This window comes from Bidens hawaiensis, unplaced genomic scaffold (genome assembly GCF_021521415.1).
Source record: "Bidens hawaiensis isolate Kalapana, Puna unplaced genomic scaffold, B.hawaiensis_p1.1 tig00001961_1, whole genome shotgun sequence".
Taxonomy (NCBI): domain Eukaryota; kingdom Viridiplantae; phylum Streptophyta; class Magnoliopsida; order Asterales; family Asteraceae; genus Bidens; species Bidens hawaiensis.
In genome coordinates, this window is record NW_027491109.1 from 903,607 (window position 1) to 975,695 (window position 72,089).

General features: G+C 36.4%; 3 protein-coding genes, 2 non-coding genes and 3 pseudogenes across 7 annotated transcripts; 7 read left to right on the forward strand and 1 right to left on the reverse strand.

The window, feature by feature from the left end:
* Positions 1-327: 327 nt before the first annotated feature.
* Positions 328-2,183, forward strand: LOC143604533 (AAA-ATPase ASD, mitochondrial pseudogene; annotated as a pseudogene).
* Positions 2,184-4,019: 1,836 nt separating this feature from the next.
* Positions 4,020-4,093, forward strand: TRNAP-UGG (transfer RNA proline (anticodon UGG)). The gene has a single exon. It is a non-coding gene; the product is annotated as a tRNA-Pro (tRNA).
* Positions 4,094-4,262: 169 nt separating this feature from the next.
* Positions 4,263-4,336, forward strand: TRNAW-CCA (transfer RNA tryptophan (anticodon CCA)). Its single transcript has one exon. It is a non-coding gene; the product is annotated as a tRNA-Trp (tRNA).
* Positions 4,337-22,918: 18,582 nt separating this feature from the next.
* LOC143603761 (AAA-ATPase ASD, mitochondrial pseudogene) lies at positions 22,919-24,528 on the forward strand (annotated as a pseudogene).
* Positions 24,529-46,799: 22,271 nt separating this feature from the next.
* Positions 46,800-47,315, forward strand: LOC143604571 (uncharacterized). Its single transcript, XM_077081007.1, has one exon. It carries the CDS (start codon positions 46,800-46,802, stop codon positions 47,313-47,315), a length of 516 nt encoding a protein of 171 aa, XP_076937122.1.
* Positions 47,316-56,598: 9,283 nt separating this feature from the next.
* Positions 56,599-60,659, forward strand: LOC143603813 (growth-regulating factor 4-like). 2 transcript variants are annotated; one of them, XM_077080508.1, is made up of 4 exons: positions 56,599-56,988; positions 58,663-59,059; positions 60,079-60,506; positions 60,588-60,659. In XM_077080508.1, the coding sequence occupies exons 1-4, from the start codon at positions 56,793-56,795 to the stop codon at positions 60,593-60,595; spliced, it is 1,029 nt and encodes a 342-aa protein (XP_076936623.1). In that variant the 5' UTR covers positions 56,599-56,792; the 3' UTR covers positions 60,596-60,659. The 2 variants fall into 2 exon arrangements, with proteins under 2 accessions (XP_076936623.1, XP_076936622.1); XM_077080507.1 differs by having other exon boundaries at positions 56,616-56,679; positions 56,755-56,988; positions 60,079-60,659.
* A 456-nt stretch (positions 60,660-61,115) lies between these two features.
* Positions 61,116-61,886, reverse strand: LOC143603830 (cadmium-induced protein AS8-like; annotated as a pseudogene). Its single transcript, XR_013148145.1, has 2 exons — positions 61,645-61,886; positions 61,116-61,569 (listed from the first exon to the last, which is right to left on the reverse strand). The product of XR_013148145.1 is annotated as a cadmium-induced protein AS8-like (transcript).
* Positions 61,887-67,347: 5,461 nt separating this feature from the next.
* Positions 67,348-69,541, forward strand: LOC143603802 (putative serine/threonine-protein kinase PBL15). The gene is made up of 5 exons (XM_077080499.1): positions 67,348-68,002; positions 68,080-68,215; positions 68,296-68,432; positions 68,765-68,888; positions 68,983-69,541. Exons 1-5 carry the CDS (start codon positions 67,505-67,507, stop codon positions 69,438-69,440), a joined length of 1,353 nt encoding a protein of 450 aa, XP_076936614.1. The 5' UTR covers positions 67,348-67,504; the 3' UTR covers positions 69,441-69,541.
* The last annotated feature ends 2,548 nt before the right edge of the window (positions 69,542-72,089 follow it).

The following is a 72,089-nucleotide window of genomic DNA, read 5'->3' on the forward strand; positions in this document are numbered from 1 at the left end:
TAGCTACTACACTTGCTAACGCCACCTTTGGTGAGGAAGTGTCGTCGCACTGAAGGCTACGGCGATGACGTGTCGTCGCTATAGACAGGGGTTTTAATAATAATAAAAAATAATATGTTTAATTAAAATAATATTAACAAATAAAAAATTAATAATTAAAAATAAAAAATAAAATAAATCATCTTTGCCGTAATAATATAAAAAACTTCCAACGCATTTCGGTGAAAAGATTAATAATATAACAATAAACTTTTGTCGGAAATATGTGGGAATTTCCTAAGCATATCATATCCTAGAAAAGTGTTAATGAAAATTAGAATAGATTTTACTTGCTTTTTTGGAAAAAGGATCGTAATTTCCACGCCTTTTTCATTATATTTATTTGTCGTTATATTTGGGCTTTTGACTGTTGGCACTTGGCATACGAATTCCTACACATTAACATATATTTAAATTTTATATTTTCACCTTTAGTGCTTTTGTTCTTAAAGAAAATCTTTTCCTAGGATTTGCTCTAGATCAGTTTGCTGTCATTTGTTGTATGTTCCTGCGAAGCTTCATTTCGAATTATTAAGTATTAACCTTTCGTGTTAATTTAGTGACACAAGCAAGGCGGCTGGCCACCTCTTTTGGCATTTTGTTTGTCAAAAGTTTAAAATTAATCAAATTAAAAAAAAAAAGACTTTCTGGATGCTAAATGCCACTCTACTAAGTGCTATAAATTCGGATTATACTTAACACTCCAAAGCTCATCTACCTCTTACTACATACACCATTCTAACAAAAGCATTGAGTGAGTTGAGGAAAAACAAGATAACAATGATGGGCGAAATGACTTTGATGGCCATTGTCATGGGCGCTTTGGCGATATTCAGGCAACTAGTTCCCAACGAGCTTCGAAGGGATCTTAGAAAAATTGTTGATAAAGTTATTAGTTATGTGTACCCTTATGTCGAGATCACTTTTAATGAGTACCAAGTAGACACTTGGTTCGAACGAAGTGAAGCTTTTAAATCCATTGAACGGTACCTTGGTAGCAATTCTTCCAAAAGAGCTAAAAAGCTCAAAGCAAATGTAGTCAAGGACAGCGAATCCGTTGTCCTAAGCATGGATGAGAACGAAGAAGTCATAGACGAGTTCAACGGCATCAAAATCTGGTGGATTTCGTGCAAAAAGGTCCCTGAACAACGAGCTTTCTTTTCATATCGTGGTGATGAAGAGAATCGGTTCTACAAGCTTATTTGTAGAAGAGAACATCGCGATATCATCACTAATGTTTACTTGAAACATGTGCTTGATGAAGGGAAGGCTATTGCGGTAAGAACAAGGCAACGCAAGCTCTATACCAACAACAAGAGTGAAAATTGGTACGGTTACAAGAGGAGTTTGTGGAGTCACATCGTATTCGACCATCCTTCTACCTTTGATACTCTTGCAATGGATCCAAAAGGAAGCAGGAGATTTTGAACGATTTAATAACGTTCAGCAAGTCTAAAGACTACTACAAGAAGGTGGGCAAGTCATGGAAGCGAGGATATCTTCTTTACGGTCCACCAGGAACCGGAAAGTCTAGTATGATTGCTGCCATGGCTAACATTCTCGACTATGATATCTATGATCTTGAATTAGCATCCGTGAAAGATAACACAAATTTGAGGAAGCTACTGATTGATACATCGAGTAAGTCGATAATTGTGATTGAAGATATCGATTGTTCGCTTAACCTCACCAGACAGAGAAAGCAGGAGAAGGAAAAGAGTGAAGAAGATGAGAAGGATCCAATTGAAAAAAAGGCTAAAGAAGAAGAGGATAAGAAGAAAAAGGGAAGTGAAGTGACTTTATCTGGGCTTTTGAACTTCATTGACGGATTATGGTCAGCATGTGGTAGCGAGAGGTTGATCATATTCACCACAAATTATGTTGAAAAGCTCGATCCGGCTCTTATTAGGCGAGGACGGATGGATAAACATATTGAGATGTCGTATTGTTGTTATGAAATGTTTAAAGTTCTTGCAAAGAACTACTTGGATCTTGAGTCACACGAATTGTTTGAAACCATCGGTCGAATGTTGGGGGAGACGAAGATGACTCCGGCAGATGTTGCTGAAAACTTGATGCCAAAGTCAGATGAAGAGAATGTTGAGATTTGCTTGAAGAAGTCAATCTGTAAATCCACCGGCTAAACGGAGTTGCCCGGAGAATGAACTTCGGGAAGGTCGAATAAAAAAGAAAATCAAAATGAATAGAATATGATAAAATATGAGAAAAGAAAGTAGTCAAAATAAAAATGAATCAGCACGTTCAATAAAAAAATTTCTTCTTCCCAGATTCTTCTTTTTTTTCTTATGACACGAGAATTCAATCCGGATTCTTGGATTTTGACCACAAAATAGAAATCCGCGTTTGAATTCGGATGGGGGTTTGAATTGAAGTTAATAAAGAGTAAACCTATCTTTTTCTGGCTCTAAGACTAGGAGTTCTAGTGGTCGACTCAGTTCTTTTAAATTGTTTCTCATTATTAAGAAAAGGTAACAAAGAAAAAATACGAGCTTGTTTTATAGCAATAGTAATTAATCGTTGTTGTTTCAAGGTCAATCTATTTACTCGTCTAGATAATATTTTTCCTTGTTCACTAATAAATCGACTAATTAAACTCATGTTTTTATAATCAATTCGATCCCCCGATTGGATCGGGGGCGAACGCTTACGAAAAGATCGCTTGGATTTAAGAAAAGTTCGCTTGGATTTATCCATGGTTTGGTTAGTTTATTTCTTATCCCTAAAATTCTATTTCAGCCGGATATATAATTAGAATAAATAAATAGGATTTGGTTTGTTTATAATTATTTTTAACTATGTTAAATATGTTATATATATAATGTCATTTTTCCCTTTCCTTGCCTTGTAAGATTAAGATAAGGGCGCAAGTACTCGCTTCAATCTATTTCTTTATCTCCCCGTGAATCGTATGTTTGTAACAATATGGACAGAATTTTCGTAACTCCAATCGATTAGGCGTATTGTGCCGGTTCTTTTGAGTAATATATTTGGAAATGCCCGTTGATTCCTTATTAACACCGTTTCGAACACAAGCGGTACATTCCAAAAGAACCGGTATTCGCACATCTTTACCCTTGGCCATGAACCTCCTTTGGATTTTTCATTTACTCAACTCTTCCTCTTTCAATCCGAAACGAAAAAGAAGAAAGGAAGGAAAAAACAAAATAGAATTTGTAACTTGCTATCCACTTATGCAAGATTTCACTACACTCAATATCGGAAATAAGATAGAAAGATTTCTAAACTTTCAAATCACAGTACAAAATTTTATATTTTATAAATAAGTATCTTGTATAATACTCTTTCCCTAGAACCACTGTTTGTATTCGACTTACATAGAAATTGAATATTAATTCAATTCCAAACTGAACCCGAGTCTCACAGCTGTTGAATGCACTTTTATTCTTTCTCTTTCCTCCCTCTTCTAAAAAAGGGAAAAAAGAGAAAAGAGGGGGCTGATATTTAATTGTATCTCTAATATTCTTTATTCCGTCCCACGCCAATAACTAGAATGGGAACGTCAACGCATCCGGGAAAAAACGATTAATCTCTATCAATAACCTGCCAAAGAACCGAACCATAGAGTACTTAGTACCGGTGCCACGGAAAGATATGTTTTTAGATCTCGCATTGAAAAACCTCCTTCATTTTTTCATTTTATTGTAATCAATAAGATAATACATATTTAAATGTACAATGATCTAGTAAAAAAGATTGACTTTTTGTTAAATACAGAAAAAACGTCATTTTTTTCTCCAATATTCCCCAAAAAGACTCAGTTATTTTTTCTTGGGATTCCGTTCCATATTTCATATAGATAGAAGTCTTTTGCTATTATTATATGTTAAATGAGACCAAAAAGACGAAATGAAAAGAAAAATTCTAGATTTTAATAGAAGGAGATAACGATGTGGAAAACAAGATAGGAATTCTCTACAATGACACTGTAGACCAACGGAAGGGATGTAGCGCAGCTTGGTAGCGCGTTTGTTTTGGGTACAAAATGTCACGGGTTCAAATCCTGTCATCCCTACCTATTACTACTCCTTTGAGCAGTAATGAGGTATTTTTTAAGATCAACTCACAATGGACATATCATATAGAATATTTCATTCTGATGACACTATATAGTATGCATACAAGATGTATTGGGGCCAATTCTTCTCTTTTTTCTTTACAATATTCTCTTTTATGATAAGAAAGCGCTCTTAGTTCAGTTCGGTAGAACGCGGGTCTCCAAAACCCGAGGTCGTAGGTTCAAATCCTACAGAGCCCCCATGTGATAATCAAAAAGGACCCCCTAATTCCAATTAGGAATTCTTTAGGCCCCTTAGGAACAGGCTTTCCAATTTATCATTTCGATTTATTTTCCTATTTAATAACCCATAATCAGATCTTGGTAACTAACTATTTGCAACTGGACAATTTCAAAAATATTTTTCAAATACTTCAATATTATTTACTGGATGAAAATGGTAAAATTTATAATCCCTATTCATGTAGTAACATCATTTTAAATCCATTCAATTTGAATTGGTATTTTCTCCATTACAATTATTGTGAAGAGACATATACAATCGTTAATCTTGGGCAGTTTCTTTGTGAAAATTTATGTATAGCCAAAAAAGGACCGCATTTAAAATCAGGTCAAGTTCTAATTATTCAAGTTGACTCTGTGGTAATACGATCAGCTAAGCCTTATTTGGCTACTCCAGGAGCAACTGTTCATGGACATTATGGGGAAATCCTTTACGAAGGAGATACATTAGTTACATTTATATATGAAAAATCAAGATCTGGTGATATAACGCAAGGTCTTCCAAAAGTGGAACAGGTGTTAGAAGTGCGTTCGATTGATTCAATATCGATGAATCTCGAAAAGAGGATTGAGGGTTGGAATAAATGTATAACAAGAATTCTTGAAATTCCTTGGGCATTCTTTATTGGTGCTGAGCTAACTATAGTGCAAAGTTGTATCTCTTTGGTTAATAAGGTCCAAAAGGTTTATCGATCCCAGGGGGTGCAGATACATAATAGGCATATAGAAATTATTGTACGTCAAATAACATCAAAAGTGTTGGTTTCAGAAGATGAAATGTCTAATGTTTTTTCTCCTGGAGAACTAATTGGATTGTTGCGAGCGGAACGAATGGGGCGCGCTTTGGAAGAAACGATCTGTTACCAAGCCGTCTTATTGGGAATAACAAGAGCATCTATGAATACTCAAAGTTTCATATCCGAAGCGAGTTTTCAAGAAACCGCGCGGGTTTTAGCAAAAGCAGCTCTACTGGGGCGTATCGATTGGTTGAAAGGCCTGAAAGAAAACGTTGTTCTGGGGGGATGATACCTGTTGGTAGCGGCTTCAAAACACCTTCAAGCGAACCTAACAACATTGCTTTTGAACTCAAAAAAAAGAATCTATTAGAGGGGGAAATGAAAGATATTTTGTTCTACCATAGAAAATTATTTGATTCTTGCCTTTCTTCAAAGAATTTCCATGATACACAAGAAAAATCATTTTTTTATTATTTTTAGGGTTTAATGATACCTAAGAGCAGATTCACCCCTTTCTTTTATCTTTTAAAAGGATCTGTTTGTTTTTAGGTGCAGTCATTTGATTTGGTAATAGTAATAAAAAAATAACAAATAGAAAAGAATAATGGCTTGGGCTGTGTATCGACGCCAATCTGCGGTAGAAGAGAAGGTTCCATCGGAACAGTTTTTTATTTCAGTGTACCTCTTCGCTTTTTTTTCAAAAGGGGGAGGCAGTGTGGGGAGAAATGACAAGAAGATATTGGAACATCAATTTAGAAGAGATGATGGAAGCAGGCGTTCATTTTGGCCATGGTACTAGGAAATGGAATCCTAAAATGGCATCTTATATCTCTGCAAAACGTAAAGGTATTCATATTACAAATCTTACTAGAACTGCTCGTTTTTTATCAGAAGCTTGTGATTTGGTTTTTGATGCAGCAAGTAGGGGAAAACAATTCTTAATTGTTGGCACTAAAAATAAAGAAGCTGATTCAGTAGCATGGGCTGAAATAAGGGCTCGGTGTCATTATGTTAATAAAAAATGGCTCGGTGGTATGTTAACAAATTGGTCCACTACAGAAACGAGACTTCATAAGTTTAGAGACTTGAGAACCGAACAAAAAACAGGGGGACTCAACCGTCTTCCGAAAAGAGATGCGGCTATGTTGAAATGACAATTATCTCATTTGCAAACATATCTGGGCGGGATTAAATATATGACAGGGTTACCCGGTATTGTAATCATCGTTGATCAGCAGGAAGAATATACGGCCCTTCAAGAATGTATCACATTGGGAATTACAACAATTTGTTTAATCGATACAAATTGTGACCCTGATCTCGCAGATATTTCGATTCCAGCGAATGATGACGCTATATCTTCAATCCGATTAATTCTTAACAAATTAGTATTTGCAATTTGTGAAGGCCGTTCTGGCTATATAAGAAATCCGTGATTAATAATAAGATAAATAACTTATTTCATTTCGGAACCTTCATAAATTTATCGAATCGGTTACTATTTCTGAATCTCAAAAAAGAGATCAAAATAACAAGGAATAGAATTTGATTAGTTGGTATTCAAAATATACGATTCAAGTAGTCAAGTCGAGAAATAGATGGTTGAATCAAAATAATTTTGTTTAAAGTTCTATTTTTTTCAGAGGGCAATATGAATGTTCTATCATGTTCCATCAACACACTAAATGGATTATACGATCTATCCGGTGTGGAAGTAGGCCAACATTTTTATTGGAAAACCGGGGGTTTCCAAGTCCACGGCCAAGTACTTATTACTTTCTGGGTTGTAATTGCTATCTTATTAGGTTCAGCCGCTTTAGCCGTTCGGAACCCACAAACCATTCCGACCGGCGGTCAGAATTTCTTCGAATATGTCCTTGAATTTATTCGTGATGTGAGTAAAACTCAAATTGGAGAAGAATATGGTCCTTGGGTTCCTTTTATTGGAACTATGTTTCTATTTATTTTTGTTTCTAATTGGTCAGGCGCCCTTTTACCTTGGAAACTCATACAATTACCTCATGGGGAGTTAGCCGCACCCACGAACGATATAAATACTACTGTTGCTTTGGCTTTACTCACGTCAGTGGCATATTTCTATGCGGGTCTTACCAAAAAAGGATTAAGTTATTTCGGGAAATATATTCAACCAACACCAATTCTTTTACCTATTAACATTTTAGAAGATTTCATGAAGCCCCTATCACTTAGTTTTCGACTTTTCGGAAATATATTAGCCGATGAACTAGTAGTTGTTGTTGGTGCATAATGTCAGTAGTTCATAGTCTAGTGTCTGTAATCGAGTCTGTAATGATTAATTATGTTTTATATGTCTTAAGCGAAGTTACTAACAAGTTCGCTGTTTAGGCGAACTTGTTAGTCAAGCGAAGTTATGGACAACTTCGCCTGAACATGCCAGGCGAAGTTGTCGTGTATTTATATAGGTTACGGCTTAGCTTAGTAAAAGAGTTCGTGTGATCATTATCGAAGTTACGAGAGCTGTAACGTGAGGACGAGAGTTCGTGTCTGTAACAGTGATATTGTATCACGTGTTTTGGTTATAATATACGTGTTTGTTTATCGTATCGTGTTTGATCTATTCGTGTCTTCTACGCTCGTAACGACCTACGCAGGGATTCCGCACCTACGTAGATCGAGATATCTCGTGTTGATCCATCCAGGGAACCTACAATTGGTATCAGAGCTTCAGCTCGATTGTGTGGTTCGAGATATTCACGCGGGTGTAGAAATCGTCCCGTTTCGACTATTCGCGGGACGTGTTTTCTGTGTTTTTGTGTCATTCTTACCTCCTACCATCGTATTCAACTCTTTACACCGTCAAAAACCTCGAAAAGCCCAGAAATCAGATCTGCAGAAACTTCGTGTTTATCAGGCGAAGTTGCCGTCACTGTTCGTAGGGTTTCGGCGAAGATATAAGGTTAAGCGAAGTTATCAACAACTTCGCCTACCTTCTCAAGTTCGCCTATCTCAAGCGAAGTTCTCTACAACATAGCCTACTTCCTAAGTTCGCTTACCCTAAGCGAAGTTACACTCAACTTCGCCAAGTCACGCGAATTTAAGAAAGATCCAGCGAAGTTAAGTCTAAGCGAAGTTATCCGTAACTTCGCCTACAGTACTTTTCAGAACAATTTAAGAAAGATCCAGCAAAGTTAAGTCTAAGCGAAGTTATCCGTAACTTCGCCTACAGTACTTTTCAGAAGAATTTTTTTTTTTTTTGATTTTTTCGGGTTTCTTAGTTTTCGAGAAAGATGTCATCAATTAACATCTCTGAGTTAGTAAAGATGGAAGTAGAAGCAGGCTCAGCTACAAAAGCACCAAAGTTGCTGAAGGGAACCGATTTCGTTGCATGGAAGGATCGGTTTGAACAATATGTCAAGTACCAGGATGCAAAGATGTGGGTATGCATCCAGGATGGTTATATTCCACCAACTATGGAGTACGAAGGTCGTGATCAGATCAAGAAGTACAGCAAAATGGAAGATGAAGAGAAAAAGATGTATGAGGCCGAGAGCAAGGCTCATGCTGCTATCACTATGGCTCTTCCACAAGAGATCCTTCATACGTTTAGAAAGTACAAGACAGCAAGAGAGCTTTGGGAAGCTCTTGAGAACCGGTTTGAAGGAAATGTGGGAATCCGTGCTTCGAAGATCAAATTGCTCAAAACCCAGTTCTCAGTCTTCAAGTATTTGAAGAATGAATCTCTAGATGATATCATCACCCGATATTATCATCTAATGACTGAACTGAGCAACTATTCAATTTCTTACCGAGAAGAAGAGATAGTTGAGAAGCTTCTTGATGCTCTCCCACCAAAATGGGAGATGTACACGGTACTGATGAGGGAAGACAAAGACTTTCCCCAATATGATCTGGAAACGGCAGTCAACAAGCTCTGAACCTTTGAGCTTAACATGGTTAGAAAGGAGACACCTACGGATCAGGTTCAAGATCCAGGTATGTATGGTGCTAAAGTCAACTCTAGTTCAGGTTCGAAGACTGAATCAGCTGCCTACTACTCGAAGGGAGAGTGGGTGCCAACTCATCACATGAGGGGCATGTGTCAGTCAACACGAATGGTGATGTTTGCTTTGTAGCAGGTGGATCTAGTGCTTCTAAACCGCAAGCAAGCAAGAGTAGTTGCTCTCCAAGTATTCCTAGCAACAACTACTCTAAGATGCCTATGAGTGTCAAATCTTCTGAAGAGCAGTTTGCTCTCTATGCTTCTTTTATTGCTTCCTATGAGAACTACATTCAGGGGAAGATTGTTGATCCAGCTATGTTGGATGAAGACTATGACCAGATTGATGCTGATGATCTGGAAGAAATGGATCTGCAATGGCAGATGGCTATGATCGTGAGAAGAGTGAAACGGTTTATGAAAAAGACCGGAAGAAAGTTTGTCGGTGGAAGGCCAGGGTTTGACAAGACGAAGGTAAGATGCTACAACTGTCAGCAAAACGGCCACTTTGCTAAGGAGTGCAGAAATGAGCGTGTAGAATGTGGTCAAGGCAAGTCTACACAGCATAATGGGGGTTCTAAAGATTATAGTGCCATGATTTCCAGTGAAGATGTTGAATACAACTGGAACCTGCATTCTGAAGAAACTTTCGAACAGGCCAATTTGGCGAAGGTTGAAACTGAAGGAAGTGAGAAAGCTACTGGGGAAGATCAAGCGTTAATGGCAGATGTTAAAGACCAGCTCTCCGAGGTATGTTCTAAACCTACTTGTTCTAAATGTGAAAACTTGTCTGAGCAATTAGCAACTATAACTGATCAGTATGTTAGTTTGGATGCTGAGTTTAAAACTTTAAAAGAAGATCATCACTTTACTAAAGCAAGAGAAAATAGCTATAAAGTTAAAATAATAGCTTGTGAAAAAGATATTAAAAGTCTAAAAGCAAAACTAGCTGAAAAAATACAAGTGATTGATCTAAGCTATGAAGTTTTGGAAGAAAAAACCAAGCTAATAGCTGAAAGAGAAAAACAGATTGCTGATCACCAGGTGAAAGTGGTGGAACTGAATAGAAAACTTGAGCAGTTCAGAAATTCCTCTGCTATTCTTGATCTCCTTGTTAGTGATCAAGGTTCCTCTGTTAAGAGGGGAGGAATTGGTTATAATGAGGTTCCACCACCTTATAATCACAATTACACTTTTAATCCTAGTGTTCAGAAATCTGTTGACCTTGAGGTTGTTCAGACAGTTCCAATTAAGGTAACTAGTAAAGAACCAGATGTTAGTAGAGGCGAAACAAGTACGCCTGTGTCAAGTGTTAAAATTTCTGATCCGAGTCCAGTCTCATCAAGTTCGGATAAGTCATCCGAGCCTGGTAAGAGAAAGGAGGAGGCAGTGTTACCAGATAGTGGAGAGAAAGATAAAACAACTAAAAAGAGTTCTCCGCTAAACCCGTATGTCCCACCTTATGTGAGACAAACGGGCGGTAATAAAGCCTCGACATCTAAAACACCTGTTGATAAAAAGGTTGAACATAGGTGTTGTTTTAGGTGTAATCAATTAGGGCACCTAGTTGCAGATTGCCCTCTGAAGCAGAGATTCAGAGGTGTGAGGCCTACTAAAACTAAGAATAAGTCTAATGGTAATCATAATACTGGTAAAAATGAAAACCATTCAAAATTCAGAAATGTGACTGATTCAGGTTTTCAAAGAAACCAATCTCAGTTTTACACTGCTAATAACCAAACCACAAGCTATAATTCTTTCAATTCACAAAGGTTTGGAAGGCCTCACAATCAATCTACAAGGAGGTATACTAATAGGACTTACAGGAATTATACAGAGACTAACTTTGGAAAGCCAAGGTTCGGGATGTATAGATCCAAGACCAATTGGTCTTGGGTCCCTAGATTCTAATCTTTTGCTTTTATCGTGCAGGAACAGTTGAACAGGGCTGCAAACAACATATGGGTTGTGGATAGCGGCTGTTCCCGGCACATGACGGGTAACAAAAACTTGTTACACGATTTGAAACCTGTTCAAGGAGGGAGAGTGAGCTTTGCAGGAGAAAGTGGAGGCAAGATTACAGGAATGGGAACGGTGTCTAATGGAAAGATGACTCTAGAAAAAGTAAACTTTGTCGAAGAATTGAAGCACAATCTGCTGAGTGTGTCGCAGATCTGTGATAAGGAGTACACCGTACATTTTACAAAGAATGAGGCGATTGTGTTACATCCTGGTTTTCAGATACCAGAGGAGTGGATTGTGATGAAGGCTCCACGTGAGAGGAATACGTATATTATGGATATGAGGTCGACTGAAATGGCCACGGAAGAATCATGCCTTATGACAAAAGCGAGCGAATCGGAGTCCGAATTGTGGCATAGGAGAATGGGGTACATTCATCTTCGGAAGATGAACCACATTGTCAAGAATGGACTTGTGCTGGGCGTTCCCTTGAAAAGTTTCAACTTTGAAGACAAATATCTAGCGTGCAAGAAGGGAAAGCAGCACAAGAAATCCCATCACACCAAGAAGGTCAATTCTATTGTCAGTACTCTAGAATTGCTTCACATGGATCTCTTCGGTCCCGTGAATGCAAAAGATGAAACGGCTCAGATGGTGAATGTGACTAATTAGTCACATTAAAAATTCAGAAATGTGACTAATTAGTCACATTCAAAATTCAGAAATGTGACTAATTCAGAAATAAGAGGTACTTCTTATTGCTTGGTGATCACTGATGATTACTCACGATATTCGTGGGTATATTTCCTGAAATCAAAAGATGAAATGGCTCAGATGGTGAAGAATTTGATTACCAAAGTTGAGAACGTTATGGATAAAAGGGTTAAGTTCATCAGGAGTGACAACGGAACGGAGTTCAAGAATTTTGAGATGGAGATCTTCTGCCTTCAGAAAGGGATTGAACACCAGTACAGCGCTCCGTATACTCCGCAACAGAATGGAGTGGCTGAAAGGAAGAACAGAACGTTAATTGAAGGAGCCAGAACAATGCTGGCTGATTCGAAGCTTCTTGTGGTGTTTTGGGCTGAAGCTGTTGCTACAGCCTGTTATATCCTGAATAGAGTCTTGACTGTTAAAAGACTTAATGAAACGTGTTATGAGCTTATGTATGGGAGGAAGCCCAACTTGAGTGGTCTTGAACCATTCGGGTCCCCTTGTTCGATTTTAAAGACAAATTCTAAATTTGGTGAAGTAGCCGATGAAGGAATCTTAGTCGGTTATGTTGTTGGGACTCCCAACAGACGTGTCTTTAATACATCGACCAGCAAGGTTGAGGTGGTGTGTAACACCGATATCACAAGTTACAAACCGCCAAAACCAAGCAACGGACCTGCTGAGTTTTTCGACTATGATAGACTTTTTAAGTCTTTTAACATACCGTATTTGGATAGTGCAGAAGAAGAAGAGAGAGTTGCTACGAAGATGATCCTTGATGAGGAAGAAAATCTAGTGCAAAGACAGCTGTTTGATAAATGTCAACCTTCCTCATCAAATGCTATCGATACCCCTGCTGCCTCTCCTGAAGAAGAATTTTTCAATCCGTTTCACTCTCAGCAAGAAACAACCATTGACGAGCTCTCTTCTAACTTGGAAGACAATTTGCATGTCGGTTCTATTCCGACCACGAGAATTCATAAAGATCACCCTTTGGAGAATGTGATTGGTGATGTGTCCTCCGGTGTACAAACAAGACGTAGCTTGAATGAGCACACCTGTGTTTACACAAGCATTAAGGAGACAGGCATAATCAACGAATGCTTGTACACCTGCTTTATCAGCCAGATTGAACCAAAGAATTACCAAATGGCTCTAAAGGACAGCTCGTGGGTCGAGGCCATGCAAGAAGAGCTGGCTCAATTCAAGAAAATGGAAGTTTGGACTTTGGTTGAAAAACCAAAGAATGTGCATGCGATAGGCACAAAATGGGTTTTTAAGTGCAAGAGAGATGAGAAAGGGATTATTATAAGAAACAAGGCGAGGCTAGTCGTTAAAGGTTTTAATCAACAAGAGGGGATTGATTATAATGAAGTGTTCGCTCCTGTGGCAAGATTGGAAGCCATTAGATTGTTTTTGGCATTTGCTGCTTATAAGAAGATGAAGGTATTTCAGTTGGATGTGAAAAGTGCGTTTCTAAATGGGAAAGTTGATGAGGTTGTGTATGTTGAGCAACCTCCGGGTTTTCCTGACCCAGACTTTCCAGACCACGTGTACAAGTTAAGCAAGGCGTTGTATGGACTACATCAGGCACCTCGTGCCTGGTACTCAACTTTATCAGATTACTTGCCTGAAAATGGGTTTGAAAGAGGAAAGATAGATAGCACACTGTTCTTCAAGAGAGAAGGAAGCGACTTCCTGCTGGTGCAAGTCTACGTGGATGACATTATCTTTGCTGCATCAAAAGTCTCCATGTGTCAACAGTTTGAGGCCGTCATGAAGAAAAGGTTTGAAATGAGTGCTATGGGTGAACTAACTTTCTTTTTAGGATTGCAGGTTGATCAGAAGAAGGATGGGATGTTCATTCATCAGACCAAGTATGTCCATGATGTGCTCAAACGCTTCAAGATGGAGGACAGCACTCCATTCGATACTCCAATCTGCGTCAACCATAAATTGGGTGCTGATTCTGACAATGACGCAGATGTGGACCCAACTCAGTATCGGGATATTATAGGTTCTTTAATGTACTTAACTGCTTCTAGGCCTGATATTATGTTTGCAGTTTGTCTTTGTGCTCGTTTTTAGGCAAACCCAAAGGAATCTCACATGAAGGGTGTGAAGAGGATCTTGCGGTATCTCAAAGGCAAACCTAAGCTGGGGTTGTGGTACGCGAAGGGAGGAGACTTGGAGCTAGTCGCTTACACAGATTCTTATTATGGAGGGTGCAATCAGAGTCGGAAGTCAACAACTGGAGGATGTCAGTTTCTAGGTGGCAGATTGGTGTCGTGGCAATGCAAGAAGCAGACTTCAGTCGCAATTTCAACATGTGAGGCAGAATACATGGCAGCATCCAACTGCTGCTCCCAGGTTCTTTGGATTCAACAACAGTTGCGCGACTATGGTCTGAATTTCTCACTTACTCCTATTTGCATTGATAACACAGCTGCTATCTCAGTAACTAACAATCCCGTGAAGCACAGTAAAACTAAACATATTGACATACGTCATCATTTTATACGGGATTGTGCTGAGAAGAAACTGATTGTGCTTGAAAAGGTGGATACGCTTGATAATTTCGCTAATTTATATACTAAAGCGTTTGAAAAATCAAGATTTCAAAACCTTGTTGAGTTGCATGGGATGATCAATCCCGAGTAACCATGCTTTTTGTGCATATTAAAAAAAAAAAAAAAAACGTCACTATCGCTTAGAACAATGTCGGTTACCTCAGTTTGATGGACATGTCTTAGGATATGTTTGGTCCTCATTTCTACTTGTAGAATATGAGGATAGCCATTAACCAGACGACTGAAAGTGACCGGGGCGGTTTATGATGAGTTTTCATTCTTTCGCTTAAAATTAGTCGATCATACTTAGTTAGAAGGACACATACTAGTATGTGGTCGGTCCAGCTGATCCATTGGATCTTCGGGATAGCCGTTGACCTGAAGACTTTGATTTGGTCGGGGTGATAGAAGTTAAATTTTTCTTTAAGGGAAATGAAATTATTTTTCAAGTCTACTACTTCGTAAGAAGTTCGTTTGCTATGTTTAACAGAAAATTGATCCAACCTTGGAAAATGATAGATATACTGATTCTGTGTTCTTAACTAGTGAAGTTATTAGGCTTAAAAGGCTTTAGAACAGTCATTGTATGTCATGGTAGCTTTTTATGGTGCGTAAAAGTAGAAGTGATACTAACTAAATCTACTCGATTTTATGTGGAAACTTCTTAAGAGTTCTGCATGTCTTCATATATATCTTTCCGAATGATAGGCAGAAAAGCGATTACCCAGTCATACACGAGCCTGTTAGTGTTCTGATTCCCGTGAAGAAAGCGTGTCAAGAGACTGCAGTGATCCAGATTCGGGACTTGCAGTTGTTCTCTATGTGTTTGTTAAAAAAAAAAAAATTTAAGTCATTGAGACATTCTTTAACTTAAAATGTCAATCATGATGTAAGAAAGAGAACGGGAAGCAGAGTCTAAAGATCGAAGAATACTTACAACTTAATCAGACACTACGGGTCGAAGTCAATTCGGGGTGACTTGGGGAAAGCCAAATACGCTTTGAGAATAGATAGGAGGCATCATAATCTCTGAGTTGTTGCCCACTTAAATTTTGAGGCATAATTGAACCTAACTCGTATCACAGAAACGATGAAAACCATCTTAAGTTATTTACCTGCTTACAACCTGTTTCTTTATGTCATAATACAGATAAACACGGATCTATGTGACAGTCACGTAGTTAGTATGATTCCTGTTCGGATCTTTTCTAAAACATGGTAGTCCCTGTCTAGACTGAAATTTGATCCCTTGTACTTTAATTTTTAAAAGTTTTTCCTATTTATGTAGTTGTTGATTTTATACTTGGTTACTTAGTCTTGATCGTGTCATGTAACTCTTTAAGGAAGTTTTAAAACTTAATTGCAAATTGTTCAAATTATAGGGGTTGATTTTGTAAAATTTGATATATCGGCGAACTTGTGAATAACTTCGCTCTAGGCGAAGTTATCCACAACTTCGCCTGTATAACTCCGCTCCTATATAAAGAATTTTAAAGGTCAAAGCTTTCATAATTTGTCAAACCGACGAACTTATTCTCTGTATTATTCTAGCGAACTTATCAGTTTTCCGGCGAACTTGTCGTTCTTTCCGATTCCGTGATCTTTTTCTCAGATTCCGTTACGATTCAAGGTTCGAGGTGTCGATAGATCGTATAACCCATGTTCTTTCTTGTTTATCAAAGGTCGTGTCGAACCGTTTCGAAACCTCGGACCGTCGGACTTTTGAACCCGATTTCAAAACTTGTCTTTACGTGGTCATGAACAAACTGATCGTCCAGATTGCTTTAAAATCATGTTTTTCGGACCCCTCAATCGTCAAACTGACCTAAAAACATCAGATTTTTCGAATTTGAATCTCCTTACTGTAGCCGATTCAGATTCAGGCGAACTTACATTTTGGGCGAAGTTATCCGTAACTTCGCCTGAGGTTTAACTTCGCCTGAGGCGATGTTGTGGTGAGGCGAAGTTATCATTAACTTCGCCTGGACCTTTTTACTTATTAGTTATTAGACGAACTTAAAGATGAAGCGAAGTTGTTCCCAACTTCGCCCCACCTTTAACTTCGCCTACACGGAATTTATCACAACTTCGCTCATGGTAACAAGCGAACTTGTGTTATGCCTTAACGTTTATCTAACTTGGTTCGTTTGTTGCAGATATGGCTGCTGTTGCTGGTGCTGGAGGTGCTGGTGGCGATGATGGAGGAGATAATCAAAGGCAGTTCTTCCCTGGGCACAACATGTATATTACATTAGACCCAGACGCGAGTGGTGTAGATGATTTCCGCGAGATCATCACATTCCTGCTTCGCTCGCGGATATTCCACGCTGTCACAACAACTCTGCCGATTTCCTTGCCCAACATTGAGGATTTCTGGCAGACGGTGGAATATGACTGCCGCGTCGAGCCCCCGGTTATGCGAGCAACCGTCAACAATCAAGAAGTTCAGTTATCTTCTGAACAAATCCGGGTGGCTTTACGTTTTGGAGAAGAGACTAGGGATTCCGTGACGGAGCGTTTCTCCGAATGGGCTATTCTGGTCCATTAGGCGATACTCAGAGAAGGAAAGGTTTCTTGCTCGATCAGTGGCGCTTCCTCATGCACGTAATGATTGTCTACATGTCAGGGAGGAAGGCGGGCACTGACGGTATGGGCGCGACCATGCAGTCAGCAATGACTGCTCTGACATATAATAAGCGCTATGGCTTTAGTCAGATGGTCTTCTATGAAATTGATCGTCAGAGAATGGCGATGGTACGTGAGAGATTCCTCATGTATCCAAGATTTCTTCAAATGATATTGAATCATGTGGCTCCCACGTTGCCTCAACGTCGCTCTATCAGATACGTGGAAAGTGTGAACAAGCGTATCTTCGCTCAATGCCGGACATCGAGCGTGAGGAGCAAACCTGAACTGCGTCCTAGGCATACTCCACTATTTGGGTATTTAATCAACCCAGAGTATGTTCCTGCTAATGGGGACGAGTTTAGAGATCCTCAACCACAACAGGCGGGAGCACCTCAAGCTGTACCTGCTGCGCCTGTTGTGTCAGCTGAAGAAGAAGTAGACCTTGACGCTGCTTTTGGCGGCCAAGGATTTTTTGACATGGACCAAGTTGATCTTCAAGAAAATATACAGGTCTCGGTTCCACAGAGTACGGGAGTATATGTTACTAGAGCAGCTACGACGGTGGCTGACTCAGATTTTGATGCTGTAATGGATGAGGCAAGACGTATGATGGTGACTCAAGAGAGGACGTATGGGAAGAGAAAGAGGACAGATGACGACAGTGAGTCAGAAGAAGAAGAAGACATTCATAAGTTGATCAGACGTTCAAGAAGGGACAGGACAGGTGCAGGTATGGGAGCAGGTGAGAGTTCAAGAGTAGTACGTTTCGCTCCACCCGCACTGTCCGGTATGTCGATTGTCCCTACATCAGTACAAGTTGCAAGTTTAAGCGCCGCGGATGTTCCCGTGGTGGCTACATCATCTTCTTTCGGCATCCCACTCACTACCTTCCAGCTGACGACTCCGGAGATTGTGTCTTTACCACCTCCAACTCTTACTCCTTCAGAGGTGGTTGCTCAATTTGTTAAGTCGATAGTCGTTGCAACTGCAGGGTTATCAGGTATGATACCACCTGCGGTTACGCCTGCTTCTGATGTCCCGGTTACATTTGAAATCCCTCCTCAGTACACTCAAGATATATCACATATGAGGTTCGATTTCGATGCAACCCTATCAGACTCGGAAAGAATAGCTGCACTTGAACGGGTCGTGGCAGAACAATCAAGGGTGAATCTTATCCAGACCCAGGCTATTCAGCGCCTAGTAACAGAGAATCAGCTGCAGTCGTCCCTACTGGTTGAACATGGAAAAATTATAGATGCTATGAAGGAGTTCTTGGCATCTCAGGGGGAGACGAGCTGTAAAGGCGACGAGCTCAGGACAAAGAAGAAGAATGATAGAGACGATGATCCCAATGCATCGAAAGGTGCAGGTGGTGAGTTGCCAAGAACTATTCAAGCTCTTGGGACTTCCACAGCTCAGGGGGAGTCTGCAGATGCAGCTGGCGGTTCTGGTGGTAATGAGGTGGTGATGGTAGATGACGAGGAGATGGGAGATGATGTGATCGATGCCTTGAAGGAGTTGGATGATGATATGTTGGATGATGAATTTATGTGTGAAGATGATGTTCTACCAGTCGAAGAGATTGAAAAGATTGGTGCAGAAATTGTGATAGAAGATGATGTTGAAGAAGGTGAAATAGTTGAGGAGAATATTGAACACGAGATCCCTGTAGTTGAAAAGTCAGATGTATGTCAAGATACAGTAGATGATGATACAGAATGGGAGGAGCAGCCTAGATGGAAGGAAGGCTATGCTCATTGGTTTATCAAAACTAAGAAGCCTGCTGTTCCAACCATGTTCAAGAAAAGTTATAATATCAAAGGCTATGCTGAATCAAAGAAAGAAATTATCTGTTGGCTATATTATGAACAGTTAAAAGTGTTCGTGGTGAAAAGATATGATGGGATCCAATACTTTAAGAGGACGTTGAGATCTCTCAATACATTGCCTGAATGTGAGGTGAATGATTTGGCTAGATTGGGGTTGATTAATAGAAGCGACGACAACATGGCCAGAGTTATTGGGAAGATCGTGTGGAAAGAAAGTATTAAAAAAAAGAAGTTTGAGTTATTAAAGCCACAGAAGGGAAAGCTAGTGGAAGATAAGGAAAGATGAATGAGAGCAGATGGCAAGCCATGGATGGTAATGAAGTACAAACCGATTCGATGCATGAAAGAGGTTCCAATGAAGACTATGCCTCAAGATGTGTTGAAAGATCTTAAATGGTGGTATGTTGATTGCCAGACTGCTGAAGCCGTGATGGAAGACGAAGAAGAACAAGAAGTGCTAAGAGTGTATGATCCGATGCATCTTGTTAATTTATCGAAAGCTGATCTGCAGGTGTTAAATGAAAAGAAGATATTTTATATTCCTGCTTGGAAAGACGAAGCGAGGAAAGATCAGCGAGTAGTCACGGTATGCGTGAGAGAAGGAGTACATGCATGAAGACCAAGAGATTGAAGATTACAAGACACGTGCTTGAAGATCAAGACATGAAGCTACTGCCAAGGGGGAGTCTGTTGGTGCATAATGTCAGTAGTTCATAGTCTAGTGTCTGTAATCGAGTCTGTAATGATTAATTATGTTTTATATGTCTTAAGCGAAGTTACTAACAAGTTCGCTGTTTAGGCGAACTTGTTAGTCAAGCGAAGTTATGGACAACTTCGCCTGAACATGCCAGGCGAAGTTGTCGTGTATTTATATAGGTTACGGCTTAGCTTAGTAAAAGAGTTCGTGTGATCATTATCGAAGTTACGAGAGCTGTAACGTGAGGACGAGAGTTCGTGTATGTAATAGTGATATTGTATCACGTGTTTTGGTTATAATATAACGTGTTTGTTTATCGTATCGTGTTTGATCTATTCGTGTCTTCTACGCTCGTAACGACCTACGCAGGGATTCCGCACCTACGTAGATCGAGATATCTCATGTTGATCCATCCAGGGAACCTACAGTTGTTGTTCTTGTTTCTCTAGTACCTTCAGTGGTTCCTATCCCCGTCATGTTCCTTGGATTATTTACAAGTGGTATTCAAGCTCTTATTTTTGCAACTTTAGCCGCGGCTTATATAGGTGAATCCATGGAGGGCCACCATTGACAGAGTCATTCTCTTCAAGATGATCGGGTAATCATTCAAATTAAGAACGGAAGCTCGTTGCTTTTTCTTTCCCTATAATCAAAATGAAATTAATTGAAGCCATGGGGCTCTATCCATTTATTAATTCGACCCAACTTAAAATTGACTTCTATTTGCCCATTTGAATAATTTAAACGAAGGCTTTGTCTTGAGCCGAAAAGAATAAAATATTCTCAGAACTCTTAATTGATACGACATGCTATTTTTTCCATTCATTCCCTTTGAGGATCAGTCGTGGTCTTCCAAACTTTACCGATGGTATGGACGAATCCTTCGCTTCATCTAAATGTGTAAAAGATCCTAGCCGCACTTATAAGCCGAGTACTCTACCGTTGAGTTAGCAACCCACATAGAAAAAGGATATGTAGATACAATCATAATAAACAGAATAAAAAAATGATTAAATCAAACCATAAATCTACGTAATCTACGAAAAATTTCCCGAAAAAAGAAATAAATCAAAAGTAAAGAAATATAAAAAATGCTGGACTATCCCCTATTTCTAGGTTATCCGCTTTTTCAACCAAAAATCCGAGTAGCAAAGCTAATCTAACGAACCCATCATTTGAATCAACAGGTAAAAAATCAAACCTAAAACCTATGGGACAGAAATAAATAGAGCTGCTTATCACGATGAATTATATTTGTTCGATACAATATTGTCAATATAAAGGTTAATAAAAGAATACGATGGAAAAAGTACAATAACTAAAATTGAAAAAAGTAAAAAAAAAAAAAAAGACTCGTGTTGGATTGGCACTGAATATGCATATATACTAAAATTTTTAGTTTAGGTGGAGAATAAATAAAGATAAAGTAAAAAAAGGATTTATGCAATCAATAGTGTATTGAATCCATATATAATAAGTCGAATAACGAACTTCGATTCCTTGTTTCTTACTTGGTATTAGAGTTCGAATGAAAACTACAGGTAATGTCAGAATTTTCTATTTTGTAAGGATCCATCAAATAAGGTTTACTTAGAAAAAGATTTTATAAAAGCAATGATAAATAGATACGAAGATAGCAAGAAAATAAGTAGAGCAAGAAAAAAAATAAGGAAATAAAAAAACATAGTATAGAAAAGATATCCAAAATGATATAGAAATCACTATCATATCCTTAGTTTTTATTTCCTTAATTTAATTGAATTTCATTTGATTAGAGCAAAGTTCCTTAAAAACCTCTGCCTTTTTTTAAAATATCCTGAACAGTTCCTGTAGGCTGAGCGCCTTTTTCAAGGAAATAGAGAATAGCGGGAACGTTTAAATAAGTTTGATTCTTGATAGGATCATAAAAACCCACTTTCCGAAGATCTCTTCCTTCTCTTCGGGATCGAACATCAATTGCAACGATTCGATAGACGGCTCATCGGGATAGATGTAGATGAAAAAGAAATCCCCCCCCCTAGAACCGTATAAGAAGCTTTCTCCTCGTACGGCTCGAGAAAAAATGATTAGAAGTTTTGTCTATGGATAAAATTAGAATAAATAGGAAATGACTCCATAAAATAAATTAGTCTATAATTTAACGCAGAGCCATTTTTTTTAGCTTTCTTCCTGAAAAAAATCATTTGTACTCATAACTCAAGTTCAAGAATTTTAAAATATCTTTAAAATATCTTAAAGATATTCATATTTTTATTTTTTGAGTGGTCTTTAACCCCCCCTTTTTCGTCTCGTTTAAAATAGATTTGGATTATGTATTTGGATCCGTGAGACATTTGAAGTGGCGTTTCCTTGTTCTGGGATCCTAACTTGTGGAGATGACCTTACTTACCTGTACTAGTTATAGGTATTTAAGCTTTATAAATATTTATTTCATATTAGAATACGAGATCTACATCAATGCCCCGATTTTGATCAGTTGGTTCCGCCTTGAAACGATTTGATATGTTTAATCAACTCATTTAGCACATTTGCATATCAACTATTGTTGTCTACCCGTTTGATACATTTAAACAAATAGATTTGTTTGTTTGTCAAGGGAAGATCAAGAAGTTCTTGATAACTTTTAAATTATATTTGAATATTTTACGTAGTCCATGTTTATGTACATTGTTCTTCGTTAGGGAGTTTGTGTATAATCAATTAATTGAAACAAATATTAGATATTTTCAAGTAGAGCTGGTAATTTAGACGGGTACATGAATATAAGACACGAACTTGCACGACCTTAACATGGATCATGTATGGCCTTAATAGATTCGTTTAATAAAGAGGTATACACGAATCGACCTGTTAATTTTCGTGTCTAAACATGTAAAATACACGTTTACCTATTAAATACATGTTAGTACATGATTAGATTTTTTTTTATAATTAAAAATACAATAATATAATAGTACTTTAAGATTTGGATTGAATTATGTTTTATACTTTTATCTATTAAGTTAAACCGACAATAATCCTATAAATTTGACCTTAGTAATCAACCTTTCACACAGTAGTAGGAAGTCAGATTTCAATAAAAATGATCTTTGTCATTTGCTTGAGAAAAAAGGCAACATAATACTAATCGATGTACGTAAGTACCATGATATTCATATTATCATGAGTCACTCACGAGTCACGGGTCTCTTCCAGGGAAGCTTCATGTCGGATGGACCTTTCATATTAATTTATGGACACAAAATGGTCGGCTGCCTCTTTTGTCATTTTATATGTCAAAATGGGCATTCACACGACACCGTGACAGGAACCATATACCATACAAAGACTTGACGCATGCTAAATGCCACTTGACTTACTACTATAAATTAAGATGTTAAACTTGCACCTAAGCTCATCTATTCTTCATTATACAAACAACTTTCTAACTAAAACATTGTGCGAGTTGCGAGCAATAAGAAGATGATAGTTGGGGAAATGACTCAGATAGGGTCGATGATTGGCGTAGTTATGTTCGTATGGACCATATTCCGGCAATTTTTTCCAGACGAGCTCTATAGGGATGTTAGAAAATATGGTAATAAGATCATTAGTTATGTGTACCCTTATGTGGAGATCACATTTCATGAGTACCAAGCAGAAGGTTGGTTCGAACGAAGTGAAGCTTTTAAATCCATTGAACGGTACCTTAGTAGCAACTCCTCCAAAAATGCTAACAGGCTTAAAGCAAAAGTGGTCAAGGATTCCGAATCCATTGTCCTAAGCATGGATGAGAATGAAGAAGTCATCGACGAGTTCAACGGCATCAAAATCTGGTGGACATCGAGTAGAAAAATCCCCCAACAACGAGCTCTCTTTTCGTATCGTGCTGAAGAAGAGAATCGGTTCTACAAGCTCATTTGCAGAAGAGAACATCGCGATATCATCACTAATGTTTACTTGAAACATGTGCTCGATGAGGGGAAGGCTATTGCGGTAAGATCAAGGCAACGCAAGCTCTATACCAACAACAAGAGTGAGAACTGGCACGGTTACAAGAAGACGGTGTGGAGTCACATCATATTCGAGCACCCCTCTACCTTTGATACCATTTCAATGGATCCCAAGAAGAAGAAGGATATTTTGAACGATTTAATGACGTTCCGCAAGTCTAAAGACTACTACAAGAAGGTGGGAAAGTCATGGAAGCGAGGATATCTTCTTTACGGTCCACCAGGAACCGGAAAGTCTAGTATGATTGCTGCCATGGCTAACCTTCTTGAGTATGATATATATGATCTTGAATTAGCGTCCGTGAAGGATAACACGGATTTGAGGAAGCTATTGATCGAGACTTCAAGCAAGTCGATAATCGTGATTGAGGACATCGATTGTTCGCTTGATCTTACGGGACAGAGAAAGGAGAAGAAGAAGGAAGAGAGTAAAGATAAAGATAAAAAGATTGAAGAGGAAGAGGATAAGAAGAAAAAAGGAAGTGAAGTGACTTTATCCGGGCTTTTGAACTTCATTGATGGTTTATGGTCAGCTTGTGGTAGTGAGAGGTTGATCGTATTCACCACGAATTACGTTGAAAAGCTTGATCCAGCTCTCATTAGGCGAGGGCGGATGGATAAGCATATTGAGATGTCGTATTGTTGTTTTGAAACGTTTAAAGTTCTTGCAAAGAACTATTTGGATCTTGAGTCACACGAATTGTTTGAAACCATCGGTCGAATGTTGGGGGAGACGAAGATGACTCCAGCAGATGTTGCTGAAAACTTAATGCCAAAGTCAGACGAAGAGAACGCCGAGGTTTGCTTGAAGAAGTTGATCAAATCTTTGGAGGACGCAAAAGAAGAAGCGAGACTCAAAGCTCTTGAAGATGCGAGGATCAAAGCCGATGAAGAAGCGAGTAAAAAGAAAGAAGAAAATGGCGAAACGGAACAAGAGATTGATGCAAAGTCGACTGATGAGGGAAAGAAGAATGGTAAAAGTAGTGCCGACGAGATACAAGCTAGTGATGCAAAAGAAAACGGTGTGATGTGTGCATGAGTCCTATAAAGTTGACTAAAAATACCAATAAATTAATTTAGTGTTTGCTACAAGTATGTTTCTTTTTTAATTGTTTTAACTTTTCTATAAAAAAGATTCAGTCAGTGAGTGTAATTTTCAACTTTCAAGTGGCTTTACATGCTGGGTTGGTGAGCGCATCTATTTATTTTTTTATTACCAATCTTGGTGTGATCTTAAAGTATGAAAATATTAATCGGTTTGGGGTTTTAAGAAAGGAGTTAGTAATCTTAAGTAACAATGTGATTTTGATGAGTGTTATTAAATAATCATAATCATATAAACTAAGTCATTTGGTGGACAATGGTACGTAATGTATTATTAGAAGCAGATTAGATTATCGTTTAAGAAAAAGTATAAAGAAAAAGAATAAATTAAAGTAATGTAATAACTTAACTATCTTATATAAAGAATAAAAGTGTATCTAAAACATAAGATTAATATAATATGTTTGGGTTTGATTATAGAGAAAAAGCTTAACAGACTTGTTAAGGTACCAAAAACTAAATCAATGGTCATTGTGTTGAACATATGTATTTCTTTGGTGATTAACATAGTCGACAGTTGGACGGTAACATAGATGGGCAAACTCACTGCTCCAACTTACCGCTGATGCATAGTTGCAATTGATAATCAAGTTGAACTGATATTCGGTCGCCATTGATTATCGGTTCTCACTAACCACCATTTTCTATGCAACTTTTCATCAGTCAGACAAATCCGAAGTAATGGGTCTTTTGAAACCCACAAAAGGTGTTGCCAGACAAATCCGAAGTAATGGGTCTTTTGAAACCCACAAAAGGTGTTGCCTCTTTGGAACGCCCTTGGTCACTATCCCTTAAACAATCAGGTTAGAAGTGCTATAAATGAGCATAAACTTATACAAATGTGTATTCCATATATCTTAACTTGTAGCAATGTGTATCCTCATTTCTCTTTGATCTTTAGCGAATCCAACTAGACTGAAGTGCCGTTGATGACACTACAATCACCAGCATGAAAGAACGAGAATCAGGCTAGTAGTGTGTGGCATGCCCCGATTTTTGTTCAGCTTGTTCCGCCTTGAAATGATTTGATACGTTTAAATCAACTAATTTAACACATTACATCTTGACTATTATCGCCAGCCCGTTAGATACATTTAGACAAATAGATTAAACAAGTTGGGTTCAAGTTACACAATTGTAAGTCGATGGGTTAAGACTTATATTTTTGACACAAATAAAAAAATGATTCGTGTTTGGGAACAATTCAACCCTCCAACCCACTAACCATCCAACATGGCACATCTAATGTTAAATCTATTAGGAATTTTCAATAAAATTATATCTTTTAAAATCTTAATACTTTTTTTAAAAAAGGAAAAGGCAGGTGTGAACTAATATTTATGGACTTCTATTTTGTTTAACTAGACTTGCTAGTCAAGGTCAAATCACAAAAATCTTTCTCAATCAAATGGACCACTTAATGTTATTTCCAAGAAATGAATTATGCATATACCATGATGTCATTCTCATGAGTGTTCATATTGATTGTCAAAAAGTATTATCGAAGATTTATTGAATCATCCAAAAATATAATTAAAATGGAGCAGGTGTGTGTGATGTGCTTTTTTAAGCATCTTTGACTCTTCGTGGCACCACAAGACAATATGTAAACCAAGCTTTTGAGGATTACTTGTCCAGTTGGAATTCGATCCAATCACTCGACATAGTAGTTTTGAAGCTGCTGCTTTTAATCTGCACACCATCAGCCTATCTGTATCCATACCCTTAAAGTTTCATCTTTATAATAACAAGAAGCCGTGTGGGATTAGCCCGTCACTTGGTAGAGGTTGTTGTCTCTTAAATAAGAGGTGTAGCCGTGTAGGAGTTTGCCTTTCAAAAATTAATAATAATAAAATAGGGATGAGATTTTTTCTTGATACCCGTACCGGTACTCGTACATGTACCCGTACATGTCTATTGGGTACGAGTACGGCCACGGGTATCCAAATTTACTGATTTTAGGTACACGTATTACGGGTACTGATACACGTTTAGAATATGTATTGGCTTTTATTAAGTTTCCAACACTCATGGCTTGACTTTCAAGCGAGATTTTTAAAACCTAATATATATCAATTGAATTAGTTCATTCTTGATCTATATGTGTATATTCATGTATTGTGTATTCATATATTTTATTTCATGTATGTGTAATTGTATATATCATTAAATAACATGTATTAACTTTCTCTCTTGTTTTTCTATAGAAATTGAGGAAGCACAAAAAAAAAGGAAAAGATAAAATGGAAAGATGACTAACGAAGATTAAATGAATGTTAGTTTTCTTTGCATAAGTTCATTTTGTTTTAATCATTTTTAATAAAAAAAAATTAGGAGACTTTGTATGTTTTAGAATTCATTACGTAATTATGAATTAATTTTATATTATGGTTCATTTCATTTTTAGTTTTAATATTATGTTTTGGTTATGTTATTACGGTTTTGGTTGTGATATTATATATAATTGTTTTGTCGATATTGTATGATAGTTATACCGATACCAAGTTTAGTGGAGAACTTTTTTAAAAAAGAACAAAGTGGTATAAAAGCGAGTATCATACCCGAAAGTACATGTACCCACACCATAAAATTATGTACGGGTACTGAGATTTACTGATTTTAGATACAACTACTTTCGAGTACAGGTACGGTACCGATCTCATCCCTAACTATAGTAGCCTACTATGATGTCAACTAATACTATTACCAATTACAAAATTACTAACAAAGTTACAAATATAACTTTAAATGTTGTATTAAATGAGCTTTTTATATATTTATGAATTATAAATTTTTATTTATATATATCTTTTAAATTCATAAGGTATGTCATTATGTGTATTATTAAATTTAATTTTTTTGTTGTAATTTTTAACCACCCGTGTATTACACGGGCTATATCCTAGTTATACATTAATCATTACTAATCTAACAAGCAGTTGCGGATCTAGAACAAAATCTAAGGGGTAACGTTTAAATTTTTTTACCATGTTCATCATACTATACTATTAAAACAAATTAGTTTGGTGTCACATGCCCCTTGCCTATTGGATGATTGTCTTTCCTTTCAAAATTATCTTTCACTTCTCTATTTTTCTTACCAATTAAATAAATCAAAAATAAATTCTATTCCTAATAATTAAAATACTTAATGTATTCATTTAAGTCAATATACCGGTTTCTAATTTTAGATTTTAACTACTTTTTTATTTTGAGAGTTACATATAATTTGTAACTAACAATCACTTAAAATAGGAACAAACTCATCAATAAATGTAGATTGTTATCTTTTTTTTTAATGTTCACATCTAATTAGTTAAAAATGGACCAAATTCATCAATAAATGTAATTTCATTTAAGTTTTTCTTTCAAATTATTATCAAAGTTTATGATAATTAGATTTTATTTATTTATTATGAACAATAATTTTGTTTTACATATGTCATTATTAACAAAAACTCGGTCATTCTTTTTAATTCGTAATAAATATAGTTGAAAATTAATTTTTCAACCTACTCAATATTATATAAAATACACTATATACTACAATATATTGATTTGGTCAAACAAATTAAACAATCATCATGATTCTTTCAAAAGAGGAAACTTAATTTATGCAAAATAAAATCCAAACAAACTTTTCATAACTTATTGAATTATTATTTATATAGAAATAACATAATTTATGCTAACCATAGAAACTTGGTCTTCCCTTAAAATACTTTTACCATAAACTTTCACACCTAAACTTCAAGCCTATATATTGAATACTTGAGCTTACAAAATATGTCACTCTTAAATTGTCACTCCTAATACTTGGTGGGTTATTAACTCGGAGATGCAATAATTTGGAAGTGTTGATAACATTTTAAGTTGAATGATATTATAAGTTTGAAGGTATGTACGATTTTTTTATAAAATACGCTACTTTGTATAATCGATATAACTATACGTCAGTCTATGTAACTTATTGTTCTCTACATGATATAAGATTTCTAAATTTTTCACATGTTAATCGTATTTTTTTTTATTTTATATTTTAGATGTCTTCAAGTTCCAAAAGACGCACTAATTCTCAATCATCATCTTCCAATAAGAGAAATAATACAAATGGTTAGTGAGTTTAATAATTTAAGGTTACTCTCTAAATACTATGTTATAATAATAATAATTTTGTATGCAAAACGTGCAGTGTCATCGTCTAGACAACCATTGCGTATCATATCCAACGGTAACAATTTTTTTATAAACCATCAATTGATTTAAAATGTTAATGATTTATGACCGTCTTTTTTTATTAGATCTAAAATTTTATGAAATATAAGGCAAGTAACATGAAGTTTGAGGACCATTCAGAGTATAGCTCGAGCCACGGTAGGACCTGGTCACCAAATGTGTCTTCTTACTTATGTAAGATTTCTTGAAATTCATATTTACAGTTTTATTTTTATATGTTGAGAGCTCCCTCTATTCATATTTAAAGTTTAAGAATGATTTGGAGACTAGCTCTAGCCATGGTAGGACTGGGTCACCAAAGTTCCACCTACTTCTTCCAAGATTCAATAGACATGTTGAAGGTTTTGAGATATACGAAAATATTGTTGATTTATTTCCTTATCGAAATTATCATGCTAATTATTTCGATTACATTCATTGATAATTCTTACTAATTTGCTTTTTAATATATCAGTATATCTAACATTACTTTATTTTTAATAATTTTAGTTTATGACGGCCCAAATTGGTAGATTGGCTAATTGCATGGAAAAAGTATTTGATGTAGAGTAAGTTGGTTGTGTCTGTTTTGGTCATTACTAATGTATTTTAGTTATTAATTTTCCATCATTTTTTATTTTATGTAGCTTAGATAATTCATATAAATTAATTCATTTTATATGAATAACAATCTTTATTTTTTTTTTGTGTTAAAATTTTTGAATCTTATATTGAAAGTTTTAACAATTATTTATTGAACTTTCAAAAAATGGAATGTTTTTTATAATAATATTTACAATTATTTATTTCTGTTTTAAATTCAAAATTGGCCATTATTACAACAATTTTTTTTTTAGTTTTTAGTAGTATTCAATCTTAACAAACTTTTCATCTTTTATATTTTACCAAATTTTAATTAGCATAAATGAATTATATAATATATATGGGAAATTTTAAATAATTTACTTTTGAGTATACTTGAAAGTTAATAAGTTTTGTATTAAAAACACATTAATTTATTTCAACATGTTAATATATGGTGTATTACTTATTTCAAATTTATATTTAAAAAATCTTAGATATTTACTATAATTGCTTATTTATTTTAAAATATTCATCATCTTTAATTTTTATGATACATTCTAATCATTTATATATTTATTTATTTATATTTTTAAGAACCGAATTTGACCACTCTTTTTTAGTTTTAATATTCTCCAATCTCAATAAACTTTAAATCTTTTATATTTGACCAATTTTTTATTAGGCATAAATGCCAAGAATTACTGATTCGTCTAAATTATTTCGTTCAAATTAAAAAATAAACTAATAAACTAAATAGAAAATAAAAACTTTCCATATTTTATATTTGATCAATTTTTCATCAGGCATAAATGTCAAAATTAATGTATAAAATTGAAAAAAGAATTATCTAATGAATCTGTTGTTAAATAAGTTAATGATGCTAAAGTCTTGACAATAATTTCGTGATAATTAAAAAAATTAATAGTATATTGTTTAGTTAGTAAATTTCTAAAAAAAAGGAAAGTTTTTTATAATAATATTTACATTTATTTATTTTTGTTTTTAAAAACTGAAATTGACCACTCTTGCAACAATCTTTTGAAGTTTTTAATAGTTTTCAATGTCAACAAACTTGCCATCTTTTATATTTGACGAAATTTTTTATTAGTATAAATGGCAAATTTAATGTATATTAAAAATATAAACACTTTACTTTTGAATATACTCGAAAGTTAATAATTTTTATCTTAAATACACATTAATTTATTTAACAAATATAATATGTTGTTTATTACTTATTTCAAATTTATATTTAAAACATCTTAGGTATTCACTATGATTGCTTATTTATGATAAATATTCATCATCTTTAATTTTAATGATACATTCCAATCATTTATACATTTATTTATTTCTTTTTTTAAGAACCGAATTTTGAACACTCTTTTGTAGTTTTTATTAGTCTCCAATCTCAATAAACTTTTCATATTTTATATTTGGACAATTTTTAATTATGCATAAATGTCAAGAATTACCAATTTGTCTAATTTATTCAGGCTAAATTAAAAAATAAACTAATAAAGTAAACAGAAAATAAAACTTTCCATCTTTTATAGTTGACCAATTTTTAATGTAACATCCTAAATATTCTAATAATAAATAAAGAAAGTTGCGTTAAATTGTCGTGCGTTTAATAATATTAACTAATGTCTAATATGGAAAAGATCATGGACTTGGATTTAATTAAGATGGATTAAGGGTAATGGGCCTTAGGTCCATGAGCCTTAAGGGGTATAAATACCTCCTTAAGTCACCCTTAAACCCTAAACCATCATTCATTTCCATCTTATTCTCTATACATTCAAAACACACACAATACACTACACTATATTTCGGCCGAGAGAAAGAGAGGTGAGGTCCGAGCAAGCACACACGATTCAAGATAGATACAAGATCTAGAGCCCTTAAGCAAGCTAACCGAGACCGAAGAACGTATAAAGGTAAGCCGTTTTACCTTTAAAGTTTACATTTTTATACACGTTTAGTCTTGAAACTTGAACCTAGAATAGATCGAGTATAAACGAAAGATAAAGTTGTAAACTTGATAGTAAATATGAGTGTAATGAACCCGGAAATGGAAACGGCTCGATTAAATGAACCCTTAAACTAGTATTGATCGTGTCGAGCTTAAAGGTCCGAACTTTATGCATTTTTGGGCCAAATCTTATTCAAAAACGACCATAGGGTTGATCGCGAGTTGGTTAAATATCGTATCCAAAGATTTCGCATTAAAACGATGATGATTTTGGGGATTAAGGACGAACAGCGGCGGCTGCTGCACAACTTCGCCTACAAGCGAACTTCGCTTGCAAGCAAGTTCGCCTAACTGACAACTTCGGTCGTTGTTAAGTTCGCCAACCTTAAGTTCGCTGAGGTTAACTTCGCCTAAGGTCAAGTTCGCCCAACTATAACTTCGCCTAAGGTCAAGTTCGCCCAACTATAACTTCGCCTGAGTTAAGTTCGCTGAATGCTAACTTCGCTTGAGTTAAGTTCGCTGAATGCTTAACTTCGCTGAATGATAAGTTTGCTTAAAAGATAAGTTCGCTTAACACTAATTTCGCTTACAGTAAGTTCGCTTAATGTTAAGTTCGCTTATTGTTAAGTTCGCTTAATGATAAGTTCGCTAGAGTTAGCAAATTAGAAAATAAATTAAAAACCTAATGAAAAATGTGTTAAGACAGTTAATGAGAATAAAATTTTTCCAAGCTGACCTGGCAGCTCGATCCCAGCCAGGGGCTCTGCCCCTTGGACCCTGATAGGGGCTGCCGCCCCTAGACCCCGCTGCCAGGGGCACTGCCCCCGGACCCCCGTTCGTTGTGGGTAGTAGCTAAGACTAGAAAGATGATATGAGTAGTGATAGTTAATTGATACGTGTACTTATTATACAGTCAGCCGTGCACAACTGAAGAAAGGGATTACGATTAACGGTGAACGTAACCGCATTCAGGTGAGTTTCTAGCCCAATTTATGTGTTATGTTTTCGGGGTTGTGTGCATACTCAATATGTTTGTTATTACGCTTATCCTAAGAGATAAGTGTATGCCTTATGTGAATAATGTGATATGTATGAATGATGGCTTGATGGTACGTGAACGATCTTCAGATATTGCACGTACTGTCAGGTTGTAACGCTATGTATAAGGTAAGTATGATATGTATGCTTATGTGTATGAACGTGATAAAGTTAATAAAAGAAGGAAAGGATGGTTGTATGGTTACGAAAAGGGTACCGAGCCCTAATAATACTCGAGGTATGATGTATGGTTGTATGGTTACGAAAAGGGTACCGAGCCCTAATAATACGCGAGGTATGATGTATGGTTGTATGGTTACGAAAAGGGTACCGAGCCCTAATAATACTCGAGATATGATGTATGGTTGTATGGTAACGAAGAGGGAATCGAACCCTACTAATATTCGAGAACTAGGGAACCGAACCCTACTAATATTCGAGGAAAGAGGGTACCGAGCCCAAATAATACTCAAGGAAAGAGGGTACCGAGCCCTAATAATACTCGAGGAAGGAGGATACCGAGCCCTAATAATACTCGAGGAAGGAGGGTATCGAGCCCTAATAATACTCGAGGAATGTAGGGCGTAATGCTCTTTATAACGTAAGATATGAAAGCAAGTTAGTACAAAAGAAAGTATGAAAGTATGAAAGTATGATTGAAAGAATATAAGTTTATGTGTATTGTGTAATGTATGATAACTAGAACTCACTCATCGTAGCTGACTTTTAGTATGCACGCAGGTGAGTAGGATGAGGCAGCTCGCTTGAGGGGACACGTGGCGTTGAATAAGAGACTGGCATCAGAAGGCTCAGGGCGTGTTATGTTTTAATTACTTAGTTTTCGAAAGACAAGTTGGTTGTTTTAGACAAGTTTTGAATTGTTATGGAATGTTTTATTAAAGTTTTTATATTCCGCGAATGTTTTTGATTAACTCTGATATTAGAACTGTGTTTATGAGTAAATCCAACACGAAAGTAGGGCTACCGGTAACGGGGCCTTACATTTAATTAGGCATAAATGTCAAGATTAATGTATAAAATTGAAAAAAAAAATTATCTAATGAAATTTATTGTTAAATAAGGTAATGGTGCTAAAGTGTTGACAATAATTTCGTGATAATTAAAAAAATTAACAGTATATTGTTTAGTTACTGAATTTCCAAGAAAAATGGAAATTTTTTTATAATAATATTCACATTTATTTATTTATGTTTTTACAAAACCGAAATTGACGACTTTTGCAACAATCTTTTGTAGTTTTTAATAGTATTCAATGTCATTAAACTAAAAAAGTTAATATATTTTGTATTGAATGACAAATTTAATGTATTAAAACTTTCCATCTTTTATACTTGACCAAATTTTAATTAGCATAAATGACAAATTTAATGTATACTGGAAATTTAAATAATATACTTTTAATTCTCCCATTAATCTATTTGACCAATTTAATATGTTGTTAATTTCTTATTTCAAATTTATTTTTAAAAATCTTAGATATTCACTATAATTGCTTATTAATGCTAAATAATCATCATCTTTAATTTTAATGATACATTCCAATCATTTACACATTTATTTATTTCTGTTTTTAATAACCGAATTTAACAACTCTTTTATACTTTTTAATAGTCTCCAATCTCAACAAAGTTTCCTTCTTTTATATTTGAACAATTTTTAATTACGCATAAATGTCCAGATTAATCTATACAATTGAAAGAATAGTTATATAATGAAATTGATTTTAAATAATGTAATGATGTTAAAGAGTTTGAAACATAATTTACTTTAGATTGCAGTCAGTTTGATAGAACTTTAATTAGGGAATGACTTCAATATAATAAAATTAAAATTAACCGGTTTAATTTTAGTTATCTCTATATTAGTTTAGTTAGACTTAATTAGTGAAATTAGTATAATAAATCTTTAATACTTCGATTTAACTTAATACATTTAACTAAAAGGTCTTTGAATTGAAATAAAACAAAAGTTTAATTACAAAATAATTTATAATAAAATATATCTTTATTTATTTATTAATGTTGAAATGAAACTTTTAATACCTTAAAAACTTTAGTTGTATATTAATCAGGCTGCTATGGTTTATTTTGTTTTTTAGATTGTGAAGCAAAATTACTTTTTTTGTTTGTGAAATGTCGAAGAAGTTAATGGTGGGCTAATATGATTATAACATGTTCATATCTTCATTTGGTTTTTTAGTTTAGGTGTATAGTAAGTTTGTGTAAGTATTACCTTTTTATTTATACAATCTAAATGTTTAATATTTTGGTTACAAATTTATGTTAAATATTTTTGTTGGTTAATATGTTAGTTATGAAATTTTATGGTTGTCTATATATATATGGTTGTTGATATGCTTTCAACCCATTTGTAACATGGGCTACTATTCTATAAATATATTGGTGGGTTAAATACTTTTACATAAATGAATTTCTGATCATCTATGTGGATTCAAGTTAGCCGATAGTCTTCATATCCAGTAGAGTAAGTTGTGTTATTGTTGTTTCATGTGTAATATTTCTAATTATCATGTCTTTAATATATTTATGAACATCAAATATAAATAACCTAATTGGTTTCCTGGTTTTCTAATTTATCTGTTTTGTGTATTAAAATCATTCATTAAGTCAACAAAATTGAAACATCATGCTCTATAAAATTCTGTTTTTATATTTATGTTCATCTTTTTCATATGCTAACCATATTATATTCTATTACAGATGTATTCAAAATTAAAGAAAACGTAATTTTTGGTCAATCAACGCCTTCCAATAAGAAGATTTCAAACGGTTAGTCATTCTAATATTTTTTAGTTACCCTTTAAATTTTTTTAAGTATGCATATTTTTTGTAAACGTGCAGCTTCAACGCCAAGAGAACTACTTATTAACATTTTGAACGGTAACATTTTATTTTAAATGCGTTAATACACTAAAGTATAATTTCTTTATTAACTAAAATATAGTAAATAAAAATTAATATGTTATTACCTAAAAATTTGGCACTTGTAACAGAAATTTATAAACGATTTTTGATATTTTTATTATTAACTACATTATACCTATTTAATAAACGAATTTTTAATAACATTTAATGTATGTTTACATATTTCCTTTTTCTATTTTCTGTTTTAGAATTGATAGGAAACATAATTTCCAGTTATCCATACTATTTTATTTTCTTAAAACCAATTAAAATATATGTTTTAATTAAGATGTGTATACGAATAAATTTATGTTAATTAGAGGCGCAAAGATATTTCACCATTATTTTTTTACTTATATCTGGTTTACTCAATTTATATTATTTCCATACTTAGCAACAAAATTAACAAATTTAGTTGTGCTCCATATAAAAAAAATTAATTTTTTGGTTTTTAATTAAGACCATTTAATTTGAACTAAAATTTTAAAAAACACATTATGCTAAATAAATCAGAAAAATCAAAATTAGTTTGACTCATATATTGGTTCTAAAAGTTGATGTGCCAATAATGTTACTAAAGAATATGGATTAGAAGAACGGTTTGTGTAATAGAACTAGATTGCGAGTAATTAATTTGGGTATGCGTTTTGTTGAAGTAAAAGTTATTTCAGGTACTAATGTTGGTTATCACACTTATATAATTCGTTATGGTGTAACACCTTCAGATAAGAAACTTTCGTTTAAATTGAATAGAATGTAGTTTTTTTTTCCAGTTGTAGTCTGTTTTGCAATGACCATTAATAAAAGTCAAGGTCAATCTCTAGCAAGAGTTGACATATATCTCAGAGACCCGGTGTTTACACATGGACAACTCTATGTAGTTTTATCAAGAGCGAAGAGTGGTGTCAAAATTCTTATATTAAAAAAGGAAGACAAAGTTACAAATAAAGAATCAATATTGTTTATAAGGAAGTCTTTTTAATAGCTTATGTATTTTACATTTTTAACTTTTGATTATATTTTCACTGTAATTTGAATGTTATTTTGGTTTATCTTTGTATTTCACAATCATTTGTTTTCGTACAAATATTAATTACAACTTAAAGTATGTTGTCGTCCAGAATAACATATAACAACTTATGTTGTCCTTTCAAATGACACGTGTTAGTTTGAAAATTTCAATATTTCCACCCGTGTCGTACACTGGTTAATAACCTAGTATGATGTAAACGAAACAAATATCGAAAAACGATAATAAATAAATTTAAACACATATGTTGCATAATTCTCCTCTTCAATTTTTGAAAGCTTGAAATTGAGTCGTTACATAATCTTCTTTTAGATTATCAAATGTTTCTCTTTCGACCGCACAAATTAAAGTATTGTTCAAATAATCATCACCCATTCGATTGCGCAAAATCGTCTTGATAAGCGTTATTTTAGAAAACATTTTTCAACGGTTCCGTTTGCAACCGGTAAACCCAACACTAACTTCAATTCAATGTTTGGTAAACCGGAAAACACGCCACGTTTCCTTTGGTTTATCGAATATTGAAGCTAACGTTGGTTTTACCGGTTGCAATCGCAACCGTTGAAAGATGTTTTTCTAAAATAAACCTTATCAATACGCGTTTGCGCATCGAATAGTGATGAGTATTTAAACAATGCTATAATTTGTGCGGTCGAAATAGAAATGTTTAATAAAGTAAAAGAAGTGGTTGTAATGACTCGATTTCAAGCTTTTATAAACGAACAGGTTAAATCGGCACCCATGTGTTAAAATTTATTTGGTACCGTGTTTCCGTTTTTGTATCATTTACATGGTATGAAATACCGTAAAAAATAAAATTTTGAACTTTAAACTAAACAACGAACATAAAACAAATATGGTTAATGAGTTATTGTGTTTTAACTAGTTTGAGCTTTAAACATTGGTTGGGCTTTAATCGGTACGAACTTTTAATTTGCTTGGACTTTAAACAAACAAGGGGTAACTATATATTTTTTTAGGGGTAGCGTAATACAAAACCAACAAAATAAAAAAAATTGCACCACCAACGAAAAGATGAGGGATAGCGGAGGCTGTGAAGCCTATAGGTCGCCCTTGCTAAGAACTATGTGATATAAATAGGCATGTAAACGACCTGAAAAAGATTAATAAACTTAAAGTTAAGTAGGCATGTAAAAGTAGCATTTTCTGAGTAACACATACTCATTTGGCTTGTAATTACTCGTTCATCACTCATTTCAGCCGGCCCTGTTCTTGCATCGTTCTCCCTCTTATGTTCTTCGTACAAGGTAATTAGATACATGACTTTGATCGCGTTTGCACGAGGATCAAAATCCCTAAACCCGTTTTGATCGATTGTAAATGGATGGATCAAATCAGATTGTTTAGGGTTTATGTAATCAATTTTGATGAACTGCTGCTATATATTTATTTTTGAAACTGACTTCTTATCGCACGTCGCTAATGGCCTGCCGGTTAATACATATGAATATGGGGGCAGGGGTCGCTGGTTCGACTCTCCCTGCACCCCGTTTTTTTTTTTGGTGTTTTTCTTGTTTTATTTTATTTTAAACATTTAAACTTTATATTAATAATAATAATAACTAATAAAGTTTATTATAATAATAACATGCTTTGTAATACCCGTTTAACTCTAACTCTCGTTTTCGTTTTCATTTTCGTGTGTACATATATATATATATAAGTATATAATAATTTAAAAACTTTATAAATATAAAATCAAGTAAACTATATATTACTTATATTTATAAAAGTTAAAAGTAATATTTTTCAAGATATGTTTATTAATGTAACTAATTATTTTATATAATAAATTCTTATATAAACAAAGGATAGTTAGAAACAAATAATAATATATATCAAGTAAATTTTATTAATTAGGTTTTTATAAATTTAATTAATTTATAAATCTTTACGTATAACGGTATATTATTTTACATTATTATCGAGTTGTTGTAATCAATCTTAAATCTTTGCTTAAGCGTATCCGTTACTCTCATTTCTTTTAGGCTTTAACATTCGCGTGTGATTTCCCGCATCCTCGTTATCTTGATCATCTTCGTTCATATTTGAGGTGAGTACCACATTCCTTTATTTTACTCGTTTTCTCATGTTTTGGGGACATATGCGTAAATATACTTTCTCATATATACTTATACACAAAACTGCAACTTTTGTCTTATGTGTTAACAACTTATACCTTAATTGTTTATGTGCTTATTTGCTTTGTATGCTTCCGCATTCGGAGAGGTCCAACATAATCTCAGTCTAGTATGATCATACGCCAGTCGTTATAGCTTTGTGCTTCTCGACATCTCAGTTATACTTGCTCATTTGGTTATTTTGTTATTCTCATATGACTTGTTGCAAATACATATTTTATTTATACTTTGAACTGGTGTGTTGCTCACTTGATGTGTAGTAAAACATACTTACTTTCCTTATGATTTTATCATGGTTTTTATGCTTAATTGTTTATTTTATGAAAGTATTGGGGGTTAAGTGCAATAATTTACAAAGTTTAAATGTTAATTGTTGGTTTATGAAAGATGGTGAAAAAAGAGTTAATTTGGAAGATTCTAGAGGCCTTTTTGGTCAAGTTTTAAAGCTACAACTCAAGGCCCAACCCAAGCCCACAAGTTAGAAGCCTTGCATGATATTATATTAAGTTAATTAACTTAATTCTCAGCCATTATCCAGCCACAAAAACCGAAAATAAAAAAACCTTAACTTTCTACAAGGTTGCGATCGGAACTGCAGCAGGCAAAAAGGAAGAAAAAAAACTAAGTGGCGGCTGTTGTGACGGCTGGAGAGGAAGAAGAACATCAAGGAGACTCTTGTGCAGCTGCTAGGCATCAAATACATCCATAAACTCAGCCATATAACCCTAAGTAATCATCTTTAAACTTTGTTTATTGTTCAAGAACCCTAACTAGTTGAATTGATCTTTTTCTTTGGATTGTTTTGAAAGTAATTGATTGTTTGACTTTGATTTAGTTATTCTTGGATCTTGAATGAGTTTGATTATGTTTATATTGATGTTTATGATGTTTTACTTGAATGTTAATGGCTGTCCAAAATTAATGAGTAGCTAATCTTGTTTGTTCTACCTAGGTTTGATGAATATTGTTAGGTTTTGATTAGTAATATGGATTGTTAATGATCATGGCTTAAAATTGTTAATGTAAAGTTTGATTTAATAGTAAATTAGATTGTGTTTGGTGGCTGTGTTTTGTTTGATTATACCTAATAACCTCGTGCTTTAATTAATTGAATCGGTTTTGATTAGTTGTTGCATGTTTAAGGCTCTTTACTTTGTGTTTAGGGTTTGTTTGCGGGGTGTACAACCGTAGGGATAAGTGGGTAAATTAATTAAATAAAATCAGTTGTGAAACACCTTCTTAGAGACCGAGAGGTGATAAGAAGTAAACTCGTCTCATTACTTTTACTTGTTAGAATTAAGATCGCGCGAGAGCGGGTTTTGTTCTTGTCGGGTTTGGGTGTTTGAGCGATTAGTTGGTCTAGTTTAAGTTAAGTTGAATTGTTCCTCTATCCTTGGTTGCGTAGTATTCGTTTCCATTAGGCTAGTGTGTCGGTGAGACGGATAGGTGAGTCGGTATTAGAACACGTTAATAATTTGTTTTCCCGGTTTGTTCTTAAAATCAACTAAAATAAGTTAGAGTTTGTTAGTGAAACCGAGAGGTGATCTGACCTTCTTGAGCGAACCTTAGTTGTGTCATCCTTTAGGACCGGTGTCGTGAGAGTTTTCAATCCATTGTCTTGTCATCTCCTTCAATATGATTCTTACCTCGGTAGACGTTTTTATCACTGCAGTCAAAGTTTCCGAAGTTTTGTTAAAAGTTTTTCATTTAGTTAAGTTAAGTAGTTAAATTAAATCTAAAAAAAATAAATTAAATATTTTGGTGAGTCTTGGTTAGAGTTTAATGATTATAAACGTTTTCACGTGTCTTCGAGTTCGATATCCGGACTTTCCTCATCTGTGCTATACGCGACCGGTACACTTGCCGTTTGTGTGAACTAGGATAGATTGTTTGGTTTTTAAAGCTTAGTTGCGACTTGTGTTTATTAATTATATATATTTTCGCACATCATCACTCAACCTTGTGTTGACAAAACTATATTATTTTCAACGCATATGCAGGTTATCGTTTGATGTGAAGTACAAGATCACTTAAGGATTTATGCTAGAAGAAAACTTAATGAGACTTATTGTTATTGATTGATATATGTACCTTCGTTTATTTGGATTTTTGTAAAGATGATTATTATTTGAAATTATTAAATAGATATTGAAACTTATATTGTGCATGATAGTAACCTTGAGAGCTGTGACAATCAGTTCGCGCCCCGACATTTCCGCCATAGGTTGGGTGTGACATTACTCACTTGAATATTATTTTGATTCCGCAATAATTCACCACTTTATCATTGGTTTTCATTTCGTTCATTGATTATTTGGTAGCACATCAACTAAGGTTCCCCCGGAAACTACGATACTGTTTGCTATTCAAAAAGGGCGTGTGGCGCAACGTGTTGCTCGTTTTCCCTCAGTTTTAATGTAAACACTTCATATTTAGATGATTAATAAATAATGAATTGTTGGTTTGTGTGATTTCGATTCTCAATTTTGCTTTTGTTCGTAGTTTTTTTTATATGCTACATCTATCTCATTCTTTTGTGTGATCGATTATTGTATTTCAATCTTTTATTCAATCTTTGCTTTCCTTTCGCATTAGAAACCTTATCTTCTAGTTCTTTCCACAATTTTCATCGAATTATGATCAATTTAGATTTTGCTATTCATCTCTAAAGCTTTGAAGATCAATATTATCACTTTTGTTGAAGATTTAAACATTTTCATACAAAGTTTTGCACACGCAACTTCCAGTTTCACAAGAAAGTTTGATCTCGTTTGAAACTTTCACATGAAGTTTCTAGTCACAAAAGTTTTGTTTCACACACAAATTACACGCGAAATTATTCTTTTTCAAAATCATGTTAGACAGTTCTAATTATGTGAATACCTCTTCTAACTTGCCAATGGATTCCTTTAATCCATTATTTTTACATTCATTTTATCAGTCTCGATTATTACCGGTTTCAAAGATGTTTCATAGTTAATATTTTGGTTCATGGAAACGAGCAATGTTTATTGCTTTATCTCCCAGAAGAAAGTTGGGGCTTGTCAATGGAGTTGTTTCTAAATGTACTACATATGCACAATTTTGATTCATGCCAAAGATGTTATGGCATGATGCTTTCATAAATTCTAAACACTATCACGAGATAAAAATGAGAGTGCGTTATATGTTGAAACGACATATCAACCAAAATGATTTGATTTAAACTGAACTTCGTTAGTTTGTATCCATTTTCTTTATAAATCTTACTATAGTTAACGATAGGATAAACATGCATAACAATATATTTCAAAAACCCAAAATTAAACAAGTTATAAAGACAAAGAGCTAGTTGAATGATTCATATGGTCAATTTCGAGTTCCAAAACGTAAACTAAACCACACAAAGTCTAAATCAGACAACTTACCCATTTAAAACGACTTCTTCAATTTCAAGGATTCGTTATCAAAGAGATATAATATTATACCCGGTATTTCAAGTTGTATCCTAACATCTGGGTTAAGGATTATATCAGGTTCACCCACCTCACTTCGTCTATGTGAAAAGTTGTGTGGAGCGCATGATAATCCACCACCAATCACATACTCCACTAGTAAACATATCATTATCAATACACTTACAATATCTTGTGATCCACAATCTCTTGAGAATAACATGTAACCGAACCTGATATATATATACTCTGATCCAGTTGATGACAATAATTAGGTTGCTTATTAGAACTTTATAAATCGTAAACTCATTATAGAGGTAGGGTACCAAAAAGACCTAAATACCCTTAAATACTACCCACGGGTCAGCTGAGGGCCTCTCACGAAGCACCCGCGAGACATACGGATCACCCGCTTAATCGTCTAAGGAAGAAACACCCACTTGACACATGCGGAAGCATCCTGGTACCCTCAAAGGTCATCCGCAGGACGGTGTACTCGTCCACACAAAATGACCAGAAGACAATGCTCCTGGACAGCTGTCATTAACTAATTACTTTCCAGAAGGTTTCTCAAGATGCTTTCTTGGGTAATACGTGACTCGTCAACCAATGAATGAAGGATATTTGGCCAGGTTGTTATAACCGTGCACATGGCCAGGGTTTTATCCGTCCTATCATAGGGTGACACGTGTCCAGGTTGTTATACCCATGCACATGGGACGTATAGCTCAACCTATCACAAAGGGAAACACGTCCAGACGGTTAGTAAGATCTTCTAGAAAGGGACAGCTGGCCCAATCACCTTCCCACATCCTTCGGCTATAAATACCTTGTCAACCTGCATGAGGTATTCATTCACAAACACTCCCACTGTACTTACTCCATTTACTTTAGTACTTTCTCTCTTAAGAACTGTACTGATTCTCACGCTGGAGAGTGGTTACGGGAAGACCCCCCCTCTTGTCCTTACCGTAGCGAGACTCACGGTGTCTATTTTGCAGGTTCTGGTCACTGGACTTTAGAGAGTTATACTCATATTGTGTTGGTTGTTATCGTATCCTACCCTGTGGACTCATTGGATACAGGACCCGACTAGGGGATTGGATTCGTGTTTCTTCATTGGCGCCATCCGTTTTAGTGTTAGAATTGCATAAGTTTTCGTTGGTTTTTCGGTTCATTAAATATGAGTAAACTTCCTGAAGGGCCGACGGGAACCCCTGCACCTACTTCACGTGTTACTAACACGGAAGTACCTGAAGGTTTTGCTTCAAATGTTTTTGCACGTGTCACAGCTCCGGGTTCACGATTCACTGATGTAACACCAAGTGGTCGTACCCTCGAGCGTGTCACAGCACCAACTGGGCCAACTCCCACTAATTTGGGACACGTTACGGCACCAGAAGGTTCCAATTTGGGTGACCTCGGACGAATTATGGGAGAATCTCGCCGAACTCAATCAGTATTGGATCTGGAGGATGATTCAAGCGATTCTGATCTGGCGAGGACTCATCGACATAATTCCAGATCTAGAGGACCACTGTCTCCAGAAGAGTGGCTCCGCATACAACAAGAGAGTTTGGCAGCTGAATATGAGCGTAGAGTGCAAAACGAAAGTTTTCATGCCCGCACTCTGACTTATGATGAAACTCCAAGAAGATCTCTTTCTCCCCCACCAACGGTAAGAGGAAGTCAGATCCGTTACAATCAACAGGAACAGGATTTTGGTGAAATACGAAGATTGCGTCCCCTTCCTCGCATAGACATGCGGATGCCATCTTACGTGGACGAGCTAGAAAGTTATGATTCAACTTATCACCCCGGTGGTTACAGTTCTTACGCTGGTGATAGCAGATTACGTTCACAGGAGGTGATCAGCCTTCTGGAACCGCACCCTTTACTAAACAATATCACAGTGATGCGGTAAAGTCCTCTTCCGCATCACTGTGGTATTGAGTATGACGGATTACGTCTCGCATCACTGTGGGAGAGACATAATCCGTCATACTCAATACCACAGTGATGCAGAAGAGGACTTTACTAAACAATATCGCCCAGTAGCTTTTGATGAAAAATCAAAGTTCACATCTCGCATTGCAACCGCACCGTTCCCAGTTAATGCCAAAATACCCCCATCGGTTGGCAAGTATGATGGAATGACTGATCCAAGCGATCTCCTCCAGAATTTTGTGGCAGTGGGGGGTGTAAGCGGGTGGACGCTCCCTTATTGGTGGCACATGTTCGCATTGACGCTAACAGGGGCAACGCGTGAATGGTTTGAAAAACTCCCGGATGGCCAGATTTCCAGTTGGGATGATTTGGTGAAAAAATTTTCCCAGCAATTCAGTCAGCAAAAGAAACATACTCGTGGCCAATCCGAAATTTAGGACGTTATCCGCCGAGATAATGAATCTGTGGAGGACTTTATTACCTGGTTCAACGATGAAAGTCTGACTATTGGTGGGATTAGCGAGGACATGCTTCGCGGAGCCTTCCGCAAGAATGTCAGATGTGACGCGTTAATTCGAACGCTAATTGGCAGAGATGGTATGCCAAAAGAATGGGATAATATTATGACAGCAGCAAAGTTATATGACAGAACTGAAAAAACTCTGGGTTATAATAGTTCAAAGCAAAAATTAAAGGTGGAATTTCAAAATCCACGACCAAACAAACAAGAAAATGGAACGATCTGGTCCAGGCTCCAGTCGAATGCGGAGACACCAAAGCCATTTGACGCACGATCTTTGATTGGAAATAAAAACAAACAAAATGCGTCCACTCGATTCTCAAACAATTGGACGCCATTGTCAAAGACCCCCTCAGAAATCCTCACAACTGAGAATTTGAACTTCCGCAAACCCCAGCCACTTATGAGGAGATCATTCCTGGATTCCAAGAAACACTGCTCATTTCACAACGACATCGGGCATAACACGAACGAGTGTGTGGCCTTAAAAAAATGAAATCGAGGCGGCTGTGAAATCTGGCAAAGTGAACATTTAGTCAAAGGTATAAAACCTGGGACTGGTAAGGCTCCCGCATGAGATAACCAGGGCCCGTCCAAAAAGAAGAGAGTTAGAGGATGAAGAGTGGATGAACGAGCCTGTGATCTTCCCGAGAATTAAAGGCGGACCATGTAACAAGAAACCCTTGATTATTCCCGCTCTCTTTGGTCACTACAGATCGCAATATGTGTTCTTCGACACTGGTAGTACATCTGACATTATGTACGAACAGTGCTTCGAACAGCTGGATGATGAAGACAAAGAAAGATTAAACCAATTCATGCTTCCGTATCCGCTTTTGGAGGAGAGATAATGCATCCGCGAGGGGTGATATCATTCCCGGTCACTCTAAGTGATGGAATCCACTCAAGAACCGAGGAGGTTGAATTTTTAGTTTTACCAGCAACATCGAAACATGACATCATTTTGGGGCGTGAAGCGATCGGAGATTTTAATGCTCATCCCTCCACAGCACACGGTGCAGTTGGAATTCCAACTCGTACCGGAGTGGCTATCATTCATGTCAATCACCATTGTTTCGCGACAGAAAGTTCTAAGCCTAGCAAGATTCCGAAACAAACCGGCGGACTGAACCCGAGAAATGGGTGTTAAGTAAGAAATTCCCATAACAAACTGTAACAATTGGACCTACTATCTATGAGATAGTGAGGACTTTTTTGATACAGTTGTTAACAAAGAACGATGATGTCTTTGCATGGCAACCCACGGAAATGACTGGTGTCCCGCGGACCATTGCGAAACATAAACTAAGGGTAAACCCGATGTTTACACCAATTGTCTAGAAAAAACGTAAGATGGGTCCAGAACGAACAAAAGCAATGAATGAACAAGTTCAGGACCTCTTACATGCAGGAATTATTCATCCAATTCATTATCAAACTTGGGTCTCCAATCCAGTTATTGTTCCTAAAAGCAATGGGACATGGCGGATGTGTATAGATTTCAAGGATCTAAACAAGGCGTGTCACAAGGACTGTTACCCATTGCCGGAGATTGATCTCAAAGTTGATGCAGTGGCTCCATTCAAATTCAAATGCTTTTTGGACGCCTACAAAGGCTACCATCAAATCCGCATGGCGGCAGGAGATGAAGACAAGACTGCATTCCGAACAGACCAGGGCACATTTTGCTATAAAATGATGCCATTCGGTCTAAAAAATGTGGGGGCCACATATCAACGATTGATGGACATAGCATTCAAAAATTAGATTGGTCGAAACTTGGAAGTTTATAGGGATGACCTTGTAATCAAAAGCATTGAGGAAGATCAAATGTTGAGAGATATCGAAGAAACGTTCGAAACCTTAAAAAGTATCAACATGAAGCTGAATCCAGCCAAATGTTCGTTCGGGATGGAAGAAGGAAAATTCCTCAGAGTAATTGTTACCGATGCGGGCTTCAAGGCTAATCCGGATAAAATCCAAGCCATAGCCCGCATGCCTTCCCCCTCCTCCCTCAAAGATGTTCAGACTTTTAATGGTCGATTGGTTGCTTTGAATCGCTTTTTGGCAAATCATGCAGCTAAATGTTATCCGTTCATCTCAACATTAAGAAACTGCCTCAATAAGGCACACTTCAAATGGACTCCGGAAGTTGAACAAGCTTTTCTAGAAGTCAAAAAGTGCCTAATGGAGTTGCCCACTCTAACAGCACCTTCCACGGGGGAACCTTTGATGTTATACTTATCCGCTTCCGATATTGCTATTGGAGCTGTACTCCTGACGGATAGAAAGAACGTTTAGACACCGATCTATTACGTTAGCAGAACATTATCGGACCCAGAGACCAGATATTCAATGCTGGAAAAACTTATTTTAGCACTGGTCTATGCTGCCCGACGCCTCCGTAGGTACTTTAAGGGTCACCCCATCAATGTGTTAACTGGATACAAGCTCAAGAATTACCTGAGTAAGCCGGAATTGTCTGGGCGATTGGCGAAGTGGGCCATCGAGCTGGGTGAACATATGATAGAATATAAACCCAGGCCAGCAATCAAAGGGCAGGTGTTAGCGGACTTCGTCACTGAGGTCCCGCGACACAAAGAGAATGAATGTTTGATCGAGCAACAACCCCAGGCGCCTCCGGAACAAAGACAAATCTGGTCGTTGTTCACGGACGGAGCCTCAAGCAGTGAAGGGTCTGGCGCATGCCTCAGGCTGGTCAACCCCGAAGGCCATGAGTTCACATACGCCATAAAGTTAGACTTCAAAAGCACTAATAACGAGGTGGAATATGAGGCTTTCCTGGCAGGCTTGAGGATAGCTAGAAAGGTTGGGGTAAAACATTTGAAGCACGGGTGGATTCCATGCTGATTGCGGGGCAGATTAATGGAAATTATGAAGCAAAAAATGACGTTATGGCTTCTTATCTCTCGCAAGCAAAATACTTAATTAGCCAATTCTCCTCTTTCAACGTTATTCACATCAAGAGGAGTGAGAACAAGTCCGCATACACCCTTAGCAAGTTAGCTTCGACGAATATTGAGCACTTCGCTAAAGACATTCGCGTTGAAGTCCTGGACCACCCGTCTGTTCCACAAAATCAAGTTTTGGTAATTCAAACGGACGTCGAATCGTGGATGACACCGATCAAGGCCTATTTATCATCCTGAGCCCTCCCAACAGAAAAAGCTAAGGCCTGTAAGATAAAACACAAAGCCTTGAATTACAAGATGAATGATGGTACTTTATACCGGAGATCGTTCCTAGGACCGCTGTTGCGATGTGTAGACGCGGAAGACGCAAACTACTTAATTCGAGAAGTTCACGAAGGCATTTGTGGATTACATGTGGGCTCGAGGATGACTGTGGCAAAGTTAATGAACGCGGGGTATTACTGGTCCGGCATGCATTTGGACGCTGTGCAAGAAATCAGAAAATGTGATTCTTGCCAACGCCATGCCCCCAACACCCTGCGTCCAAAAAACGAACTGATCCCGGTAACATTTGCTTGGCCGTTCCAGAAATGGGCCATCAACATTATGGGACCTTTCCTAGAAGCCCCTGGACGAGTCAAATTTTTGATTGTAGCCATTGATTACTTCACCAAGTGGGTTGAAGCCAAACCGGTCGCATCAATAACAACATCAAGTGTTAAGAAATTCCTCTGGGAATTCATTATTTGCAGATTTGGTCTTCTGCAAGAACTGGTAAGTGATAATGGGACCCAGTTTGCGGACACCGGGCTACAAGAATGGCTGAAAGAACTCCAAGTCGTTCAAAATTTCACATCTGTAGCCCATCCGCAAGCAAATGGTCAGGTTGAGAGAACCAACAGAACGATCAAGGCAGGAATCAAAGCAAGGTTAGGAACTAAACGAACGGGCTGGGTTGACGAGTTGCCCCATGTACTTTGGGCCTTCCGCATTCAAAATAATTCCAACAATTCTGAAACGCCTTTCAATCTAACATATGGCACTGAAGCCATGATTGCAGCCGAAATTGGGATTCCATCCGCAAGAGTTTTGATGATCGATGATAATGATCACGAACTCCGGATGAATCTTAACCTTTTTGAAGAGAGAAGAGAACTGGCGTCGATCCGCGAGCATAATTATAAACGCCGATTGCAGAAGTATTTCAACTCGCGGGTCCAGAAATGTGAGTTCGATGCGGGAGACCTTGTCTTCCGCAACAATGAGGCTTCTGGCCAAGAACCTCCGGGCAAGTTGGCCCCAACTTGGGAGGGACCTTACAAAGTTAAAAAAGTATTATCTAAAGGTGCCTACAAGTTACAAATGTTGGATGGGACGGAGATCCCTAGAACTTGGAATGGGGCTCAATTGAAAAGGTGTTACATATAAAACGAAGGTTTTCTTTTCTTAATTTGGCCTGCGTGCCTAAATAGACTAGCAAAGTTATGTAATTTCATTTATTGAAATTTGGCTTATGCCTGATCTATGGAAGTTTACTTTAGTCTCATGAAAATATGTGTTGCTATGTAATCCTTTATTGACAAACAAGAAGATCCTACAAACACTTATATTATGAAGAATAAGACAAAGTGTACCGAACAAAACAAACTTCTTATTATTGATCAAAAGAGATTACAAAGGACAGATGAATACAAGGAGGATAAATCTACATTTATGGGGCGACATCTTCGCCTTCCACATTATCATTATTTGCTCCATCTTGATTCTCTTCATCCTCTTCATCAAGAACAAGGAGATCCTTCAGCTGATCTATGCTGTCCTCCTTGTCCGCAAGCTCGGATATCTACTCCGCAAGAGAAAACTTTAAAGCATTAAAAGTTTTTGTCTTTTGGATAAGTATGGAAGCAGTATCCGGGCCGTACAAAATATATTCTTCCGGAAGCTTGCCTTCTGAAGCAAAGTTGTAGCCTTCCTGGAAGCCTATTTGGCGGCCAGCTTGTTTGGACGCATTCAAAAGAATGGCGAAACAGTTCCCAAGCTCGTCACTATCTCGGACATCGGCGATAACCTGTTGGAATAGTTAAGTATAAATAATTTTGAGCAATTTGATTATTCGCAACAAGATAAGACATATACCTTGGGGATTCCTTCCGCCAACAACCACTTCTTGTCCATCTTAGCTCGGACAAGTTCCATTTTATGACCGGCACACTCCAAGGCTCTGATCTCGATTTTTGGTGGCAAGGTCAGTCAAACGCTTGTCCTTCATTGCTGGTTCAGCTTGAAGAGTTTTTATCAGTTCCGCTTGTTCGTCCAAACGCTTTTGGAGAAAGTTCTGGGCTTCCTCAGCAGCAAGACGGTTGGCCTTCTCAACTTCCAAAGCTTGACGGTTCTCCTTCGCCTCATTCATAGCCCCAAGGGCTTCTTTCTTGGCTTCAGCCAAATTAGTCTCTAAGTCATCCCACTCCTCATTCATCGCTAGCCAGTCTCGGCATATTTCCCGGTTGGTGGAAATAGTATTAGTCAAATCATAAGAGTTTGAGTTTAATAACTCTTGGCGAATACGTTGTCGCTCCCTTTATGTGGGAGGAAGGCTTTCCCGCAAATATTCAGAACATACATCAACGTCGTTTAGCGTTGAATTTCGCGTAAAGACCAACGCGGATGATGTGGGGAAGTGTCTTCCTCATGAGGAGATAGAGAGGTCTGACGCCCATAGGCGAATGTACTAACACCTCCTTGATATCAGAAGTGATGAACATTGAAGGAATGTGACATATTAAAGTAATCAGTATCACCAACTTCCTTATTCTTCAAAGGAGAATCATCCGCTACAAGGATTGGATCTTTGGCGGTGTTAGTTGGTGGAGATGGTGGAGGCAGTGGTGCTGTCGAACTCTTCAAACCTAAAATATCTTCAGAAAAGTCTTTTATACCTACTGTAGAATGATAATCATACATTAGACATGTGGTTGATTAATAATAATTGACAAATTTGGAAAGTGTTAAACTCACCCAAGGAAATGTCTCCAGAATCAAGTTGGTGAAGGCGTGATTCCAAATTGACAAGTTTTGCCTTTTTCGACTTCTTGGATGGAGCAGCCTTGGTGTGTCGAACTTTACGCTTGCCAGCGGCCTTCGAAGCACCCGCACCAATAGCTTGAGGTTCCCCCTCAACATTAGCATCACCAACCGTTTGGTGATCACCCTCATCACCCGCCGACCGATTGGTGGTGGCCTTCGAATCTTGCTTACGGGTTAGACCTACAGTTGAACGCGACGGATTAGTAGCACCAACTGTTAACCCTCCTTCGGAGAGTGACGACTCCTCGCTGGACGAAAGAAGTACTATCACTCCGCTGGAAGTAGCAATAGTAATGGGTTGGGGTTGTAAAATTCCCTCACCTTTCAAGACGAACTCCTCACCTTTGGCATACATTGCCTCGGAAACCACAGGTTCCGGGCTAAGTTTGGTGGAGAAAAGGAAGTTATTTCGAGTACGCTACAAGATGGGCACGTCCCTTTGGTCAATCGGACGGCGTACCATTAGCCCCTCCTCGTGGTCCAAAAGTGTACTGAAGACAGAACCCTCACCTATACGAGAAAGAATAAAAGTTAAGAGTGAGGGAGATATCGAGAATAAAGCTAATAGCATACTTACGTTTTTCCGGGTTCTCATAATAAGGCTCTAACTCAGGGAACGGCCATAACCGACTCATCTTCGTACTTACCATCGCCCCCTCGTGTATGGGACGCATAGGTGTCGGTGCCTTGGTCAAAGTAATAAACCAAGGACGATTCTCGTATTCGATGGCGAGGACTTCCGGTGGCGCATCTTCCGGTTTACGACGAGCCATCGTAAACGGAATAACGTCCTCCCGGATCCAAAAGAACTTTGATTTCCATCCGTATATGCTGCGGATCCATTCGAAGCCGATAGGTCTCTTCCCGGTGGTGTCAAAATCATACCAACCATCGCGGAAAGTCATCTTGTAGAACACGGCAAACATCAAACAGATGGTTCGAAATTATGGGCTTGACAACATAATTCAAAATGTCGAATTCTTAACATCCCAAAAGGATGAATCTGGGATAAATGGGTCCCATATGTTGTCAAGACGGATTGGACAAACTTTGTCGTAGCCGGAAGTTCCCCGTCGTAAAATGGTCCAAATATACGACCATTTTCTTCGCCGGCGGAGCAGTAGCAACCGCACCATCGGTCGGGCGTTCAACCTCCCATGCCGGTGCTAGACCATATACATTTTTTTATATCATCGAAGTCCTTCTCTTTAATGTTACATCCAACCTCATGAATAGCAGGAGGATTCTTCTTGTCGCCTGCCATTAGAATACAATTAAAGAAGAGAAATCGAAAGACAGAATTTGGAAGACTCAGAACTGTTATTATTGAGAGAAAAAGAGTTTGAAAGCGATAAGAGTAAATTGGAAACCACGAATGACTTATTTATACTCATCGCAATAAATGCAACGGACTGACTGACAGAAGAGAGAGAAAACGCGGGCCGTTCGATGATTGACACGTCAGGCGGGAGATTCAAGGAAATGCGAACATGCTGTCAAAAGGCGTCATACACGTCTTGTCAGTTTTCCCTTAAAGTTCCTCTCTTCGCCACGTCATTAAAATTATCCAAATTGCAAAAATTCAAATTTCAAAAATATCTTACAAAGATATTATCGCACAAACAATCTAATATTCACAAGACAAAAAGTTTCTTTCCATTAAAAAATCAAAAGACGGTTACAAAAATATGTAGAAAAAATTACAAAGTCTTAAAAATGTAAACCTATTCTATGGATCAGAGGCTGGTATATTCTCCGGAGATTTCGGTGAAGTGTCTTCAGACGAGGCGTCCTCAAACTCATCATCCAAATAGTCCCTCAGTTGCTGCACGCCATCATTGGCAGAGGCAAGCTCGTGAAGCATATTTTGTAGAGAAAAGACAAGGCTGTCATACTCTTTAATCCGCATATTGTATTCTTGCTTCACATCGAGGCCATGAAGCGGATGATTCTGAAAGGTAAGACCGGATTGAGCATTCTCCATCCCTTCATTAAAACCTTTCACGCGGCCGGCCTGTGCGGAAGCAGTCATCAAATTTGCAAAGCAGTCAGTAAGCTCAATACTTCCCTTAATATGGCGGATGACCTGACAAAATAAAAAGATAATTTATTTAGCATCAATGTAGTGAACAACAAGTGAGGAAAACTCATGGAATCAAGCCCTCGAGTGAGAAACCAGTGACGGTCTTGCTCTGCACGCTCAACCCTCTCTCGGAGTTCTTGGAACTCCTCAGTCATTTGTTGTTTTTCGCTCAAAGCTGCAGTGGCACGGGCTTTCGCCTCTTCACGAGCTTGCAAAAGGGAGTCATAAGCTGTCTGTACCTCAGCAGCACCTTTGTCTTTAAGCTCAACCTGTTCCCTTTGTAGCTTCAGCTCTGCTTCAAGTTCTTGGATTCGGTTGCCTTGAAGGGTCACTTGGCTTTCCAGAGCCGAATTTGCTTCTAGGGCCCGCGCCAAGTCATCCTTTTTCTTTTGATTTTCAGCCCGGGCAGCTTCAAGAACGGCATTTTGCCTTTCACAGGCTTCCTTCCATTGACGGGCGGCAGCAGCATTTTGATCCTGTTCACCCCTAAGGGCGATCTCTGCGTCCGTCTGTTTCCACTTGGCTGCACTGGCTACCAAGCGATGATCTTCAGCCTCTTTCTTCGCAATCTCGACAGCTCGAGAAGCTTCACCCAGTTTCCCGCCCATTTTACGTCATTCGCGTAAGATTTCCTGGCTACAGGCCAAAGTGTTAGCCAAGGAAAAAGATAAGTCGGTGTGAAGATCATGGCGGGAACGTTCACGCTGGTGGGCCATTTCTGCAGGTGGCACGCAATGTTTGACAAAACTCATACAAGTCCCGGGGTCGGAAAACCGAGACCCATTGATAATGTCCCAAGGAGGGACGAACAGATCGAAGTCATCCCCTAGATTCGCCTCCCCGTAATAACGTGAACTTGAAGCTTCAAGAAGAACGGGGATCGAGGAGGACTGTTGAGGGGCACCATGCGTCGAACCTCCTCCAATCTCTTGGACAGATGGTCCAAATTGGAAACTCCCACCTGCACCCATAGTCAAGAGTGAGAAAGTAGAGAAAAATTGAGGATGAGATCGAGATGGGGACTTATTAATCCTGAAACCCTCTTCGTTGACCTTAGGGTTATCATTCTGGGAACCAGCAACGTTCCCAGACTGGAACAGATAGTCCAAGAAGTCGTTAGCTTCAGACTGAAGGTTGGACCCCTCCACATTCGCTTCAGTGGGAGGGGTAGAAGACTTATCTTCCGTCTCCTTCTCTGGAGGAGGATATGGTAGTTTCTCGAATGTCGGGGTTGGTGATGGTAATTTCTCAGACATATCATCCCCAACAATCGACGGATCTACACAAGAAAATCACGTTTAACCACGTAACAAGGCAGTAAAAATTAGAAAATGAAACACGTACCAGTAACCGTCTTCATGCGCTCTGCAAGGTTAGATTGCGGCTTTTAGGGTGACGAGTCCGCTGTTTCTTAGCTGTCGGTTCACTCCTAGCACCAGCAGCACTCATGCCCATGTCACTCGCCTGAAAGGACGAGAAAGTCCTCTTTTGTGCCAATTCTGCCAACAGATGTGAGACAGATGAAAACTCAGAAGCATCATCGGAGCCCTCCTCTCCTTGGGTAGCAGAATCGTCACTCGATGATAGAATGACGATTACCCCATCAGAGGTAAGCATATTAAGAGGAGAAGGATTTAGAACATACGCACCTGTCTGAAAGGTGGCGTCCGAGACTACGGGTTCGGCTCGCACCTTTGTTGGAAAGTGGAAGTTGTTCTTGGTCTTTTCGAGAACAGGCATGTCCTTTGCATCACATATGCTCTTCCTCACACAACCCCTGTCATCAAACAGAGCATTCAACATAGGACCCGGACCTAGAAGGAGAAACACAAAAGTCAATCATATAATCCTCTTATAAAAGTAAAAGGAAGAAAGACAACTTGCGATCATCCAAGCCAATGAACACAGGCTCCAAGTACGGAGACGGCCATAGGCGGCTCATGCCAGCCCCGACGAGGGCCTCCTCAGAAAGCGCCCGCATCGGAGTAGGCTGGGAAACCAGGATGCGGAACCACTCTCGTCCCTCATGAACAGCCGTGACTATGTTGGGAAGTGCCTCATTAGCTGGACGTCGGACCATTGTATTCGGTACCACGTCCTCAGGAATCCAAAAGAACTTGTTCCTCCAATCCTTGGACCTTCCTCAGTTTCATGACCAATACCCCTGTCGGCTATAGCCTGGCATGTAAACCATCCTTTACGGTTGACCATTCGGTAAAAAAACAGCGAATTGATCAAGGCGGGGTATCATCTCGTGTGACGTACACACGAATTCGAAGTGACGAATTCGCATAACGGCACGAGGATGCAATTGCGATAAATGTATCCCATATCCACTCAATACCTTCATGAAAAATTTTGTCATGGGAAAACGGAAATTCCCATAGACGAAGAAGTCAGAATACACAACCATTTTGCCAGGTGGTGGCAGGCTGGCTATAGAACCAGGAGAGGGAAATTCCGGTTTCCACTCCGGTGGGATACCATAAGTATCAATCAACTTCTGGTAATCAGACTAATCCCATCAAAATTCCACTTCGTCAATCTCAAATTGAATAGTCGTCATTACAATAAGATCTGGTGAAGTAGCAAGCGGTTATACGAAAAATTGAGTTGTTAAGTCAAAGGTTCAAAAAGAGAAAGCAAGATGATAATCAGAAAATCAAAAGCAATAAAACTTCGAAGGAAAGTTAACTTCCCTATTTATACTTATCGCAATTAATGCGATGAGATATGAACAGTGGAGAGAGAAAAAATTGCCTAATAGACAGCCGTCACGTCACGCGGGAAATTTTTAAAAGGGAAAAAGTTGTATAGTCAAGTACAGTGACAGCCGGCATATACGTTTTGTCACCTACCCACGCGCCTGCGAGTGGCCAACTTGTCCCTTTTCATGATTATCCACAACAACAAAAGATATTTCTTATCAACTTGCAGAATAAAAATCCCCAAATACGCATTAAGTCCAAAATTTCACCCGCATAAAGTACTTCACGCGGAAGAAACACTGGACCGGGGGACTTATAGAGGTAGGGTACCAAAAAGACCCAAATACCCTTAAATACTACCCGCGGGTCAGCTGAGGGCCTCTCACGAAGCACCCGCGAGACATACGGATCACCCGCTTAATCGTCTAAGGAAGAAACACCCACATGACACATGCGGAAGCATCCTGGCACCCTCAAAGGTCATCCGCAGGACGGTGTACTCGTCCGCACAAAATGACCGGAAGACAATTCTCAAGGACAGCTGTCATTAACTAATTACTTTCCAAAAGGTTTCCCAAGATGCTTCCTTGGGCAATACATGACTCGTCAACCAATGAATGAAGGACATCTGACCATGTTGTTATAACCGTGCACATGGCCAGGGTTTTATCCGTCCTATCATAGGGTGACACGTGTCCAGGTTGTTATACCCATGCACATGGGACGTATAGCTCAACCTATCACAAAGGGACACGCGTCCATACGCTTAGTAAGATCTTTTAGAGAGGGACAGCTGGCCCGATCACCTTCCCACATCCTTCGGCTATAAATCCCTTGTCAACCTGCATGAGGTATTCATTCACAGACACTCCCACTGTACTTACTCCGTTTGCTTTAGTACTTTCTCTCTTAAGAACTGTATTGATTCTCACGCCGTAGGGTGGTTACGGGAAGACCCCCTGTCTTGTCCTTCCCGTAGCGAGACTCACGGTGTCTGTTTTGCAGGTTCCGGTCACTAGACTTTAGGGAGTTATACTCATATTGTGTTGGTTGTTATCGTATCCTACCATGTGGACTCATTGGATTCAGGACCCGACTTGGGGATTGGATTCGTGTTTCTTCACTCATATATATTCATCTTTCGACAATAACATGTAATCGTACCTGGTATGTATTTTACTCCTATCCAGTCGGTAACGATAATTAAGTTGCTCATTTGAACTTTATATAAATCCTAAACTCATATTATATTTGTTTGGTATAAAAGAAAAGAAAAGATTTTATAAATCATACAAGACTTATCCTAAAAGTTATAAAAAACAAAAAACAAAAATGTATTAAGTTGTCAAACATTTGATCCCCACCCACATCTGGATTCCTTTGCAACCAAGCATGTTCAAACCCTAGATCTGCCTGCCTCTTCAAAGGTAACCAAACCAAACAAAACAAACCTTAAAACTATCTGTTACTTGTCTCATCATCTGTTGCTGTTGGTGTTGCAGTTTAAACAACAAGACCCACCAGAAGAGAAGAGAAAGATATGAGTGGTAGCACCACAGTGGCCGGTGGCAGTGGATTCCGGCCGCCTTTCACGCCGGTGCAGTGGCAGGAGTTGGAACACCAAGCTCTCATTTACAAATACTTAGTTGCCGGTGTTCCTGTTCCTTATGATCTTGTTCTTCCCATTAGAAGAAGCTTGGAAGCCTTATCTGAAACCTTCTTTAATAATCCCAACTGTAAGTTTCTTTTTAAACTAACTTATTATTATCTTTATTGTTAAATTAACAATCTTTATTGTGAAGTTAGTCATCTTTAATGTTCAAGATATTATCTTAATGGTTAAGTTAACAATCTTTTTTGCTCAATTAATAATCTTTAGATTTGTTTTTCAATGAAGTTATTTTCTTCATTTCAATATCAAGTTAATAATATGAGACTCAGATTATTAATTTGATATGAACAATAAATTTGTTAGGTGACTTCAACAGTGTGTTAGGTATTCTAGATTGAAATGAGTTAGATAAACAAGAATCTTATGCATTTATGAATAAATTGACAAACACATACTCAAAATTTGAATGCATAGGGTTTAACCTGTTTTATTCATTTTAATATAGAACACCTGATACACTGTTGAAATGTGAAGTTACGAGACGATAGTAATGAAATTTGTTTTTTTTATGAGTTTTGTCTAAACGGGTTAGGGTCAATTTCGGTTTGAACCCACATACATGTTTTGCTAACCGGGTTGTATTTTGGTCGACTTGACGGGTTAGTTAGTGGCCTCTTAGGTTTTTAAAAATGGGGTTTTTTCGGTAAGTAAAGACGATCTTGTTGTTCTCATTAGAAGGAGCTTGGAAGCGTTATCCGCTAGGTTTTTTAATAATCCTAACTGTAAGTTTATAAATTTATTATCTTTATTGCTCAATTGATAATCTTATTGTTCAACGAAGTTAATATTCTGAGACTCATATTATTTATTAATTTGATATGGAAATGAAGTGAACAGCAATAAATTTATTGAACTTCTTACACCTCAACAGTATGTTAGGTGTGATAGATTAGAATGAATTGAATAGACAAGAATCCTATGCATTCATTATTAAATTGACAAGCACATAAACACATACTCTAATTTTTGAGCATGTGTTTGCCAATTTATTCATGAATGATGATGCATTGGGTTCTTGTTTATTCAATTCATTTCAGACTTGTACACCTAACATACTATTCAGGACTTAAGGTTTAGTCTAAACGGCTTCGGGCCAGTTTTGGGTTCAACCAGCCTACATGTTTAGCTAGGCAGGTCTTGTTTAGGTTTATTCTATGTTGTCAAATCTCTTCGGGCGCGCGTTTAGGCGAGGTGCAGTGAAAGTGCCTCGCTTTCATTCAAGCGATCCGGCAATCTTCAGGCGACATTTTGGTCAAATTCCGCCGAAATTTTGAAAATCCTGGTAAAAGTATGTAAATTCCGGGCAAACTGGTCTGAAACATCCAAAAATGGCCTGAAACCAGCTTAAACTAGCCCTAAATAAGCCTAAACATGTATAACCCAAAAAATGATATGTTTATGCTATGCATCTTGCTTATCTCGGCCCTCGCTTTTTAAGCGCCTTTCGCCTAGGTCCAAAGCTCACCCTTTACGCCTGTCGCCTTGAGTACGCCTCGTGTTTTTGACAACTATGGCTTTACTTAGCGGTTTTTTTAGTGACCTCTTTATGCTTTTAACTTTTTTTAAAATGTAGTTTTGTCATAACTAAAACTTACTAGGATTTTATGCCAAATTTGTAAGCAATAGAAAAATGAACACTGTTTTATAATAGAAAAATTATGTCTCATCATCTGGATTTTTCAATTTATTTTCTACTTTTTTACTAACCTTATGCCGCAATTTTGATATTTTTTCAAAGCATTGGGATATTGTTCATATTATGGGAAGAAGTTTGACCCGGAGCCGGGAAGGTGCAGAAGGACAGATGGCAAAAAATGGAGATGCGCCAAAGATGCGTATCCCGACTCCAAGTACTGTGAGCGCCACATGCACCGTGGCAGAAACCGTTCAAGAAAGCCTGTGGAATCCCAGTCTGCTTCTCAGTCATTGTCAACTGCAGTGTCACGTGTCACCACTGTAAGCAGCACTGGCAGTGGTACTAATAGTAATAGAAGTTTCCAGAATCTTGGCAATGGAAGCTTCCAGAACTCTCACTTGTATCCCACCTCGAGCTCGGGGACTATTGATTTTGGGAGTAATGCATCAAAGTTGCAGGTGCATGCTAGTCCCTATGGTATCAACAACAACAGTTTTAGGTACTTGCTCACAATATTATTTCTTACTGGTTATTGAGTATATCATAATCGCTTTCAAAAAACGCATCCAAACACACGCTAAAGTGTGCAAATTTCTTAATTTATATGCATTCAGGGCCTTTAAAATGGGCCCATAAACTATACGATACGGTACATATGATTTAAGCTCAAGTACACTGTGAATTTATAAAGTTAGTTGTAATTTAATGTGGAAGAAGAGTAATGTCATAATGTGAAAGGCTTCTTTCACTTTTTAGGTGAGTTTTATCTTCTCATTGAAAGAACCTTATTAAATTTACGTAATAAAACGGGTCAAGTTACATTTAGGGATGTAAACAAGCCAAGCTGCTCGTGAGCTACTTGAGACTGGTTTGTTTAAAGCTCGAATTGAGCGAGCTTAAACGAGCCCAAGCCTGAGCTCAAGTCTGAAATAAGCTTGTTCAATAAACAAACCCGTGCTTTACTTATCTAGCACAAGCTGGCTTGTGAACCCAAATGGGTCTATTATATTTATAAATTTATATTTAATATATTAAATATATACTTATAATAGTTATAGACTTATAGTTATAGTTAAATTATTGTTATAAAAGAATTATAGTTAAAATATATATAAAACAATAAAAAAATGTATATAACTTAATTATAAAATGTTAAACGAGCCGAGCTTGAGCTTGAAATACTACTCACTGCCTGAGATCGAGCCTTAGAATAGCGCTAAAATGGAGCCGAGCTTGAGCTTTTAAAAGAGCTCAAAAAGAGCGGAGCTCGAGCATAAAAAATAGATCTTAAAAAGAGTCAAGCTTTGGCTTTAGAAATTAGAAGTAGAGCTCGAAACGAGCCGAGCTTGAGCTATGGAAAGTTAAACAAACCGGACTCGAGCCTAGTCAACCTTGGGCTCTGTCCTCTTGCTAGTTTATACTCCTGGTTGCATTTTATTGTTAATACTTAATAGGTAAATTTTTTTTTGCTATGATGGAAACGTGTCAAAATTTGGTTGATCGTATAATAACATGCAGGTATGATCAAGGGCTCACTATCAATGTAGATGATATAAATTACCCTTCTGGAGCTTCGAGTACAGAAAGTTCGTGGCGTCTGGTGCCGACTCAAATGTCTTCAACTTCTCTAATGGAATCAAGAACCGACTCCTATCTACAAACCAAATCTCCACAGCTAACCATGGTCAATGCATTCGAGCCTGTGATCGATACCACTACACCAGGGTCAAAGCCAAGTCAACAACAACATTGCTTATTTGGCAGCAAAATTGAGTCACCGGTTAAAGTCAAACATGAGCAGCAACACATGATGCGTCCGTTTTTTGATGAGTGGCCCCAACCGAGGGAGCCATGGTCGAGTCTGGATGGCGCTAGTGGCACCACAACGCAGTTATCCATGTCTACGATTCATGAATATTCTGCACGAAACAACTGCACCGCAAATGGTGTGTGAAAACTGATAACAGTATGTGGTTGGTTATGTAAGTTTGGAAACAAACTGAATCTTTTTAATTTATGTTGTGCAGCTGATTAAGAATGGCTGATGCAGTCAATATGCAAGTTTGTGGCCAAAGATGGTGTGTATTTGATTATGCTGTATGATGTTGGCAGTTGGATTATTACATGAAGTTGATGTAACTGATTTAATGTTTGTCGATGCTTGTTTGAGCAACTTTTTCAAGAATAAATGTTGAGGACTATTTAAAATTGCACATTAATATGTTATATTTATTTATTTTAAGTTGTAAAACATGTTAGATAATTATCACCAGCTTTAAATATTATTTTAAAAAACAAGATTTAAAATGTATACAGTTTGATTTTGACGGTTTAACAATACGGTTCTCATTTCTATCCGACCTAGCCAGTTTGGTTTGTTGTTTCGCAAAATGTAGTTATAGTTTGATGCATAATTTTTATCAAAACCGACCGAACAATACCCTTGCATAATTTTCATCAAAACCTACCGAACAATACAGTTCCCTTTAAATTTCAAATTGAGATAAACCAACAATTTTATCTTCTGCTTTAAGAAAGACAATAAACTCAAGACCATAAACTCAATACTTGTAACCTAAAGCAACACAGGAACATATAACTTGAACAAATCTCCTATAACTTCTAACAATGATTCAAACAAAATATGACCATTTCTAGTGCATCCCTTTAGCATCATTCGGTCAAGATTACTAAGATCATTTGTCATTAACCTCCAATTTATTTTTAACAAGAGGATTGAATCTTGATACTCGTATTTCATATCTCAATGAGGATGATTAACCCGACTTTTAAGTCCATCAAAATAATCTAAAACCAACTTTGCCTGAGAAGACAACAATCTGTTCACACCCGAAAAATGTACTCTTTTGTCTACACTCTGTTCATAGTTGAAAGTTGACACCCATCTTTGCACGCCCGTTACATTTATGCCATCATTAACACCATTCGAGCCAAGCAGACCACTAGATCGAGCAAAATCCACCGCACCGCCTCTTGTAGCCATCAAAGCTGTAAACAGTTACTGTGTCAAATATCAAATATGGTGGTTATAAAGATTATAGTAAATAATAATCTAACTTTTACCACTAAATGGGACTTTAAGGAGGCGATTTGCAGGGAGACCAACGCCAACACCAGCAAGGGTAATACCGACACTGAATCCGACACCACAACCAGCACCAATATAACCAATGACTTCGGGCCCCACCCAATGCCACAACCGAATCCTATGCCCATGCCCCAAAAGGCTCCAGATGTAGGATGCACAGGGTTCCATCTCTGATATCTTCTGAACAACCCTTTTATGATCATTGGTACCTGAAACTATAACACTAATTAATGGTTTAGCTGACAACCTATGTGTTATGTTGTTTGCATCAGATTTAGAGGCATAATGGCTGGCATATGGAACACTCTACATACCACTTTGTTCATAAACTATTAAAATCAAATGAATCTAACAAAGATTGCTGTTAACAACAAGAACAAAACAATCAGAAATTAAAGAGATCTCACCAGGCAATCTTACTCTGAAACTCGATCCAGGCTGCAAACGAACCGAACCGGACATCTCTTGCCAAAGTTAACACTATTAAGAAGGTAAGTTTTGCAACTCCGTTGGTTACAAGTTTCGGAGGAGGCAACTTGGGTGATGGATCAGATTATGGTGTTGTTATGAATGATTTACGGAGCTTCAGTCTTGGTTTAACACAAGAATTTGTTAAGGTAGAAGAAAAAAGGGAAAAGGCTAACTTAAATGTTTGGCACAGCAGAATGTCAAGGAAGTAGTAAAAAGTTGTGATAGGGTGAAACACCCATCTGCTAGCAATTGTTCACCATATATGATTCGACCAGTTGAAATAAACAAAGATCTAACCAAAGAGGAAAAAAAAATTAAGGGATTGCATATTTGATGGATGTGAACATGTCGGGTGAGATTTGGTTTTTAGTTTTTTGTTTGTATTTATTTCAATTAATTGCTACACATGTGTTGTAGCATAAAAATAGTATTATGCAGGCCATATATATATATATATATATATATGGATGGGTTATAATAAAAACAAATAGTTTCCTATGAAGAGTAAGAATAAATCTAAGCCATTGGATTTATAATCTAGTGGCTGAAATTGGTAGTTTTTGAACTACCAAATAGTTTCCTAATATCTAGGATTTAAGCTACATAGTTTTCTAACTCTAAAATTTATGTTATTACTACTCTCCTACAAAACTATGTTGTTTTATTTTAACCCTTTTCTATCTATATATATATATATATATATAGTTTTAATTAGAGGTGGCAATTTGTATGGGTTGGATTGGATTTGGGTGATGGGTAAGGATGTGTTTGGGTTAGGATGGATTTTTATGAAAAAAGGTTAGGATGGATAAATGTCAAGATGGGTTAAGTTAATCTATCATGACGCATGTAAAAGTTAAAATATAAACGGTTTCAAAAACCCCTCAAAATATTAAAAAAAAACTAATAATAACTCAAAATATAAATAAAAAGCGAAAAATGTAAAACAACTAAAATGTTTACCCCGTCATTCTGGCTCATTAAAAAAAACCCGAGAAATTTCGGTTTAGCTTTAAGGTTTAGTTTAGCTCTTAGGTTTCGGTCTTTTCAGTTACTTTGTTTTGTTTTGGTCGGTTTCTTCTTTTTCATTTCAATTCATTTTCAGTTAATATTTTTCGTTTTGGTCGGTTTTTTTGGTTTCAGTGTTGTTTCGTTTTAGTTATTTTTTCCGGTTTCATTTCGTTTTTTTGTTTCGTTTTGATTCATTTTTTTTTGTTTAGGTCGGCTACATTTAAGCTTTTTTGTTTCGTTTTGGTAAGATTTTCGGTTGCACTTCACTTTTTTTTGTTTCGTTTTGGTCAGTTTTCCGTTTCATATCTCGGTTTTTTTTGTATCGTTTTGGTCGTTTTTCTATTTCCTTTCAGTTTCGTTTCAGTTTTTTTGTTTCGTTTTGGTCGAATCGGTGTTTTTGATTCGTTTTGGTCAGCTTTTCGATTGCATTTAGCTTTTCTTTATTTTTCCGTTTGGTCAGTTTTTCAGTTTCATTTCGGTTTTTTTGTTTCGTTTTGGTCGTTTTTCTATTTCGTTTCAGTTTCGTTTCGTTTTGGTCAGCTTTTCGGTTTCATATCGTTTTTTTGTTTCGCTTTGGTCGTTTTTCTATTCCGGTTCAGTTTCATTTCGTTTTGGTCAGCTTTTCGGTTTCATATCGTTTTTTGTTTCGTTTTTCTGTTTCTGTTCAGTTTCATATCATTATTTTTGTTTCATTTTGGCCAGCTTTTCGGTTTCATATCGTTTTTTTTGTTTCGTTTTGGTGGTTTTTCTATTTCGATTCAGTTTCATTTCGTTTTTTTTTGTTTTGTTTTGGTCGATTCGGGGTTTTTGTTTAGTTTTGGTAAGCTTTTCGGTTACATTTCGCTTTTTTTGTTTCGTTTTTGTCAGTTTTTCAGTTTCATTTTGTTTCATTTTGGTCGTTTTTTTATTTCGTTTCGGTTTCATTTTGGTTTTTTTGTTTCGTTTTTGTCAGTTCGGGGTTTTTGTTTCGTTATGGTCGTTTTTTTTGTGTTTCGGATGAGTTTTGTTTCGCTTGTGATAGTTTGGATATTTTGAATTAGATAAATTTTGAATAACTTGGGTATTTTGTTTTGACTCATTTTAACCTATAAATGAAATTCACATGTATATTTCCAACCCATTCTGACCTTCTTGAAAAAAAATTTTGATCCATCCTGACCTATTTAATTTTTAAAGTTTATCCATATTAACCCAAAACAACTCATTTGGGTTGGGTTTGCCACCCTTAGTTTTAATTATTATTCGGAAAATGACTAGTTATTATGTCGGTTTTGCAAAGATATTGATTATTTTAATATTTATAACCTTCAAATATCAATTTATGAGTTGAAAGAGTTTGTATAACCCAAGAATGAGTTTTAATAACCAAAAACCTAAAAATATCCCGCTGGGGGTGGCTCGAACTCGCACCCCTAGCTAGGGAGCTTGCTGATTAATGTTAGAAACAGAAAACTTATGAGCAGACAAACTCCTACCCAATTCAGAACCCTAACTTTCAAATCGATTAATCCTGAGTATATTTGTTAAATTAACCATAGAGGTAACAATCTATGACTAAAAACGATCACTATGGTATAAAAAATTACCTTATTTGCTGTATAGTTGCTGATAAACAGCCCGAAGAACACACGGCTAAGAGCAAGTCAAATCCAACGATCAAATGGCTGTTAAAGTATAATTAAGTTTGGGGGTTTAGTTTGCGCTGGGTAGAGGGTTGTTCAGGCTCAGTTAATTGCATTATGATGTTTTTTTAGGGTATAATGCTTGACGGGTTAGGACGGTTTGATAAATAAGTAAACCCGATCGTTTTGTGATTCATATTCTTTAATTGATACGTCGGTGTGGTGCGGATTACACATAAAAACAATCTCCAGTAATCAATTCCATGATTAGGGCGAAGATTATGGTCCAAGGCATTAAACGGGTAAACGGGTTTGGGTTTGGAATTCAGGTTACGGGTTGGGAATATGTATAATGATAATAATATTTGCATATCAGTCCTTGGACATTGAAGATGAAAACGTATTAAGTTAATAGTTTTCGTTTGGGTTAAGTTTGCCATAATGTGAAAGTTGTATTTATATATTATATAAATAATTAAACAATAATATAACAATAGTTAATTTACTTCGATAAATGCGCTATCTTAATTGATAAAATTTTCCGAACATAAAAAGGGTCGGGTTACGGATAAAATCTTTAACTAAAAGCAAATTCGAGTTGTTACAGAAAGCAATTAACAAATAGCATAACACATGTTTAAAAATTGTTAGAAGACTCAAATGTTATGCTTTCACTTATATTTTGATTAACATCAAACATATTATACTAACAATCTGAAATCTTACTTTAACCGTATGGGTAAGGATATAACAAAATTTATTTAACTAAAATGTGCAAACTTTTTAATTATGTTAATTATGTTGTAACTACATAAATATGAGTGGTTGGAATTTGATCCTTGGATTAATAGTCATTTAATGAGAGGATAAAATAAGTTGTTGAGATTTATTATTTTGATGAATAGTTATTTTTGTGATTGATCAAATCTTTGCCTTTTTAATATATATATATATATATATATGGTAAGGTTAATGTAAAAAAACAATATTTTTGTGAGAAGAATAAGAATAGATCTAGGTCATTGGATCCATGATCTAATGGTTGAGATTGGTAGTTTCTAAATAATTGTATTGTTTCATATTTACATTGTATAGTGTCATATTTAGGTGGTTTGTTTTATTTTAAAGCTCTTCTCACACTTCTCACAAAACAATTGTTTTTTATTTGAACTCTTTTATATATATATATATATATATATATATATATATATATATATATTGGGGAGGGTTATCCTAAAAACAAGTAGTTTCCTAGGAAGACTAGGAATAAATCATAGTCATTGGATCATATCAATCAATTATTGAGATTTAAAATTACAAAAAACTGTCATAGTTTCCTACAATTACTTTTTCCCCATTATAACTGACATAGTTTTCAATAATTGTTCTTTCACCATAGGTTTTAATGACAAATGTCAAAATTCTATTGGTTCTTACCATTCATAGAAAATAATTTTTTTTTATTTGAACCATTTTCTATATATATATATTGTTGTGCTTTGTTTTATTTTAATATGACATCTAGATATTTTTCGTTACGTTCTTTCCAAATATATCGTTACGAAGTGTTTTCTTTATCTACATTTCAATTATCAAAAACAACTTGTCGCAAAGGGCGGACTATATTATGCCATTTAAAATTGTTAATTGTGTTGCCAACAAAACTATTTCATGGCTTTTGACATTGAAACTACAAAAAATAAATAACCTGAAGATTAAAAGCTTTCTTAATAAATTATTTTAAGAAGATGTAATTGATATCATTCTTATGAAAATATCCTTCACTTCAAATACACTTGATCATTTTCAACTTCATGTCTTTACGTATAAAAATATATATACTTGTTTTGTTTTCTGAAAAAAAAAGTTATTATGTTTAGAAGATATTTAGTGATTAATTTTATTGTAATAAAAAATGGAAATGAGATTCAAGATTTGTAGGTTGGAAGTGGAGTAGGAATGAATCAAGATTCCCTAATCCATTTTATGATCCAATCCATTCAAACCACTCCTACATACCTTTTCCCAATATTATATTTATGATTGGCCCATATATGTTTTATTCAAAAACATATTTTCATCTGTTTCTTAAAATTTTATAAATCAATTTTATTACTTGGTTATGTATGTTTGTAATCAAAACCATTTTCAAGTGTATATTCATATTTATCAAACAAAAGTCACATATCAACGGCTAGTTGAATTTAAACTATAACTTTTCAACTTGGGTTATAATGTTAATTTTATATTCGTCTCAACTATAGCAATATGATAGATAATTAATAGGTTTAAGTATAAGTTTTGAATCACACTTATGACATCAGAATCATCCAAAATATACAAAATATAACATCTAGCCATATAAAGCATGATATCATCCTCAACAAATTCCAACTATTTTAGCAAACTTAGATCTTGAGAGATCATATTTTGGGGACATTTCTTGAGGTAGGATCCACCCCAAATATGAACCAATAGCATTGTATCATCTCCTCTATATCACATAAATTGAATAGTGCCATATACACACAATGTCACAATATACATGGTCACCTAATGTCAAAATTAAGTACCCCATTTTTAAAGGTATGTAACAAAACACCCAAATTTGGCATAGTGGTTGGGGAGTTGGTACACAATAAGAAAATAGTAACCAAAATATCCCCATGACCAATACTTATACTCCTTCAATCCACTCCCATTCAATATGTGATCACTTTCATCACTAATCATGAAAGACTCATCAAAATCATCTTCGTCACTAATCATGAAAGACTCATCAAAATCATCTTCTTCACTAATCATGAAAGACTCACCAAAATCTTCAAAATCTTGGCAACCATTTATCGCAAATTGTTGTTCGGTCGAAGATCATACGGTCTTCGACAACTTTAGTAGGTGTAGGACGTCAAGGTCCGATTTTTCAAAGAGTGTCGGTCAATCGCCTTCTTTTAGGCACATATCTTTCTCGGACATTAGCCAGTCTTCGTCTATACGTATACACGAAGACATAGCCCAAACTTTTGGTCATGACTTGTTTGACTTCAAACTCAGCGAGTTACGAGCCGTAACTCAGAACTTCTCAACTGATTTCTTGCTTGGGGAAGGTGGGTTCGGTACGGTTCATAAGGGTTACATTGATGAGAACATGAGGTCCGGATTGAAGGCTCAAGCCGTTGCGGTTAAGCTTCTTGATATTGAAGGCTTGCAAGGACATCGTGAATGGCTTGTAAGTTTGTATAAATATAAATATATGTTACATTACATGACATTATGTTATATAATTGTTGTTGGAAATTATTGAAGGCTGAAGTGATATTTCTGGGGCAACTTAGGCATGCTAACTTGGTGAAATTGATTGGATATTGTTGTGAAGATGAAGAAAGGTTGCTAGTGTACGAGTTCATGACTCGTGGAAGCCTGGAAAATCATTTGTTTAAGCGTAAGTTTATATTTTATTTGTTGAAGTGTGACATAATAATTAATAATGTTGTAAGTTAAGAACATCCGGTTGTTATATAGGGATGTCGGTTTGCCTACCATGGGGAAACCGAATTAAGATAGCGATAGGTGCAGCCAAAGGACTCGCGTTTTTGCATGGTGCTGACAAGCCAGTCATTTATCGCGATTTCAAGAGCTCTAATATTTTGCTTGACTCGGTATGTTTATTTTCTTTATAAATGTTTGTTACAAGACAAAAGGTTTGCTTTAGTTGTTGAATTTTACGTCATAGTTTTCTCTCACCTCTATTATAAGGTTATAGCGTACAAGATAACATTACACATTTTATTAGAATGCAAAATGTTACACGCGATACAGAGAACACATAAAATGAGACAATAGATCGGCGTTAGTTGCTTCAGAATGATGTGAACAACATTCAAAACTATGTTTATAATATTATATGATTCGCTATTTTTACAATGCATATACTATATACTATATAGTTTATTAGTTGGTTTATTTAAATTATATCTTTTTATACTCGCAGGATTTTAATGCAAAATTATCAGACTTTGGGTTGGCAACAATGGGTCCCGAGGGATCAAACACTCATGTGACCACTAGAGTTATGGGTACCTATGGTTACGCAGCCCCTGAATATGTCAACACCGGTAAATCTCAATATATACAAACACACACAATATACATAGTCATACATAGATTTGGGTTTTGCTAATGATACTACTAATGCACATATTATTGTAGGTCATTTGACCACAAGAAGTGACATTTATAGTTTTGGAGTTGTTTTGCTGGAACTACTAACCGGCAAAAGGGCAATGGACAAATCTAGGCCCAAGAACGAACACTATCTCGTGGACTGGGTAAAACCGTACCTAACAAGTAGTCGAAGATTGCGTTGCGTCATTGACCCGAAACTGGCGGGTCAATACTCGATTAGGGGATCCAAGGATATGGCTCTTTTAGCCTTAAATTGTGTGAGTTTGAACCCTAAAGACAGACCAAAGATGACTGAGATAATTGAGACCCTTGAAGGAATACAAAATTTGAAGGACATGGCTATCAGTTGTGGTCAATGGCCTGTAGGTTCACAAAAGACCACAAGGGGTGCAGTTTTCACTCCAAAAGGAACAAGACAAATGAATGGAGGTCACATATATTGGAAACAAACTCCTGTTAACACCTTGAAGTTGAAAGGATAAAACATAAATCAATAAGTAATAACAATATATGTATGCTCCTACTTATTTGTAAAAACCTATATAATATGCATTTAAATTTTGATAAATGTGTGATTGTATAAATATGTACACTCCCATTTCTTTTGTTTCATGTCTTTTTTCTCGTGTTTGTTTAGCAATACATAATGTCATTTGCAACTTGTTTTTTGAATTATGGTTTTTTAGTTATAGCTGCATCTTGCTAACTTTAGATCATGCCCAATCGGGGCGTTCTGTCGGCTCCCGTGTGACGACGTGAAAGAGAGATGATGGAATAACCACTATAGCACATTATAACACTTTTGATTTTACTCCCGGTTAATTCATTTTATGAGCGGTGATGTCAAAATACATAGGTAGTCCTTTGGTTTTGGTTTTGTGTATCGTATGTGATCTTTTTCCTTGTAATGTGTGGCGGGCGAACCCATCTTGTAAGGACGGGGCCGCCCTTGCTTAAGAGTAACAATAATAAACTAAGAAGTTCAGGTTTAAAATACTTTAAGATACATCTTGCTCAACAACACCTAACAATATGCTAGGAAATGATGTTAGAAAGAGATTGAGCATATCCATATCCATATACCATATATACATATATGTCACGAGACATTACTAAAATTCCAGATCAAAGTTCACAGTGGAATAAGGTAAAGCTGAACACAACATTTTTCTATACATAGTAGATATTTTGTAAGAAGAAACTATATATAACATGTATATAATCATGCACAATTATTTCAAAATAATTAAAATGTTATACGACATTAATATGCCCTTTTTGAAAGAATAAAAACTTTATTATAGAACGACTTCAAATGTCACATTTTTATGTTTATCATGTGACTCGAACACTCATCATTCTAAGGAGAGACACATTTACCTAACACCTTGGTACCGCTAAAGGCTTGATTCCTACATAAAGACCGGGTCGGTGGTGCAATGGTCTTGGAAGTGGAAAGGGAACCCAAAAACGGATAAAGAGTGGAGGGATAATGGGGCACTCATGGATGTGACTGGTAAGTATACTATGACTAATGTTCGTGGCAATTGGTATTGGAATATTTAACGAGGGTAATGAAGATTTTAGTTGCAAATTAGTGAGAACATAAATGGATAAAAGCATAGGTGGTGACCAATCGGTGTGGCAATTTCCTCGGAAGAAGAAGAAAATCCTTGTTTTCATGGCAACTCTATGAAATATGGAAAAAGGAGAAAGATGATGGGTCAAATTATGTTTTAAAGGAAAACAAAAATGAGAAGAATATTTAGCACACAAAAAAAACGTCTCTAAAAAATTTAAAATAAATAAATAATCATAACTTAATAAAAAATTGTAAAAAGTAAAAACATAAAAATGTTTCCACTATCTTTCTCGTTCTCATAAAAAACACACACAATGGTAAATGAAAAAAGTCGTCGTGTCTTTTTGTTTATCATTGTGTTTTGTGTTTATTTTCGTAATTGATTGTGTCTTTGTTCTTTGGCATTGTGTCGTACTTTCTTTATATTGTGTTATATTACTCAACAATGTGTTATTCTTTTTTTGACATTGTGTAATATTTTGCGATCTATTGTGTATTTTTTTAGTTATAATTGTGTCTTTTATTCATTTTCATCATTGCGTCTTTGATCTCGGCATTGTGTCTTTTCGTCATTTTTTGTATTTTTTTAATGAACGAGAATGTTGGCTAAACATTTTAGGTTTATTTATTTTTTTTGTTTTTTATTTATATTTTAGTTATGGTTTTTTTTATTATTTTTTTAATTTATTTTTAAAATGTTTATTATGTGGTTATAAATCTTTCTTACATTTCTCATTTTTATCTTCCATTGTATTTTAATTTTACCCAAGAATGATATCCTTAATGATCTTAGACCTTCTTGCTTTAGAGTGGTTGAAATGATCAAGGAGAATGTTTTATCATTGTTGAAATATAGGTATAAGTTTGGTGGTTTTAAGTAATGTTGTCACAACTAGTTCCTAAATATTTTGTCTAGTTGGTTTTGGTCTAGTATTATGTTACTAAAAAAACGTTTAAAAAAACGAGACAATACCTTAATACCACTTGTTACTATACAAAAAGGTAATCAAGCTAAAGAATTTTTGAAGAAGAACAATCACAAAGAAGGAGATTTACTCTGAAAACATTAGCTACTATTCTCATTCAAGTCTTCAGATTATGTATATCGACCTATTACAGTTATAATTATAACCATAAACTATTAAATATGCACTTTACTCCCTCTACTATATGATACCTAACACCACTTAACTTGTTTGTTTCATCAAAGAATTTATAAACAAGTTATATGGAAATTCCAATCTTAAATTGACAAAACAACAACTCTCAATCAACAAAAATAAATTAATTGGATGTTAATAATCCCAACTTTCACTTATTGTTCATGACTAATCCTAACTCAGGAAATGTATATAGTCCAAACTTTGAACTTGTTTTTTCTTAAGAAATCTTGCATGTATTTTCACGTCATCAAAAGGCTAATGAGGTTACCTTTCAGCTAGGTAATGTTTGTTTTCTAGAAAAAAAAATTGTGAGAGCTTTTCTGTATGCGTCGCGCATACATGATTTTCTACAAAGGGTTTGTTTTCTCGCAGACGTTTCATTAAAA

What these genes read in the sequence shown, in the direction of transcription:
- LOC143604571 (XM_077081007.1), top strand. Translation starts at nt 46,800, where the DNA reads ATGCTGGAAAAACTTATTTTAGCACTGGTCTATGCTGCCCGACGCCTC.
- LOC143603813 (XM_077080508.1), top strand. Translation starts at nt 56,793, where the DNA reads ATGAGTGGTAGCACCACAGTGGCCGGTGGCAGTGGATTCCGGCCGCCT. An exon ending in CTTCTTTAATAATCCCAACT is followed by an intron (nt 56,989 to 58,662) that starts GTAAGTTTCTTT and finishes ATTTTTTCAAAG; the next exon opens with CATTGGGATATTGTTCATAT. An exon ending in ATCAACAACAACAGTTTTAG is followed by an intron (nt 59,060 to 60,078) that starts GTACTTGCTCAC and finishes AATAACATGCAG; the next exon opens with GTATGATCAAGGGCTCACTA.
- LOC143603802 (XM_077080499.1), top strand. Translation starts at nt 67,505, where the DNA reads ATGAAAGACTCATCAAAATCATCTTCGTCACTAATCATGAAAGACTCA. An exon ending in AAGGACATCGTGAATGGCTT is followed by an intron (nt 68,003 to 68,079) that starts GTAAGTTTGTAT and finishes AAATTATTGAAG; the next exon opens with GCTGAAGTGATATTTCTGGG. An exon ending in GGAAAATCATTTGTTTAAGC is followed by an intron (nt 68,216 to 68,295) that starts GTAAGTTTATAT and finishes GTTGTTATATAG; the next exon opens with GGATGTCGGTTTGCCTACCA.